The sequence below is a fragment of the Nicotiana tabacum genome, chromosome 11 (genome assembly GCF_000715075.1).
Source record: "Nicotiana tabacum cultivar K326 chromosome 11, ASM71507v2, whole genome shotgun sequence".
NCBI lineage: Eukaryota > Viridiplantae > Streptophyta > Magnoliopsida > Solanales > Solanaceae > Nicotiana > Nicotiana tabacum.
Window position 1 is genome coordinate 16,706,615 of NC_134090.1, and position 72,089 is coordinate 16,778,703.

General features: G+C 38.9%; 2 protein-coding genes and 1 non-coding gene across 3 annotated transcripts; 2 read left to right on the plus strand and 1 right to left on the minus strand.

Annotated features, from left to right (window-relative positions):
• Positions 1-26,101: 26,101 nt before the first annotated feature.
• LOC107803453 (uncharacterized) lies at positions 26,102-32,404 on the plus strand. Its single transcript, XM_075224830.1, has 9 exons — positions 26,102-26,334; positions 26,569-27,968; positions 28,135-28,250; positions 29,583-29,625; positions 29,706-30,193; positions 30,285-30,591; positions 31,391-31,556; positions 31,785-31,884; positions 32,058-32,404. The coding sequence occupies exons 2-9, from the start codon at positions 26,802-26,804 to the stop codon at positions 32,173-32,175; spliced, it is 2,505 nt and encodes an 834-aa protein (XP_075080931.1). The 5' UTR covers positions 26,102-26,334; positions 26,569-26,801; the 3' UTR covers positions 32,176-32,404.
• A 2,105-nt stretch (positions 32,405-34,509) lies between these two features.
• Positions 34,510-34,635, plus strand: LOC142166697 (U6atac minor spliceosomal RNA). Its single transcript, XR_012697100.1, has one exon. It is a non-coding gene; the product is annotated as a U6atac minor spliceosomal RNA (small nuclear RNA).
• A 78-nt stretch (positions 34,636-34,713) lies between these two features.
• LOC107776777 (uncharacterized) lies at positions 34,714-44,694 on the minus strand. The gene is made up of 10 exons (XM_016596699.2): positions 44,382-44,694; positions 41,639-41,836; positions 41,393-41,515; positions 40,445-40,473; positions 40,269-40,347; positions 37,918-39,529; positions 35,901-37,801; positions 35,711-35,809; positions 35,441-35,577; positions 34,714-35,238 (listed from the first exon to the last, which is right to left on the minus strand). The coding sequence occupies exons 1-10, from the start codon at positions 44,493-44,495 to the stop codon at positions 35,019-35,021; spliced, it is 4,512 nt and encodes a 1,503-aa protein (XP_016452185.1). The 5' UTR covers positions 44,496-44,694; the 3' UTR covers positions 34,714-35,018.
• Positions 44,695-72,089: the final 27,395 nt, after the last annotated feature.

Genomic DNA, 72,089 nt, shown 5'->3' on the forward strand with positions numbered 1-72,089 from the left:
TGTAGGTGTATACAATCGAAAAGATTGTACTGTGGAATTATTTAGGGGTCGTTTGATAGGATGTATTAGATAAAATAATGTATGTATTAGCTTTGTGTATTAATTATATCTTGTTTGGTAGACGTTTTGAACCTATGCATTAGTTATACATCCTATTTAGTACTATCCTATGCATAACTAATGCATAGAAAACCATGGGTATTAACAATGCAATGGGTTTTAATGCATGCATTAGTTTAGTTAAAGACAAAATTGTCTTTCAAAATTTATGCTTGATTAAAATATGCTAGTTATTTTATTAATGCAAGTTTAAAATAATCCAAATAGTGAGAAATAAAATTATATCTCTAGTAAATAAATAAATACTTAGCATATTTCTTTTTTTATAAATAAATATTTAGTTCTATATTACAATATAGGTAGACAAATCAAATAATTTTTTTAAAACTTTTTCATATAAAAACATTTCTCAACATATGTTTTTTTTTAAAAGTTAGAGTGATGGACTAATTTTGAGGGCATTTTTGTAAACAAGCAATTCTTTTAGAAATTGTGCAACGCTTTAATACATTAAACCAAACAATGGATAAGCAATATGTCACCATAACTAATGCAAGCATAACTAATATCAGCATTACTAATACACCCTATTCAGCATTATTCTTATGCCCCTACCAAATGACCCCTTAGTGTATGTTTTAAATTGTATACTATACATTTATAGTTTAATACGACCAGCTATATATCTAATGAATTTTGTTTGAGTTTCATGACATTTGTGATACAAGTACTGCTGTCAATTTAAGTTTTTTTTTTTTATCACCGAGCGAGGATTGTGGTGAAATTGATATGATTCTTTCATCCTTAACTAGAGGTGTCGTGTCCAGGCTCCAAATATGGAAAAAAAAAATTAGTAGGAAACACATTCCCCTTAATAAATTTTACATGACCCGAATTTGAATTAGTCGGGGTGAGAAGCTAAAAATAGATCTTTCTTTGGTCGCAGAACGAGAAGAAATTCATTGTATGGTAATCTCTTGGAATGGAATCAATGGCTCATCCCGACACCTTTTATTTCTGTCTTTTTCTCTTATTCATCAGTTGTTATATTGTGAAAGCGCCAAAAAAATAAAAAATAAAAAAATACACACACACACAGAACATGCGAGAATAAAAGTGGCTATTAGTGTCATCTCCAACCAAGCTTATACAGTAATTAAATAGAATCAAACAAATTCCCTTTAATTTGTCGTGCGCTGGTATATGTGAGGTTGCCATACGTTGGCCCCCCTATAGAACATTCCGTCTTTTCATATTTAATAATTCTAGCATTACTCCCTTCGGTTCATTTTAATTGATTTTCTGGTTACTTTTACAAATTAAAGAATTTATTTTTTAATATTAATTAATAATAAAATTGATCATATTAACCTTAATTTATTCATTAGAAATATGATAAATACTCATAGGCTCTTTAATCCAAAGATAACTTTTGAAGAAAAAAAAATTAATTCCTTTTTGAAATCTGAAAAAATCAAATATTGTGAACCACGAAAATATACCAAAAAATTAATTAAAGTGGACAGAGGGAGTATAAATTTAATATTTGTCCGACACACTTCTTTCTATAATCACCTATGCTAAGGAAATTTATGTCTTCTTGTATATATACTCTCTCTAATATTCTTATAATGAAATAGATTAGAAAAACATGGTGTTAAAAGAATCAAAATTTTTATGTATGTTTTGGTTTTTCTGTTTTATATTTTGTTTACAATATATCCTGTGCTATGAAAGAAGAGTTACTAAAGATGATTAAGAAACGAAATATAAAGGACAAAGATAAAATGAGCTTTAATTACACATCTTTCTCTATTAATGCAGTTTGAACTTAAAGGTCAATAAAAAGAAAAAAAGAAGAACAAGAAAAAAGAAAAGTAAGGATTGTTGCTAGACTATTTTCTATTTTGATTTAAGTATTTCAAAATTTACTTTCATTTTCAAGGTTTGAACTCAAAATTTTTATCTTTCTGATTAAGAATAAAAGAATCTCAACTAATTCATTACGGTAGCTATTGCAAAATTATTAATTTGGACGTTTTTATTACATGTTTGCTATAAATTAAAGTTGTACACGGTCGAAATTAGGTATACCCGATTTTAAGGGCTCGAGGGGCCTCCTTAAGCCCGAGTTCAGGATGGGTCGAGTTCGAGCTCGATGGACCAAGCTCGAGCCCGATGACAGAGTACAAGACCCGAGGATCAAAGTACGCGATGAGTATCGAAGCCGAGTATGCCCAACCCCGAGATGGTGCCGTTATGAGATTGCAGCAGAAAGGGCAAGATTCCCGCCACGTCCCCAAGATCATGGCGTAAATTCCGGAATAGATTTGTACGAATTGGTACAAATCCGTACTAGGTGGTTAGACAACTGTCCCAATGAGATTCCTTACTGTAAATAAAAATGTACCTTATTTAGGGTTCCCCTATTATATAAAGGGGACACCAATCATTTGTGATGATCATCAATCATTGGAAAAGCAATATACTCTCTTACTTTCTTGTTCATTGCTCATCAGAATTGTCCTTTAACTTTTTTATTCTTACTTCATTGTTCTTGACCCACCTCGAGGTTACCTTAGCTCGAGGTCGAGACTAGCTTGGACACTGGTCTGATTTTATTTCCTTCTCTCATTTATTCATCAGATTTCTTGGTTATTAATTAGTATTGAATAAAATCACGTATCTTTAAAACCACAAACAAGTGTAATTGTTACTCGTATTTTTGAGGTAAATAGTTTGGCGTTCACCGTGGGACCAAAGATAATAATGGTTATTTCAGTACTGGTTCTTATAACACACGTTATTTTCACACTTGTTCTTGTCAAAGATTCTTTGTTTTCAGGTTAAACTATGTCAAACTCACATAACGCGCCCGAACATGGTGATGACAGTCTTGGGTTCCACGGAGAAAATGACAACATAATTGCTCCAGGGGTCAGGGTGCCACCGGTTAACCCTGGGGAAGTGCCTGCTGCCGACCAGGTCGATGTCAATTCGCACATTGCTATGAATGCAGATTTAGGTGTGGATCCTGGAGCGAGTGTGCACAGGGAAGGCCGAACAAGGGACCAAGGAACTCAGGGCATAGGAGACGGGGGAGTTAGTCTCCAAGTGATATTCGAGATGTTACAAGCTCAATAGATTGTTATCGCTCAGCTTCAAAGTCAGCATAAAACTCCAAGTGTGGTCGAACCAGGAATCACTCGCCGTATTGAGCCGGTGCTTGAAAGATCGAATGATAATGGCTCGGGGACTGACCCTACGATTATGAGGATGCTCGAGGAGCTCACTAAAAGAATCAAGTCTGGAGAGAAAAAGATTGAGGATAATGACAAAAAGATGGAGACATATAACTCCCGTGTTGATCAAATACCGGGGGCACCCCCGATCTTGAAAGGATTGGATGCCAAAAAATTTGTACAAAAGTTGTTTCCCCCGAGCGCGGCTCCGATGCCCATCCCCAAGAAGTTTCGTATGCATGATATACCAAAATAAAATAGGACGAGCGATCCTAATGAATACATTACCTCGTATACTTGCGAGATTAAAGGAAACGACTTAAATGATGATGAGATTGAGTCGGTATTGTTGAAAAAATTTGGGGAAACTTTGTGAAAGGGAGCAATGATTTGGTATCATAATTTGCCACCGAACTCTATCGATTCATTTACTATGTTAGCAGACGCCTTCGTGAAAGCACATGCCGGGGCCATAAAGGTTGCGACAAGGAAATCAGATGGTTTTAATATAAAATAGAGGAATTATGAGATGCTAAGGTATTTCGTATCCCGATTTCAAATGGAGCGAATGGAATTACCACCGGTCTCGGATGATTGGGCAGTACAAGATTTTATACAGGGGTTGGACGAACGGAGTTCGATCGCGTCACGACAGTTGAAGCAAAATCTGATTGAATACCCAGTTGTGACTTGTTCAGACATACATAAAGTTACCAACCGAAGATCAGGGTCGAGGACGACCAGTTGGGAGCCCCTTCGGGTTCGATTCATCCTAATAGATTGGCAGTTAAGGCCTCGAGGGATACAAATAGAGAACCAAGATCAAACAGGGAACAGTATCAGCCATATGTCGATTAGAAAAACAACAGCTCGGGGCGTAACCCTCCTTGGAATGATCGAAGAAATGATCGAGGTCAAAGCTCTCAAGGACTTATGAGTAAGAACGATTTTGATAGACATACCAATCCTGCGAAAGCACCTCGGTTGTTGGAGTATAAGTTCAGCGTAGATGCATCATGGATCGTGTCAGCTATTGGAAGAATCAGAGCGCCAGGTGACCCAGGCCTATACAAACCGATCCTTCTTAAAGGAATCCAAACTTGATGTTTAAATATCATGGCACACATGGCCATAAGACCGAAGACTACAGGCAGTTGAGGGAGGAGGTAGCTCGATTGTTCAACGTGGGTCATCTTCGAGAGTTTCTCAGTGATCGAGCTAAGAACCACTTCAGGGAAAGAGATGCAAACAGAAAAAATGATCATGAAGAACCACAACATGTAATTCATATGATCATTGGCGATGTTGATGTTCCACAAGGACCTAGGTTCAAACACACCAAGGTGTCGATCACCAGAGAAAAACAAACTTGGAGTTATGTGCCCGAAAGCGTCCTATCATTCAATGATGAAGAAGTAGAAGGCATATCACAGCCGCACAATGACGCCCTGGTAATTTCTATTTTGTTAAATAAAGTTCAAGTTAAATGTGTTCTAGTGGATCTAGGTAGCTCAGCAAACATAATCAGATCAAGGGTCGTAGAGCAGCTTGGCCTGCAAGACCAAATTCCTAAATGGCTTCAACATGGCAAGCAAAACAACGAAGGGGGAGATAATCCTACTAGTGAATGTGGCCGGGACCATCCAAGATACAAATTTCCATATCATCGAAGGCGACATGAGATATAATGCACTACTCGGGAGGCCGTGGATCCACAACATGAGGGCAGTACCTTCAACCCTTCATATGATGATGAAATTACCAATAATGGATGGTGTGAAAACGGTTTACAGAAAACAACACGCTGCAAAGAAATGTTTGCAGTCGATGAGGTGACTCCGATACCGTGCCTCCGACCTTGGAAAAATCGAGCACCAAAGATAAGCAGACGACCAAATAGCACTCACCGCCCCCAGCCTTGACCAAATCAGATGAACAAGTAATCGAAGAAGAAGAAGAGTATTTTCTTACTCCTCGAAATTTGTTGCTCTCGAAGAGTCAGATGCAACCAAGTCAACGGTCGAGGAACTGGAACAAGTCATAATGATCGAGTGCATGCCCGAGAAAAAGGTATACCTGGGAACGGGGTTAACCGCTAAACTCAGGAAAAAAACTCATTCAATTTCTTATCGATAAAATGGATTGTTTTCTTGGTCGCATTTAGACATGACAGGGATCCCACCAGAAATAACAACACACCGGCTAAGCCTCGGCCCCAGGTTCAAACCAGTAAAGCAAAAAAGAAGGCCCCAGTCCGAGGTGAAGCATGCATTTGTAAAGGATAAAGTAACTAAACGTCTTAAAATAGGGCCTATTCGGGAGGTAAAGTACCCCGAATGGTTAGCCAACGTAGTTGTAGTCCCAAAAAAGGGGAACAAACTGAGAATGTGCGTAGATTATAAGGATTGAACAAGGCATGCCCCAAAGACTCTTTTCCACTGCCTGGTATCGATCGCATGATCGATTCCACGACCGGCCACGATATCCTTACCTTTCTCGATGCCTACTCCGGGTACAATCAAATTCAGATGATCCCGGAGGACCAGAGAAGACCTCGTTTATCATTAAATTTGGAACATACTGTTACAATGTAATGCCCTTCGGGCTAAAGAATGGTGGAGCTACATACCAACGCCTAGTTAACAAAATGTTCGAGGAACAGATAGGCAAATCAATGGAAGTTTACATTGATGATATGTTAGTTAAATCCTTGCGCATAGAGGACCATTTGATTCATTTGCAGGAAACATTCAAAATCTTGAGGGAGTACAACATAAAGCTTAACCCAGAAAAATGTGCCTTCAGGGTCGGCTTAGGAAAATTACTCGGCTTCATGGTATCAAATCGAGGAATTGAAATCAATCTCGATAAGATCAAGGCGATCGATGATATCACCATCATAGACAACGTGAAAGCTATACAAAGGCTAAACGGACGGATAGCTACCTTGGGCCTATTATTTTGAGGTCGTCAGATCGAAACCACAAGTTTTTTTCCTTACTCAGAAAGAAAAATAATTTCACATGGACCCCCGAATGTCAACAAGCATTGGAAGATTTGAAACGATACTTATCGAGCCCACATCTGCTTCACACTCCGAAGGCGGATGAGAAGTTGTATTTATACTTGGCGGTGTCCGAAGTGGTGTATTAGTTCGAGAGGATCAAGGTACGCAATTCCTTGATTATTACGTGAGTCGAACCTTAGGAGATGCTGAAACTAGATACCCACATCTATAGAAATTGGCACTTGCATTAATAAGCACATCTAGAAAACTGAAGCCATATTTCCAGTGTCGCCCCATATGTGTGTTAACTACTTATCCTCTCCAAAATGTTTTGTATAAGCCCGAGCTATCGGGCCGATTGGCCAAATGAGCAGTCGAACTTGGCGGGTATGATATTGAATATCAACCCCGGACGACCATCAAGTCTCAAATCTTGGCTGACTTCGTGGCCGATTTCATGCCAACCCTCGTACCCGAAGTACAAAAGGAACTTCTATTGAAATCGGGTACAACATCGGGGGTATAGACCCTTTTCACGGATGATGCCTCGAATGTGAAAGGGTCCGGGCTCGGCATTGTTTTGAAGCCACCCACAGGGGGCACTATCAGACAATCTATCAAAACTACTAGGTTAACTAACAATGAGGCCGAATATGAAGCCATGATTGTAGGTCTCGAGCTAGCTAAAAGCTTGGGGGCAGAAGTCGTCGAAATCAAATGCGACTCTCTATTGGTGGTGAACCAAGTAAATAAAAGCTTCAAAGTTTGAGAGGATAGAATGTAGAGGTATTTGGACAAGTTACAGTTGACGTTGCACCGCTTCAAGGAGTGGACCCTGAATCACGTGCCTCGAGAGAAAAATAGTGAGGCCGATGCGCTCGCAAATCTGGGATCATCAGTCGAAGAAGACGACATTGTCCCGGGGACTATCATCCAGTTATCGAGATTTGTGGTCGAGGAAGGTCATATCAAGATAAATTCTACGAGTTTGACTTGAGATTGGAGGAATAAGTATATCGAATATTTGAAAAATGGAAAGCTCTCATCGGATCATAAAGAGTCAAGGGCTCGACGAACCAAGGCTGCTAGGTTCACATTAGATGAAGATGGGACGTTGTACAGGAGGACGTTCGATGGACCATTGGCAGTATGTTTAGGGCCGGGGGACACTGACTATGTTCTATGAGAAATCCACTAAGGCACTTATGGTAATCACTCCGGCGCCGAGTCCTTGATCCGCAAAATTATCAGAGCAGGATATTACTGGGATAACATGGAGAAAGATACTAAGGAGTTTGTTAGAAAATGTGATAAATGTCAAGGTTTTCACTGATGATTCATCAGCCCGGAGAGCAACTTCACTCAGTCTGTCCCCGTGGCCTTTTATGAAATGGGGAATGGATATCATTGGCCCTCTACCAATGGCCCCAGGTAAAGCTAAATTCATTTTGTTTATGACTGACTACTTTTCTAAATGGGTGGAAGAATAGGCCTTCGAGAAGGTCAGATAAAAAAAGGTTATTGACTTCATCTAGGACCACATCGTGTGTCGTTTCGGGATACCCACCAAAATCGTATGCGACAATGCAAGCAATTCATCGGCAGCAAGGTAAAAGAGTTCCTTGAGGCACACAAAATAAAGAGGATTTTATCAATGCCATACCATCCGACCGGAAATGAGCAGGCTGAATCAACAAACAAGACTATTATTCAAAACTTGAAGAAACGGTTGAACGACGCTAAAGGGAAATGGAGAGAGGTTCTGCCCGAGGTTCTTTGGGAATATCGAATGACATCGAAGTCCAGCAGGGGGCAACCCTGTTCTCCCTAGTATATGGCTCCAAGGTTTTGATTCTAGTCGACGCCGGGGAACCTAGCGCCAGATTTTGACATGCATCGGAGGAATCAAATAACAAAGCTATGAATACTAGCCTCGAGCTATTAGATGAAAAATGAGAAGCTGCGCTTGTTCGGATGGCTGCGCAGAAACAAAGAATCGAAAGATATTATAATGGAAGGACCAACCTCTGACACTTCGGAATCGGGGACTTAATTCTACGGAAAGTCACCCTCAACACTCGAGACCCGAATGAAGGGAAATTAGGCCCAAATTGGGAAGGACCGTACCGAGTCCTTGGAGTTATTGGTAAAGGATCTTACAAACTTGGTACGATGGAAGGCAAACAATTGTCAAATAATTGGAATATATCACTACTCAAACGATATTACTGCTAATGTATGACCTTCTTCTTTTTTCCATTTGAATTTAAAACTAAATCATTACAGGTGTTCGATCGAAGACGTCGATGGCACCTTTCTACACGAAGACCTTAGGTTTTAAAGCACGCGTTGCACTCTTTTTCCCTTAGATCGGGTTTTATCCCAAATGGGTTTTCCCGTCGAGGTTTTTAATGAGGCAACAATTATGTGTTACCTAAGGAAAATTCAACAGTATCCAAGGTTCCTTTTCAATAAACCTTGAATACTGGGGGGAATCACCCTCGGAGGCTATATTTTCGAGGAAAATACTTCTCGCCAAAGAGGGCCTCGATAGAAAAACCATATAATGGGCCAAACGGTCAGATAAACCGTGTCCATATAGAATAGCCGAGCCCCGTTGGCAAAACATATACACATGTATTAATTATTCAAATAAGCATTCCTTCTATATCACAATACTTTGTGTCTCAAAGAAATTTGCTATTATACGAATTACATACTTGTGATTCTGTGAGAAATGGCTCAAGGGCCAAAACGTAAATGCACCTCGAATACTCGGGGACTGTCATCGACAGTCAACATACTCGAGTTTAAACTCGAATTTACAAGACCTAAAAGAGGCATCGCTCGACGCAAAGGCCAAGGCCATCATACTCGGGGACTAACCTTTCGGACAAATTCGAAAGGTTATCGGGAAATAAGTCCAAAAGACACACCCGAAGGCCATGACCATATTAAAAACTATGGTCATATAAGAAAGGTTATGGCCGAAATAATGCGGCTCAGAGATGTCCTACTTCCGCCATAAGTTAAAGGCCTTCAAACACTTTGAAAACCCAGTTAAATAAGGCTACCCTCGGCAAAAGCAAATGAAAAAGGTTTCGATAGAATCAACCCTCGAATAATTTAAGGGCTTTGAACGTCAACCTTCGAAAAGCCTCAAGAGATATTAACACGAATGGGTTCTAATCGATTGAACCCTCGAAAAAACCAACGGGTACAGAAAAACACATACTAAGGCATAAAGAAATTTTCACTAAGTTTTTTAGCCGAAAGGAGGGAGAAATTATAGCCGTCTTAGAGGCCGAATTAGCCCAACTTAAAGAGTCTAAGGTCCGACCTAAAAGAGCCTAAGGGCTAATGTAAAAGAGCCTAAGGACCGAAGCATGTAGAGTTCGAGACCTTGCTCTCACTCAATCGGACTCAAGAGTCCCATCATCTCGAGCTCGCATCAAATCGACTTAAGCATAGCTCAATGATTAACAAAAACCTTAAGAGGTATTCTAATATAAGTTCAAAGATCGCCTTGATCACTAAAAAACCTAAGGGTTTGTTCTATTCCGAGTTCGAGCCAATGCTCACTTGATCATTGAAATTGTAACATAAAAAATTTTCACAAATAAAGACGAAGCAGAATTCAATACAAATCGGAGATAAAGAAAAAAGAAAGGAAATTCCTCATATTCATTAAGAGTATTTACAATGCCCACAAGGGGCCTTATACAAAAACAAAAAACAAAAGAGCAAGAGAGCTTAATCTACTTTGGGAGCCACGTCCTCGGGAACCGCACCCTCGGGAGCCGCATCTTTGAGAGCCGTATCTTCAGGAATCTCCTCCCCGGGGAATTCATCTTCATCTCCTCCGCTCTTGGAGCCACTGGCGGAATCTTCGTCATCGGAAAGTAAAGCGGCAGCCTCGTCCTCCAAAGTTTTTGCCTTTTCAATATCAGCTGAGAGGTCGAAGCCACGAGCGTGCACCTCCTCGAGAGTTTCTATCTGGTATTGTCGCCTGCCATGGTCGAGAGCACATGATAATTTGACTTCAGCTACAACGGAGATCTCCTGAGCCCGAATGTTAGCAGTTTCGACGTCAGCTCGGTAAGAGGACACAAACTCCTCTGCTTCCGATTTGGCCTTCACAATCTCGGTGGCCAATTTAGCTTCGAGCTCCTCAATCTTTCGGCTCCGGGCCAGGCTTTCCCCCATTACATTTTGAAGCTGGTGCTTAATCGAAGTCAGTTGATCCTGAAGTGTGTCTTTCTCCAAGGCGAGACAATCCATATGTTGCTTTCACCCCAAGGTCTCGGCCTTTTTCACCATGAGCTTTTCTCGAAGCTGCTCCAACAGCTTGCCCTTCTGTTGGACCTGCAAAGTTGAAGTGTTAATCGCTAAATCAAATGAATGCATAACAGACCCTCAAAGGCTATATTACATTTTCAATAAGCTCAGTCTATTCTTGAAGAATCTTCGCCAATTCAACTCAGAGATCCCCGATCTTCTCCTTTTTCTGTACATAGAGGCACTTAAGGCTGTCCCTCTCTTCTACCAGCTTCTTGAGTTCGGCTTCGCATCGGGCAAGCTAGGCTCGAGATTCAAAAAATGCTTGTCGATGAAGCGCCACAGCCTTCACACAAAGAAAAGGAGTCAGACTTAGAAAAATGAGAATAAAACTCGAGCGTAATTATGAAGACAAAAACTTACTTGTTTGATAAGCCTCTAGGCCTCATCAAAGATAAATAAGGCGTCAGGATCAGGACCATCTTCGACCCCTACAAGGCACTCCCGAAAAATATCACTCTCTTCATGGGTTGTCCCCACATCAGGAGTCCTCATGGCCTGGGCATCTTTGAATTGCCTTTCAGAGAACACAGGGCCCATCGGCGAGTCATCTATATTGATTAGCCAAAGTGATTCACTTGGTATATTATCCTCTCTTTGGAGGGTCTCGGAACTAGGCTCCTCTGGCTCACCTACTAAATGTCCCCCGGGACGAGATGCATTCTTACCACCTGATGGCTCAGGGACTCTGCTCGAGCTCCCCTCCAAAATTTCTTCGGTTCGAGAATGAACCGCATCAGTCATCACCGATTTGGCGGATTTCGAAGCCCCAGTGCTTCCTTTTTTCCTAGCTACCAGCAGGCAACCATCATCTTCTCCCTCCTCCTCGTCATCCCGAAGATGTTGGACCGTTTCTCCAAATAGGGCTGGAGGATCGGCCCTAGGATTTCGAGCATTACTTTTCTTGGGCTTCGAGGAATTCACAGGCAAAGCCCTTTTCCTTTTCTTCTCCTTGGTTTTCTTTGGGATTTCTTCTTCACCGGGCGGGAGCGCCCGCATAGCAATGGCGTATCCGAGGCTTGTGTAATGGTAAAGTGAGTCTTTCGCTAAGGAACATCAATATGTGAACAAGATAACTCACCATGATTTTTAGCTTCCTATCGACCCTTGGCCAAATCACGCCAACTGCATTCCGTGTATGAAGAAGTAGTGGCCAGTTGTCGGACCCAACTCACATAGCTTCCGTCTATGTTGTACAATCAACCTTACTAGTTAACTGTTAACAGATCTCCAATATTGATAATAATTATCAAGTGCTTATTCAGAATTTGTGTTTACCTCGAAAATTTGAGTAACAATTAAACTTGATTAGTGATTTTAAAGATATGTGATTTAGTTCAATACCGATTAATAATCAAGAAAATATGAAGTAGAAATGAAAGATAGTAGTGAATCAAACCAATTATACTTGACAGTGGTGACCTCGAGACGGTGACCTCGAAGTGGCTTAAGGTAGTAAGAATAATCAAGTAATAAAAATAAAGTAAGAATAATAGAGCTAAAGGACAATGTTGATAAAAAGTAGACAAAAAGGTAGAGAGTATATTCTTTTCTCAGTGATGATAAGATGATCTTACAAATGATTGGGGTCCCCTTTATATAATAGGGGAGCCCTAAATAAGGAATATTTCTATTTACAGTAAGGAATATTCTTGGTACAACTGTCTAACCGCCTAGTACGGAATAATACAATCATATTCTGGGATTTGTGCCATGACTTTGGGGACATGGTAGGAATCTAACTCTTACTGATACAAATCCCAATGGTACTATTTCAGGGTCGAACACACTCGACCTCGGTATGCATCGTGCTTCGCCTTCGAACTCAGGCATGGTCCCTCGAACTCGAACTTGATCTTGCCCAAACTTCGAACTTAGGAGGTGCCCCGAGCCTAAAAATCGAAGGGTTATGGTCTCGACCGTATACCGATAGTCCCCGCATTTCTTAGAATAAGATGATAAGAAATGATTTGAACCTCGATTTTCTCGAACCTCTCATGATGATGTCATGCTCGTGATGTAGGCACTTGAAGTGATCGGAAATGTCATGTCAGCATGCTTCCCCAAAACATCAAATGCGTTACAGCATTGGTCGGCCACTTGCGCCGCCGATTCCATCGTCAGCCTTTTATAAATAAGAGGATGCAAAAAACTGTACTTATATCATCTTCATCTACTTTCGATCCTTTCCCTTCTTTACTTCCTTCTCTAACCATCTATTTCCATGGTTCGAATCTGAGATCTCAAGGTCACATGGAAACAACTTTACCAGTTACGCCAAGGCTCTCCTTTTCAAAGCTTCGACTCGAGACAATCTGGTATGGCACTTCATTCCTTTTGCTTTCTATGAAATGAGATGGCACTATCATCTACTAACTTTTGCATCCCACACCGGAATAATGTTCCAAGGATGAACACTCTTGGGTCGTTGCTCGTGCATCTTGCAACCCTTTTGGTTTTTCTTGTGATAGAAGATGAAGCTACATCTTCTGGTTTTCCCTTTTGATCTTTTTCTTTTGATGTTTGTTTTAACGGATTTTGGCCCAAAATCTCAACGGAATGTTCAATCTCGGCTGTTGAAGACATAGTTACATTTATCGAGGGCCTTCTGCCCTAAATCTCTTCGGGCACACAAACGTTTCCAAAGATTAAGATGGTATCCCCCGGAAGGAGGTTCCTGAAGATGACACTCTCGAGGACGTGGTCTTAAAAGTAGATTAGGTCCTTGGCTTTTGTTTTTTGCTTCTTTGTTCCTATGTAAGTACTCTCCGTGGATGTTGTAGTTATATTTTGTAACCGTCTCTTGTAAATATAAAGGATCCCTTTGTCTCCCTGTTGGCTCATGTTGAATTCCATTCCATTTTTACTTGTGGAAAATTTGATTATATAACTTTTAGCAACAAGTCCAAATATCAGAATCCGGATATAATAAACCCTTAGGCTTCTAATCGATCAATATAATACCTCTTAAGGCTCTTGTTGATCTTCGAGCTAAGCTTAAGTTGATTTGATGCGAGCTCGGGACATCGGGACTCCCTAGTCCGAGTTGAGTGAGCGCAAGGCCCCGACTTTGAAATAAAGCTTGCCTTTAGGCTTCATGGATAATCACTGAGTGAGAATTTTCCCAAGTTCGGGTAGCCCTTGGGCTTAGTAATCGATCGAGCATTTGCTCGAACTTGAATAGAGTTAGCCCCTAGGCTTTTCTATAGTCCCCGAGTGAGAATTTTCCCGTAGCCCTCGGGCTTAGTAGTCGAGTGAACACTTTGCTCAAACTCGAGATAGATCGATAAAAAATGAATTAATCCTCAGTGCCTCGATCCTGGTGCTAATATTGTGACGTCAACGACTGAAGTGACTGAAAGGTTGCTTTTCGTGTGGTTCCCAAAGCTATTAATTAGAGGCGACTGACGGTCGGCTTTTCAACTTCCTCAGTACGCTTAAATGACCTTTATAAATAGATAAACTTCACATTCTTGCAAACTTTATTCTCATATAGTTTCCAAAGTCTCATTAGCTCTTTTAGTTTCTCTGAATTCCTCCTTCTCTTTTACTATCAGCATTCTCCATTTTCTTGAATTTCCATATTATAATGGCCAAGACCTCTAAATCGGTTCCCCAAAAGGAAAATGCTTCTTCATCTTCTCGATCGACCAATGGCAAACCAGTAGTGCCCCCTTGCATTGAGGAGTGCATTCCCCCGCCATGTGAAATAACATCTAATTTCAAGATCGAGAAACCTGTATCGACGCTAGGCCGATGCGAACCCATGTCTCGATATGTTTGTTTGATAACTAGGGATGACCTAGTGCAAGTCAAGAAGGATTGCAACTCGGGTGACAAAGATATAGTGATTCCTTCCTCAGAAGAGGACATCACTACCCACAACGCAGGGTACTTGAGTGTGTACACCTACCCGTTCATGCTGGGCCCGACAAATCCAGCTCAGGGTTCCATAGACCCAGTTATTCTCGACTTTTTCCAACGATACCAAGTGACGCTTGTCCAGATCTACTCTTCATTCTAGCGGATTGTTCATCTGATCAGATTTTTCTCGAGCCAGGTCGAGGGGCTGTCTTTCCCCCTCGACCACCTAATCAGGCTATACAGACCTTGACTATACCGAGGTGGTTTGATAAAATTGCAACGTCGATCCTTGAAATCTCTTTTCCTCAGCATCGATGAGGACAAAGAACGAGGGTGGTATGAGCCATTTTTTTCGAGTTAGGACCCCTGACCTGATCCCTCCTGAGAGGATGCCATTCCCCGATGAATGGAATATGAAACGTAAATAACTTCATATCTTGATTCCTTTTTTCCCTTCCTGATTTTGTATTTTTACCGATATAATTCCTTTCCGATGATTCAACTGTTGCTTGGTTTCCTGGAGCTGTCCAGGACCTCGAGGGTTGGGTTCGCTAACTGGCCTTTACTTCTTTGTACGCGGATCGTTGTTGGCGCGATTTAGCCAAGGGCTGATAGGAGGCGAAAAACCACGATGAGCTTTCTTGTTTGCTTACTCGTATTTCTTACAACAATACTTAATTCATCTTTTATGCAGGTCTCGGGGAATCTGTCGAAATGCAGCCCCCCCACCTAGTGAAGAAGAGATCTCAAAGCCTCCCAAAGAAAAGAAGAGAAAGAGGGGGTCGTCTGCAAATACCCCGAGGCGAAAGAAAAGCATAGCTCGAAAGCCCAAGACCAACACCGTGTCCCTATCTCCGGAAATGGCTCAATGCCTTCGGGATCAAGAGGAAAAGGATGATGACTGCCTCCTGATAGCTCGGGAAAGAGGGAGCCCTAACACTTCGAAGATTGATGAATAAATGGCGATGAAGGCGGTTCAATCCCGAACTGAAGAAATTTCGGAAGGGAGCTTGAGAAAAGTCCCCGAGCCATCAAGAAGAAAAGTTGATCCTCGTCCCGGATGACATTTGGTGAGTGAGATCGAAGACCCTAACTCCGAGGCTCTTCAAAGACAAGATAACACCCCAAGTGAGTCACTTGGGGTAATTAACATAGATGACTCGCCTCAGGGCCCGATGTTTTCTGAAGGACAACTTCGAGATGCCCAGGATATGGAGACTCCTGATGTGGCAATGACTCATAAAGAGATATTTTTCGGGAGTGTCTCGCGGGAATCGAAAAGGGTCCCGCTACTGATTCTTCATTTATTCTTGAGGAAGCTGAGAAGCTCCTTAAACAAGTAAGTTTTGCCTTCCACCATTTCAAGTTTAATCTTCATCCTTCTGATTCTGACTTTCTTTCCTAATAAAAAGGCCGTGTCGCTTCACCAACGAGTATTCGCCAGATCTCGGACTGAGCTTGTCTGATGCGAAGCTGAGCTTAAGAAAGTCTCGGAAGAGAGTGACAGCCTTAAAATCCTCTATGCTAAGAAAGAGGGGGAGATCAACGATCTACGAGTGGAATTGACGAAAGCTTGCCAAGAATGGGCCAAGTTTATTAATGAGGTAATGTAGTCTTTGATGGTCTGTTAGGTACTTGTTTGTTTTGACAACTAATTCTTTTAATTTTGTAGTTCCATCAGAAGGGCGAATTGGTGTTGCAACTTTGGGAGGAGCTTAAGATGAAGGAGGCCAAGACCTTGGGGTGGATGCAAGGTATGGACAATCTTGCCTCTGAGAAGGAACTCTTCGAGAGCACCTGGCTTCACTTGAACGCCGGCTTCAAAGTGCGAAGGAGGAGAGCCTGGCTCGAGGTCACGAAATCGAGGGGCTTAAAGCCAGATCCGTTGCCGAGCTGGCCAAGACCAAATTTGACACTGAGGCCATTGCGTCTTCGTACTGAGCTGATGTTGAAGCAGCTAATGCTCGGGCAAAGGAAATCTCTGCTGTGGCAGAAGTCAAGCTATCAAGTGCACTCGGCCATGCTAAGAGACAATCCCGGAGGGCAACCCTCAAGGAGGTACATGCTCGGGGCTTCGATCTCTCAATCGATATTGAAAGGGCGAAGATTTTGGAAGAAGAGGCTGCCGCTCTGCTTTTTGATGAGGATGATTCAGTAGTGGCTCCGAGAGTGGAGGAGACAAAGAAGAAATCCCTGAGGGTGAGGCTCTCGAAGATGCGGCTCCCGCAGCTGCCGAAGATATGACCCCGAAGTAGTTTTAGGTTTCCTTATTTTGTTTTTGTACAAGTATCCCTTGTGCAAAGTACCTTTGTAATCATCTTTAGAAATACAAGTGGAACTTTTCTCTTATTTTTGATTTGCAATAGATTTCATATTGTCTTTATTTATGGAATACTTTATTTGTGTAACTTGAATGATTGGTTCAAGAATCGGTTGGGCTCGGGATATACTAAATTCTTAGATATTTATCGATAGATATAATAATCTTCGGGCTAAGTTTAAATCGATCCAATGAGGCTCAAGGTATTGTGAACCTTGAGTCCGGATCGAAATGAGAATGGAATCTCGAACTATAAGTTTTTGGCTCTTAAGCCTTTCGAGGTTGGACCTTGGGCTCTTATATATCGGCCCTTAGGCTTTTTTAGTTGGCCTTTGGGCTCTTTAAGTTGGCCATTAGGCTCTTTTAAAATTGTCCCTTAGGCTCTTTAAGTTGGGCCGTTTCGGCCTCTAAAATGGCTATATAATTTTTCCCTCTTTTCGGCTAAAAGACTCAGTGAAAATTTAGTTATGCTGTAGCATGTGTTTTTTTGTACCCGTTGGGTTTTTCGAAGGTTCAACGTATCAGAACCTTATTAGTCATCTGTTTGTGTAGACATAATCGAATACCCCTTGAGGTTTTTCCGAAGGCTGGTGTTACCGAAGTCTTTGGATTATTCAAGGGCTGAATTTATCAAAGCCCTTTATATTTTGCTTTTACCGAGGGTAGCCTGATTTAACCGATTTTTCAATATTTGAAGGCCTTTAATTTATAGCAAAAGTCGGACATTTCCGAGCCGCATTATTCTGGCCGTAACCTTTATATGACCGTAGTTATTAGTGCGGCCATAGCCTTTGGGTATGTCACTTGGACTTGTTTACCGATAACTTTCCAAACTTGTTTGGAAAGTTAGTCCCCGAGTATATTGGCCTTGGCCTTTGTTTTGAGGGGATGCCTCTTTGAGGTTTTATAAGTCCGAGTTCTCGATGGCTCGAATGTATTGACTGTCGTTGACAGTCCTCGAGTATTCGGGGGTGCTTTTATGCTCTGGCTCTAGAGCCATTTCCCGTGGGATTATAGGTGTAGAGCTCGTGTAATAGTAGACTTCTTTGAGACACAAAGTTTTTTTTGATATTAACAGAATGTTTCTTCAAGTAATTGATACATGCGCATATGCTTTGCCGTTGGGGCTCGACTATTCTATACGGATATGGTTCATCTGACCGTTTGGCCCATTACAAAGTTTTCCTAACGAGGCCCTCTTAGGCGCAAAGCATTTTTCTCAAAATATAACTATCCGAGGGTGATGCCCCCCAGTATTCGTGGTTGATTGAAAAGAAGCCTTGGATACTGTTGAGATATTCTTAGGTAGACCGTAGTTGTTGCCTCGTTAAAAACCTAGCCGGTAAAACCCATTTAGGACAAAATACGATCTAAGAGAAAAAGAGTGCAACACATGCTTTAAAACCTAAGGCCTTTGTGTAAAAAACGATGCCTTCGAGATCGCATGATGTCGATCCAAAATCTGTAATGAGTTAGTTTTAAACTCAAATGGACAAAAGGATAAAACCGTACCTTAGCAGTAGTATTAAGGGTGACTTTTCGTAGAACTAAGTCCCCGACTTCGAAATGTCGGAGGTTGGTCCTCCTATTGTAGTATCTTTCGATCCTTTGCTTTTGCGCGACCATTCGAACAAGTGTTGTTTCTCGTTTTTCATCTGTCATCGGGGTATGAAGCAAAGGTGGGCTCGGTGGATATCACTTTAATTCTTCTAAGGCTCGCTGACATTCCAGGTCCATGCGAAGTCCTTTTCCTTTTTGAGTGGAGAGAAGAACTGGTGACTTCGATCCGACGACCTTGAAAAGAATTGACCCAAGGTAGCCATTTGCCTTGTTAGCCTTTTCACGGAATCCACGCTATCCACGATCGTGATACCCTCGACAGCCTTGATTTTGGTAACTCGATTTTATGCTACGACGCCGAGGGACTCACCTGTGCAAACCCCGAAGGCATATTTCTCCGGGCTAAGCTTCATGCTGTATTTCCTCAAGATCGCAAATGTTTCCTATAAATGAACTAAATTGTCCTCTGCGCACAGAGACTTAATCAATATATCATCAATACAAACTTCCATTGTTTTGCCTATTCGTTTTTCAAACATTTTCTTAAATAGGCGTAGCTTCTTGTATTTTTTCAGCCCGAAGGGCATTACGTTGTAACTATAGGTTCCAAATTTAATAATAAACAAAGTCTTTTCCTGGTCCTTCAGGTTTATCTGAATCTGATGGTGCCCGGGGTAGGTATCGAGAAAAGTTAGGGTCTCGGGGCCAACTGTAGCATTGATCATGCGATCGACAACTGACAAGGGTAAAGGATCTTTTGGGCATGTTCTGTTCAAGCCCTTATAATCTATGCACATTTTAAGTTTGTTTCCCCTTTTTAGAACCATGTTGGCTAACCTCTAGGGGTGTTTTACTTCTCGAATAGATCCTATTTTAAGAAGTTTGGTTACCTGTTGCGGTGGCTATTTAACCGCCTGCTTACCTTTGTTGCTCGATTTCCCCGAGGTCAAGGGCTCAGGTACCGACACCACTTCCTTGATAGCAAACATCTTTTTTGCAGCATGTTGCTCTCCATAGACTGTTTTCACTCTTTTCTCCGTCGGGAACTTTATCATTTAGTGAAGAGTTGAAGGCACCGCCCTCATGTTGTGTATCCACGGTCTCCCGAGGAGTGCGTTGTACCTCATGTCGCCTTCGATCATATGGAACTTCGTATCTTGTATGGTCCCGGCTACGTTTACTGGCAAGATGATTTCTCCCTTTGTTGTTTCGCTTGCCATGTTGAAGCCATTCAGGACTCGGGATGTAGGTACGATCTGATCTTGCAGGCCGAGTTGTTCCACAACCCTCGATCTGATTATGTTTGCTGAACTACCTGGATCCACTAAAACACATTTAATTTGAATTTTATTTAAAAGGATAGAGATTACCAGGGCGTCGTTGTGAGGATGAATATGCCTTCTGCTTCCCCGTCATAAAACGATAAGACATCCTCGGGCACATAGCTCCAAGTCCGTTTTTCTCTTGTAATTGACATCTTGGTGCGTTTGGACACAGGTCGTTGGGGAACATCGACTCCGCCAATGATCATATGGATTACATGTTGTGGTTCTTCTTGCTCATTTTTCCTTGTATTTTTATCTTGGAGGTGATTCTTGGCCCGATCACTTAGGAATTCTCGAAGGTGGCCCTTGTTGAACAAACGAGCCACGTCTTCCCTTAGTTGTCTGCAATATTCTGTTCGATGACCATGTGTGCCATGATACTTGCACATCAGATTCGGGTTCCTTTGAGAAGGATCGATCTGAATTGGCTTGGGCCACTTGGTGTCTTTGATTTTCCTAATAGCTGAGACAATCCCCGATGCATCTATGCTGAAATTGTATTCTGATAATTGGGGAGCCTATTCGGGATCGATACATTTATCGAACCCGCTCTTACTCATGTGTCCCCGAGAACTTTGACCTCGATCATTTCTCTAATTGTTCCGAGGGGGGGTTACAACTTGGGCCGTTGTTTCTTTGTTCGGCATATGGCTGGTACCGTTCTTTGTAGAATCTCGATTCCCGGTCCGTATCCCTTGGGGGCTTGGCTGCGAATTTGCTAGGATGAACTAAACCCGAGGGAGCTCCCAGCCGGTCGTTCTCGACCCTGATATTTGACTGATAACGATTGTGTACGTCCGACCATGTCACGGCTGGATATTCAATCAAGTTTTGCTCCAAATGTCGAGAGGCGATCGAGCTCCTTTCATTTAGACCCTGCATAAAGGCCTGTACTGCCCAGTCATCGGAGACCGGTGGTAATTTCATTCTTTCCATCTAAAATCGGGACACGAACTCCCTTAGCATTTCGTCGTTCCTTTGCTTTATTTTGAAGATGTCCGATTTTCTCGGGGCCACCTTTATGGCCCCGACATGTGCTTTCACAAAGGTATCTGCCAACATAGAAAATGAGTCAATAGAATTAGGAGCTAAGTTGTGATACCAAATCATGGCTCCCTTTGATAGTATTTCCCCGAATTTCTTTAACAACACCGACTTGATTTCCTCGTCTTTCAAGTCATTTCCTTTAATCCCACAAGTGTATGAAGTTATGTGCTCATTAGGGTCGGTTGTCCCGTTATATTTTGGTATATCGGTCCATGCAAAATTTCTTGGGAATGGGAATTGGAGTCGCACTTGGGGGGAAAGGTTTTTGTATGAACTTCTTGGCGTCTAGACCTTTCAAGACTGGAGGTTCCCCTGGTATCTAGTCTACCCGGGAGTTATAAATTTCCACCTTCTTATCATTGTCTTCGATCTTCTTTTCTCCTGACTCGATCTTTTTAGTCAGTTCCTCGAGCATTTTCATAATTGTGGGATTAGTCCCCGATCCACTTTCATCGGGCCTCTCTAGCGCCGGCTCCGCACGCTGAGTGTTCTCTCATTCGGCGGTGTTTGGAGTTCTATTCTGACTCTAAAGTTAAGCGATGACGACTTGCTGAGCTTGCAGCATTTTGAATATCACTTGAAGTCTGACTCTCCCTTCTTCCATTCCTTGTGCTCTTTGGCCACCGAGTCGGGCTTTCCTGCGTGCATTCCCTACAGGGTCTGCACCCGAATTTGCGTTTAGAGTGTTATGAGAATTGATATAAACCGGTTCCATATTTGGCACTTCTTTAGGGTTTATGGGTGGTACACCAACCCCTATACCGCTGTTTTCTCCAAGACCTTCGCCGTTATGAATAGGTGCATTTTGTGTGCTAGACATGTTTAAGCTTGAGAATCAAAAAATCTTGACAAGAAAAAGTGTAAAGATAACGTGTGTAACGAGAATCAGTAAAGAAATAATCACTATTATCTTTATCCCCACGGAGGGCGCCAAACTATTTACCTCGAAAATCCGAATAACAATTAAACTTGATTAGTGGTTTTAAAAATATGTGATTTAATTTAATATCGATTAATAATCAAGAAATATGAAGTAGAAATGAAGGATAGAAGTGAATCAAACCAATAATACTTGACAATGGTGACCTTGAGACGATGACCTCGAGGTGGCTTAGGGCAGTAAGAACAGTTAAGTAATCGAAATAAAGTAATAACAATGGAGCTAAAGGACAATGCTGATAAACAGTAAGAGCACAATGATTTTTACGTGGAAAATACCAGACTCAAAAGATGAAAAAACCACGACCTACTACCCAGTGGTATTTTTTCCAAACACTTCACTACAACTCTGAGTCAACTCAAAGTTTACAACCTCTTGCAAACCTAAGGATTAACTCTAACATCTAGCAGCACACCACAGGATGTTGCAACTGCTTCAAATTAACTCTAACTTGAAAGATACAACTCGAGTTTATAACCTCTTACAAACCTAAGGATTAAATCTAACACGACATAAGCTGTTTTGACTATTTCAAGTTAACTCTAACTTGAAAGATACAACTCAGGTACCTAGTACAATTTGCTTCTAAGAAAGCTAAAAGATACAACTCAAAATGCCTACTACACTTTGAACTAGAAATAAAGAAAGACACATAAAACTCTTTATGTAACTGCTTCTTCAATCTGGTTCGTGTAGTTTCATGATCACACTCTTGAATCTCACAAGAATTGTTCACAAAATGCCTTGCTATTTTGCTCTCAATTCTGCTTTTACTTCAGTACATGTGTGTTACCTGTAAAAGAGAATAAAATTGATATTTATAGAGTTAGTAGAATAAGGATTAACTAGGGTTCTAATGCTTTACTCTTCCTTAGTGGAAGAATTCTAGTTAATTTCAACTTCAAACTCTTTCCTTATCTAGGATAGAGTTCTATGCAAGCAATGAGTCCTGCTCCTTATCAATTCTGCAATCTTTTCATTCAAAGAATATCAGAAATAATTACTTATACTTATCCCTTGCATGTGCATGCCTTTTGCTTGAATCTGATCGTGACTTGTGTACACTTTCCATGAACTTGGTTCATACATATGTTACTTTGTCAATCATCAGGACCAAAACCGTTCAGGTCAACCCATTAACTTGAAAATGCTTTGAAATAAGATTCTTAAATAACTTTGGTCCAGTAGTTACAGATAAATCCGTTGGTGAAGATCCAAAGAAAAAGTAACCAACAACAATTGACACGTTTTAATTTTGCTTCGAAATCGTAATTGATCTTATTAACCTATGAATTAATATATACTGTGTTTATGGACCATTTCAGATTTGGAAACTGCATACACTAAAGACCGGAAGCTGATTCTCTTTTTTTTTTTTTTTTTTTTCGTCTATCTAAAGGTAATCCTCTGAAAGAAAAATTTGTACGTTAAAATTTTTACTTAGTTCAAAGAGTATATACATTTCTAATATTTCCTCAAAAAGGATTAGCATCTTTAGAATTATTTTTCAAAGAATATATACATTTCTAATCTAAATTAGTCTTTTTTTTTAAGATTTGATCGCACTAACTTTTAATTAGTTCTTCTCTGCTATATATTTTTATAAATTTATATATATTCTTGGATGTGCTAAAGGGAAAATCTTTTGCCTTTAATAGTGACTGTCATGTTTTCTACAGTATTTTGTTGACTGATTGATAAAAAAAGGAAATAATACATGGACTAGTGGAGGAGGGAATTTTGTAAGAGCAAAAAGAAGGAATATAGGATTATAAATGTTCAATATATAGTAACATTATAGTACAAATTTTATAATTTCCCTTTCTAGATTGGACCCAACAACATGAGAGAAGTAAGGTATATTCTGGAAAATCTACACGTTGGCTCCAAAAATGAGAAAGAAAAAAAAGTGCACATTTTTTTTTAAATTTCTTTTTGGGAGTTTTTAGAAATAAAGAGAGTACAGATTTCAACATCAAATGAGCTTTTTGAAAAGGGCATCTCAACCCATATGCACTGCACCCAAATTGCACTCTCCAATTACCTCTCGAGTAAGACAAGGCCCTGATTTCCCTCATAAACTCCACCACCCCCCACCCCTACCCCCACCCCACCCAAAAAAATAATCAAGAATCTTCAATCTTGTTTTTCTTTTTAGAAAGTTATTAATCCTTTGATTTTCGTATAAGCAATATCTATTAGCGAGTTAAGGTAATAAATCTCTATATCGAATATATAATAAGTAATAGTAGAACACAAAGTACGTGTAAATTGGTAAAAAAAATATGGCAATGTGAGACAACTATCGTATGCTCTTTAGAGATTTTTATGTTGGATGAGCTACAAAACAAGCAGGAGTGTTCATGGACTGGTTTGGATCGGTTTTTCCCTAAAAATATTCCAAACTAAGTAAATCGATTTTTCAAATATTAGAACCAAACCAAACTAATTAAGTTGGTATTTTATCGTTTTGGTTTATGTCAGATTTTGTCGGTTTTTCGGTTATTTATCAGTTTTTTCTTAAATATAAAACATACACTACCAAACACATCTTTCGGCGACCACATTTTTGACGTAACACTATCAAAACAATTGATCTTTGATAAATCTATTATTTACCAAGATATAATGATGATAATTGAATCAAACGGTGATGAATAATTTAAGGACTTAATTAAAAATATGTTATTTTTAACATGAAATAGATTCTTACACTTAACAAAAGAAAACTACTAATCAAACTAGAATGTAAAGGTAAAGAACTGTACTAAAAGTGCAAACGATTAACATTTACCATAAATTTTTTGAAACTTTGTATAAAAATATACATATATATATGTGTAATAATAATTTTGAAATAGCTACTCCTATAGTCGGTGTGGTTCAGGTTTTTCGATTATTTTTTGATTAAAATCAAAACCAAACCAAATTTGATCGGTTTTTAAAATTCAAAACAAAAAGTATTGATTTTTTTGATCGGTTTGATTTAATTTTCGATTTGGTTCGATTTTTCGACTTTTTATGAACACCACTGAGAACAAGCAAACAGAAGAATGTTCACTTTATTGCTAGAAAGCGTGTTCAAGTACAACACTTTGATAAAGATTAGGGATTTTACATGTTAAACGTGTGCAGAAGGATTAGTAACAGCTTGTTTGGATGATTATCATATTGCTACTTTAAATGCAATATTTGTTTTGATTGTTACTTATATTTTATTGTATCAATTCGTTAAATCTGTCGTTACGTAACGACGAAAAGTCACTTTATGAAATAACGAATTTGGTGTGGTGGCCTCATTACCTTGCTTTTTCCTCCCATCTTGCCCTTCATTATTATTAAATAATAATATTTTATTCTTTATCCTGCTTTTTATACAATAAAATACTTTGTATTCTATTTTTTCTTGGTAATGTTACAAGTTTATTTTTCATATTTTTGGTGTGTGACATCATGAAACGATGATAAACGATACAATCTATCCAAACGTTATATTCATTAAATAATACAGTATAATACCATATGGTAAATTATGAAACGACATGTAACAACCATCCAAACAAGCGGTAAAGAATAAGCGTTCCTTCAAAAATGAAATTGAACAAGAAGACCTTGATGGTAATTATTATCGAAAATAAATTTACCTTCAATAGTACGAGACCAATTCAATAAAAAACTTATGGTTATAAAATCTTCACTTCATTGAAAAGAAGAAGAAATAAAACTTAATTCATCAACTAAATTTAAGTGTTTATTTATTTCGTTTACATCAGAAAATATTGTTTGGTAGTTGAACATTTTTAGGAAGCTTTAGTTGTGAAATGACCAAACGCTATGAAAGTTTAAGTAGATAATATTTAATATAATTGCAAGAAAGTTAAATTAATTCTATCTTCATTCTTTTCTATAGTTGTTAATTAGTGCTATTCCATTGAGTCATTGACTATACTCATAGTCTTTCCATTTAAATAGTCAGAGAAATTGACCACTGAATTAAAAATAAGGAAAACAAAAAAGATAATCAGGCAAAAAGAAAAAAAGAAAACTAAAATGGATGACGTGTCACCATACACAAGACTCGCGGGTTTTCAACCAAAAATCGTATCCCCTCAAAAATAATATAAAAAAAAAATATTTCATTTGTCTCAATTTATATGATTATTATATATACTTAATTTGTCGGAAAAAATATACTTAACCTATCACAAAAATGATATCTTATATTTAGAGATAATTTAATTATAAAACTTTTATTTTATTATTAATAAAATAATTTATATTTTACACGACACAGGTGCTTATGGTTACATTTTATTTTTAAACTTATTTCTCGATTAAAGTAGGTCACATAAAATGGAAAGAATGAAGTTTTTTTTTTTTTTTTATTTGTTTAATAATTAATACTCCAACATTTACGAAGAAAAACTCCCTACTCTTCTTCTCTCTCTCTCATTGCATTCTTAATAAATTCACAGCTTCTCTTTACCTATTATCTCTCTCTCCCTCTCCGTTTCCTATTTCGCTTTTCGTTTGTTGTCTTTCTAATTTTCACATAACTTATATGATATCAATTTACAGGTTAGGGTTTTGATTCCCACACTTTTGGCGGATTAAGGAACCACGATTCAAAGGTAATTTATATTTTTTGATTTTTGTGTCTGTGTTTAATCCTCAATTTTATGACCTAGAAATTATCCACAATTTATTGTCACTGCTGCACTCGGTGAATTTTCTTAGATCTTAATGCATATTTTTGATTATTTTTGGTTATACGTTTCGTATAATTGATATTAATTTTTTGTATTTATGAACATTTTTTTTTGCTTTTCTGAATTTTGTGGTGCTGACATGTGTAATTTGATCAGGTTTGTGATATGTGTCGAACGAGTGATTTGGTAGTGTTTAAAAAGCACTGTAATTTTATGAATTTGATGAGATTTGTTATGGAATTAGGTTTAGGGTTAGTTTTAGGGTCAGGTTTGTGGGGGACAATGGTGTGATGTTATGCATTTAGGTTGTCTTTTTGCCATATTGGAACATTTTGTGTGGTGAAATGTGTTTTTAGGGTGTTAGAGTTGGGATAAAGTGGGTTCTGAAGATGGAAGATATTCAGCAGCAAATGCAGCAGAAGTCGGAAAGCACAGGGGACGATGTGCGGTCCGAGTTTGAGAGGGGATTGGAGGAGTTGATGTGTGGACACTTGGATGAGTGTATGTCGTATGCTTCGTGTAGTTCGGTGCGTAATACTGAGGATGAGGATGAAGAGTCTGATCAGCTTGTAAGGAGGAGGAGGAGGTCTGACCTTGAAGGCGATGACCTGGCAGAGTCTTCTGCTGCCAGGAGGCGCCACTCGAGGATTTTGAGCAGATGGGCAGCAAGACAGGCTCAAGAGATGATTACTACCATTGAGAGGAGGAATCGTGAGTCTGAGTTGATGGCACTTGCTGGTTTGCACACAGTTTCGATGCTTGATTCGTCTTTCTTGAGGGAATCACAATCTCCGACCTCAAGGCGTCAGGGTGATTCTGAGAGAGTAAGCACGAGGGCTTCTACTATTTTGCAGATGTGGCGGGAATTGGAGGATGAACATGTGTTGAATCGTGCCCGAGAGAGGGTGCGGGAAAGGTTGACACAGCGAAGGAGCATGGATTCTAATACCAATGTTTCTACTGCAAATATGTCAGAAAGCCGGGAAAGTGATAACCAAGGTAGTTTGGTGGATGCTAGTGAGAGTGAAAATGAGTATGGTACTTGGTCTCATGACCCGATTGGACCGCAGAATGATCATAGGGACCGTGATAACTCCAGCCGTGAACAGTCTCCTGATCTAGGTGAAGTTGAGCGGGAGAGGGTGAGGCAAATTGTTCGTGGATGGATGGAGAGTGGGATCAGTGACCATTCATCTAATGTCTCTCAGAGAAACGGTGGTCCAAGAGGGGAATGGCTGGGGGAGACAGAGCGTGAAAGGGTGAGAATTGTGCGGGAATGGGTTCAAATGACTAGTCAACAAAGAGGAGCTCGTGGTGGCCAAAGGGAAGAACAGTCCACTGGGCTTAGTTCTCAAGTAGATCGTGTTCGTGAAGGGTCTGTTGTTGACCATGAGGATGCCCAACCAGAGCACATTCGTAGGGACATGTTGAGGCTGCGTGGGAGGCAGGCTCTACTTGATTTGCTTGTGAGGATTGAAAGGGAAAGGCAGAGGGAACTTCAGGGTTTACTAGAGCATCGTGCAGTATCTGATTTTGCCCATCGCAATCGGATTCAGGTTGGCTGCTGATTTTATGCCTTTTATTATTTCACCAGAACTTTTTTCATTCTGTTTTTTTTGTGGCATTCTCAATAGAAATCATGATTAAATGCTCCATGTACGTGTTGTGAGGTCGTGCTCTGGCTCTAAGTTTTGTCTTTTTACATTTTATATCCTTCTACAGTCACTACTCAGAGGAAGATTCTTGCATGAAAGGCCTGCTGAGGAAGAGAGACCACCTTCGATAGCAGCAAGTGAACTAGTTCAGCTAAGGCAACGTAACACTGTCTCTGGGCTGAGGTATGTGATGTGGCCAGTCTTGTGTTGCAGCCTAGTTAGTTTTGAATATTTAGATCTTTTTGTCTTCTTGAAACGGTTCTGCTAATTAATTGGACTTCATTTTCATGCATTGTTGGTCTGACTACTACTGTAGTAGGTGTGTTTATGCTGTTGTGCAGTTGATTGTTTGCCATGGCCAAACAACATTAGTCAAAGATCAATCTCTTCGTTGGCTACTGTGCTGTATCTCTTCTAACTCAAATAATAACATTAATCTCTTAGTTATGATAAAGTCTTCTCCTAATCATCTCTCTTAGTTGTGAAAAAAAATCTGCTCATAAGCATCTCCTCTCTAAATTGTGAGAAGATCTTCTGATCTACCAAAATCCCCTTACCATTATGATAGTGAAAACTTTGATTCGCTGAAAATGAATGTGGAAGCTGGTAATTACTGTTGGATCTCAAAAATGCAATGTTATCAGGCTGAACTTAAAACTTCTAATCATCTGAGGCTTCTCGATACCTGTGCTAATGATGGGCAAGTGAAACTGCTCGCCAATTTTCTGCCCTGAGAATTGAATCTACAAGCATGAGAATTGTTATTTAGTAGATCGGCAACTGATAGGAACTCAGGCTAAGTTTAAACTGACAATTAGTTGGTATTGCATATAGGGATCCTTTACTTCCATTGTGTTTGTCAAAAATTGGTAAGCAAAGGATATAGAAGAAAATTGTTTCTGTTAAGCATCACTTTGGGAGTTTTCTCTTCAAAGGTGCTTTAAAATAAAGATAATAATATTAGGAGTTTCTGAAAAACTGGAATAAAATAAAAGATAAAGTAGAAGCCTTCCACTGACTCCCACCAAACTTTAAAGGAACTCTAAAATGTTTTATGGGTCTTAGCATGCGCATAAGACTGAATATTATCCTGATTATACCGATGTTTAGTTATTAAAGACTGAATATTATCCTGATTATACCGATATTTAGTTATTATAACCATTACTATTACTGGTACTGGTGTTGATGTTGTTAGTGGATGTAGTGATGCTTGTGTAGTTGCCTTGTTCAGGCTTAGACAAATTTATCCTCTCTGGAATAAGCTTTGAAGGATTCTAATTGTTCTTTTTCACTTACGAGCATTTGTTTCATGCTTAGTTACATCTTTGCATGAGTTATATTCTGTGGCATTTGGTGATTTTCAATTTCTAGATACTGAGAGGGAATGTTTCTTGCTTCTTTCTCAACTCATTCATGAAACAGATCTTGATTTTCAGCTCTTTTCTCAGTTGAAAATTGATAATATTTGTCATTTTATAATTCATGAGTTGGTGATATTTTTATCTCAATCAGGGAAGGATTTCGCTCCAGATCAGGAAACGTTGTACGTGGTCAAGTAAGCAGCAATCTGAATATTCATCTTACAGTAGGAACAGTGATTCTAGAAATAATCAGACTCATGCAAATCCTTCACAGGAAGTCCAGAATGAAAGTGGTGAACAAGTGCAATCTAGGGAGCTGGAGAGCAACGTTCATCAGTTGCCTGATCGCAGTGAGAATTCTGGTCAGAGTACGAGTCAACAACCGTCTCCTCACCAAGGAAGGGATCGAGTGGAAGCTGCTGTTGAAGCTGAGGAAGGAACACAGGGTAATTTAGCATCTAATGATTCTAATGGATGGACTCATGAGACTACAGAGAATGTAAGCAGGAATTGGCAAGAAAATCCATCAACTGCTAGGTCCCTTGAAACAACAGGGTTTGTGGGGAGTGCAGAACATCATTTCCCAGAAAACCAGGAGGTTTGGCGTGAGGATGCCTCACGAGAAGCTGCAGAGACTTGGTCGGAAGGACCTTCTGATCCTCCTAGAATGCGGCGTCCTGTCCCATTAAGGAGAATTAGTAGATTCCATCCACCCGATGACGATAATGTGTATAGCATGGAACTCAGAGAGCTTCTTAGCAGGTAAAATTTAATTCTTGATTGTGTTTTCCTTCTCCATGCTTACCTAGGCATATTTTTGGTCTGTTGTTTATTAAAAGTCTTTGTCTGGTAGGAGGAGTGTTTCCAACCTTCTTCGCAGTGGCTTCCGTGAAAGTTTAGACCAATTAATTCAGTCATATGTGGAAAGGCGAGGCCGCTCTCCTATTGATTGGGATCTGCATCGGAACTTGCCCATTCCTGCTTCATTGGAAAGGGGTCAGGACCAGCAGAATGATGAGCAAAATGATGATCAGCAGGATGGAGTTGGCAGGCCTTCACTTGTGCTACCCTCTCCTCCTGTGCCACCACCACAGCCACTTTGGCATCAGGATTTGCATCACCCCAGTTGGCCACGTCACACTGTGCATCGTTCTGAACTTGTAAGTCAACTGCTTCATCCTGCCTATCAGAAAAGCAAAAAGAGAATATATTGCTCTTTCCGAAAGAGTCTTTCTGGTGATTATCTTGCTTCCTTTTTGGCGTCGACTCCGATAAATATGATAATATTGATTTTGATATCTAATGCGTGTAATTAGTAATAAGACTTTGCTTTTAATACATACGGGAAATGAAAAAGTACTCTGGATATGCTCTTTTTACCAACGGGTGATTGTGAAGCAAAATGTGCCGACATCTTTTATACTATCTTTTCTGTTCTTTTCATTTTACTAATTTGTCGGAATTCAGCAATATCTACGTACCAGTATTAAAGGAGATATCCCGTTTAAGTTGGTGTTTGTTGCCAATGAGAAAAATAGATGATATTCTGATTAAGTCAAGCAATTGATAATGGTTTCAAGTTATCAATTTTTCTAATATATGAAGAAAGTTAAACTTAGGCTGGGTGTACTCTTTAGCAACTGGTGATCGTAAAAGCAAAATGTTCCAAGATCTTTTGTCTTCCAATTCTCTTGATTTCCTAAATTTTTCAGAATTCTGGTAGTCTTGACCAGTATTAAAACAGAGAATTCATCTTGGTTGGTGCTTATCGTGAATAAGAACAGATTATATTCTGTTTAAGCCACTGATACCTTTCTCAATTATATTCTGTTTAAGCCTGGCAATTGGTAATTGTTTCAAATTTTAATGTGTTTAATGGCACAGCTCTGCATCTTTTATGTAAATACAAAAGTCAAATGTTACTTTATTGTGAGCTTAATTTGTGCTGTTCTGGAGCAGGAGTGGGAAATGATAAATGAACTTAGAGCAGATATGGCAAGACTGCAGCAAGGCATGAACCACATGCAAAGAATGTTAGAATCTTGCATGGATATGCAACTGGAGCTTCAACGCTCTGTCAGGCAGGAAGTTTCAGCTGCTTTGAATCGATCAGCTGGTGAACAAGGTTTGTTCGTCACCTGTAGTTTTATGAAATGTTAATGCTGCTCCTGTGAATGTTGAAACTCTCCGAACCACCCGTTTTTACTGCGCCTCACACTATAGGTTTGTTCATCACCTATAGTGTTTGAAATGCTAATGCTGCTCTTAAGAATGTTAAACCTCTCCAAACACCGTTCTTTTTAACTGTGTGTCACACTATTATTTCTTCTAACTGGGTTTGATTGTAAACCAGGGGTTGCGGAGACTTCAAATGATGGTTCTAAGTGGGGCCACGTGAAAAAGGGTACTTGCTGTGTTTGTTGTGATAGTCACATCGATTCCCTGTTGTACAGGTAAAACTCATATTGCGGAATCTAATGAATCTTGCAAACAAATGTGCAGAATATGCAGGATTGAGTGTTTTGTTCTGGGATTTGACTTATGCCACCACTAACAATGTATCTTAACCTATTGTAGAATAGCCTTATCTTTTAAAGAATTGATCGTTTGTTTCCTGCATTGGCAGATGTGGGCACATGTGCACTTGTTCAAAATGTGCAAATGAACTGGTGAGAAGTGGAGGGAAGTGTCCGTTGTGCCGTGCACCCATCGTTGAGGTGATCCGAGCTTACTCGATACTGTAAAAAACGAAGCGATAGGAGGGTAAAGACAGAAGTTGGTAAGGTGTAAGAGGAGTTGTATGCTCCCTCTACCAAGCTTCTCAGATTCTTATCTGTAGAGTGTTTATTATTTACTTTTGCCTATGTTCTTCTGATTATATATATGAAATGCTACGCAATGTGTAATTGGAAAAACGAAAGGCACTTTTTTTGCATCATTCATTCGTAAATAAAAATGTTAATTCTTTTGCAATTTTCTTTTAATCTTTTTATTTTCCATATTTTTCTAGAACAAAAGAGTACCCACATTTGTTTATATTTTTGTTTAAATTACCCATTTGTGTCATTTCATGGGACGACATTTGATTGGACGCAGAGTAAAGATGTCAATTTAGTGTTGCGTTATATAGTGTAGAAATGACACCAGTAGCCACCTTAAAGGGCTCCTATTTAGGAATTAGCCGGTGTGTCTTGAATTTCAGTTTTTCAATTCCAAGTTTCAGGACAAAAATGTTCTGAATCGTTCTAAAGTTAAGATATTTAGTTTAAAATTTCAGGGCAAATAATTACTGGCTAATCTCTAAATAGCATCTCTGAGAGTGACTATTTACTAGGTTGTTCAATTGCATGTTTTTCTTGTCCTTTGTATTGAGAACCTAATATATAATGCATAAATTTGAAATTATTTTTTGTTAATTGGTAAAAAAAAATTAGTTCTGTTAATGTACTCGACTATACATCACGTTGTAATTTTGAAGAACTATGATTGGGTATACATCTTACCCAATGAGGGATATAATAATAAGTTCATTTTTGTTTTTGCGCAAATAAAACCTCTGTGCCCTTAAGTTGTGTAATTTTTGAAAAACCAAGATGTGACACCAAAACCAAGTGTTAGCTCTAATAAATAATAATAATTGATATGAAACGTATAACTTCTAGACTAAAAATTATTTTAAATTCATAAATATTACAACTTTTAATACTCCTATATAATGCAATCATGAATTTAATTTTTCTTAAATAAACCTTTTTTTTAAAGTAAGGCGCCTTACTATAAGTAAGACATTTTACTACAAGGGATCTTTTGGTAGGATGTATTAGATAAAATAATGCATACGTTAGTTTTGTATATTCATAATACATTGTTTGGTGCACTTTTTGAACCTATGCATTAGTTATATACCATATTTGGTATTATCCTATACATAACTGATGCTTAAGAAATTATGGTATTAACAATACAATGGGTTTTAATGCATGCATTAGCTTAGTTAAAGACAAATTTTTCCTTCAAAATTTATGTTTGATTAAAATATGCTATTATATTAATGCAAGTTTGAAATAATCCAAGAAAATGAGAAATAAATTATATCCCTAGTAAATATATAAATACTTAGCATATTTTCTTTTTTATAAATAAATATCCAGTTCTATATTGCAATATAGGTAGACAAATTAAATAATTTTTTAAAACCTTTTTCATATAAAAATATTTCTCGACATATATTTCTTTTAAAAAGATAAAGTGATTGATTGGTTATGAGGGTATTTTTGTAAACAAATAATTCTTTAAAATTGTGCAATGTTTTAATACATCAAACCAAATAATGAATGAGAAATATGTTAGCATAACCAACGTCAGCATAGTTAATGCAAGCATAACTGATACACCCTATTCAACATTATTCTTATACACCCTACCAAACGACCCTAAGAGTGTACTTCGGATATCTTTATCTAGATATTGCTAATACACACATTTATGTCACATCTTATCCTGTATAGAATAATATGTGAACTTCGGCTTACGCTAGAAATGAAAATGATAACAAATCTATTTTCTGTTAGTGCGTGGGAAACCAAAGCTATTTAAAAGACAAGTGTGAAATTGGAACTTGTTGAGGCCCTTGAGGGAGTTGGGTAGTCTAATCCCTGATAGTTTGTAGGCCCCAATGTTTCTATCCATTCCTGGGACAACACAAACTTTTTTTCTAAAAGATGTAAACTTAAGAATTTCTTGCGTGAAAGTAAAATTGAAGTATTGCTTTTTAGCGTCACGAAAGAGTGAAGAAACCCACATAAATCTTTACAAATGGCACTGCTTTTCCAACTATTTCCATTTCTTCTTTGTCCTAAAAGAATAAAACAATATACAAACAAATAGAAATTCACTCCAAAAGGAGAACGAAAACGACAAAACATAAAAAAGATAAACTAATCCATGGGGGGGTTGGGTTGGGGTGGGGGGTGTAAACTAGTCTTTTTGTGTGGAGTAATTGAACTATACAGAATCCCACACCGAAATATTAAGGAAGATTTAGTTGCTATATATATTGACGCTAAGCAAAAAAGGCTGTGTTCGTAGAAAGGAGAGACGGTTGGCATCTCCCCTGACAGGGACGGGAACACCCTTCGGGCTTTACCTGTTACCACACATCCGGTTAAGGCTTTCCGCTTCGGTGGATCTTACCCCATTTTTTTTTCTTTTTAACTTTTACAATATAGAAAAAATATTCAGGAAAAAAGAAGTCTACTCTCAAGCATTAACTCTCGAATAAATTTTTAAAAAAATGGACTTGAACAACGTCCATGTACATTTGCCTAATTTGCAGGATGCATCCGAATACAAACAACAGAAAAGAATTTTTCGTACTCTGCTAAGAGACACTCTCTGACTCCTCCACCAAAGAGATCACAAACTACCTATACAACTGCTGATCTTTCGGTGATTATCACGTTTTTTAAATTATGGTATACTCGGGGTCCGTTCAACGAAAATGACCCCCAATACTTTGGCGACAATTTATTTCTACCATTCTTGATTGAATCAGCTGTGTATGAACATCATGTACTGGAGAAAAGAGTCATATGTCAGCACCAGCTGACCAGAAAGAGGAAAGGTAAGATCCTCTAGTTGTCTTCTGATCATGCATGGCTTTCAAAGTCATCACGAGTTGCTCGCGTTGATCCTCCACTTCTGCATATTTTACGCTCATGTGCAGGTAGCGATCGCGAATTTCTTGTAGCTCAGCTTCAAGCTGACATATTTTGTGCACATTCTCGTCTCTTCCTTTGGATGACAAACTGAAGACACAAAAATATGTGAAATAATTTAGACTTCAATCTTAAGATGTAACTCTTGTAATTATAAATTGATCGTATATACTCTCAGTTGTCCTGAAGAAATGATAATTCAGAAAGGTGTTCCAGAATCCAAAAAATAGCCATCAGAAGAAACACAAACAAAGCTCAGGGTACAAACCAAAAGGTTTTTATATAGGCTCACCTAATTAGATGGGATTCATGGATACAATTGCTCTCTAAAGTCTGAACTACTGTATCCCCCGGAAATTGGATCGCTGATACACTTTTGGCGACTGTCTCTTGAAGATCTCTGTTGTAGTTGCTTTCTTTGTTGCCATCCTAAATAAATATGGGGAATATCATGAGGTTAATAAAGAGAAGAAATTATATTAACTACAATTTTCCAGAAAAGAAAGTAATTAATGGGGTAACTATTTACGCTGTGGCACAGTTTAGTTCTAGTAGCACATACTTGTTGAGAGTTGCCTTGAATCTTCTGCTTCAAGTATTTCTCTGGTTGAGGAGATTGTGTAGTTATTCCGAACTGCTTGCTGAAATCCTCTTCCTCTGCCTGTTTTTTGAGAAAAGAAAACAAAAATCAGATTCATTGCCTACTGTATTATTGACTTATAATTATAAATAAGAGAAGTGGCTCGGTTAACCTTTGAAAGCTTCAACTCTTCTAGAGCAGGAACATCATCCTCTCTTTGGTTCTCTAATTGTTTTCTCTTAAATTCTTTCTCGACGGATTTAACTTGCTTCAAGCAGTCCTCTTTCTCGAATTGAAGGGATTTTATTTTCCGCAGAAACTGGCTATTTACTCTTCTAAGCTGGCAAGCCTCATTTTTCAGCTCGGAAACCTTGGCACACATTACTTCTTTTGCAGTTAAGTCTCCTTCCAACCTCAGAACTTTCTCCTCTAGTGAAATTTTCTTGTATTTGCATTCTTCCGCTTCAGCCACTGCCATGTGCATGCAAGAGATCTCCTGAAGTAATGATGCCTTCTCTGCCTTCAACTCTTCACAATCTTCATATTTCAACTGCAGTGTAACTTGTAATCTCTCGCTTTCAAACTTCATTCTAGATAGTGCTCCTTTAAGATCCAAGACTTCCTCCTGAAGTAATGGTAATGAATGCAGTTGAATCTTTAGACTGGACTTCTCTTCAGTCATTTGCAGCATTTGACATTCAGAAGACAGTAGTTTTGACTCAAGCTCATTAATGGTGCATTTAAGCTTTGCTTCATTGGACGCAAGATGTTCCATCGTCCTCAGTAGCTTCTCACAGTTAGCTGCCAAAGTTCCCTCCTTGGCTTTGGAAGTACCAAGATCACTCATAAGATTTGACATCCGCATCATGAGGGACTGTACCTGTTCTTGCAACTTTTCAACTTCGATGGTATTCTCCAGAGATATTTCATGCAGTGTGCACTCTTCTACAATAAGTTTCTCTCTATGCTCTTTAGTCTGTAGGTGGAGATCATCAAGTTTAAACTTAAGGATCTTCTCTTTTGATTCAATTTCTTCCAGCACTGAAGAAAAGTTAGCTTCTAAAGACTCTATCCTTTTCAAACAGGTGGAGAAAGAATACTGAGATTTCCTCAGTTCTGCTTCCAAAACATTATGGCTCGTATGCAATTTTAACTTTTGTTGCCTTAGTTCTGCATTCAAGTTTTGAAGCAAACGACACTCTTCCATAAGGCTTTCTGTTGTCGCTTGGAGTTTTGGATTTACTTTCTTCAGATACTCGCACTCTTCTTGAGCATCTAACCATCGCTTTTGCATCTCCAGCAACTTTTCTTTCATATCGAGCTTTTGTGACTCCTTTTCGTGTTCTAATTCTCTGACCTTTTCCTGAAGGTTCACAACATGATTACCTGAATGCTGCAGTTCCAAGCGATTGAATTCCATTGCATCACTCAAATGCCTTAGTTGAGCTTCCAACCCTGATACTCGTTCTGACAGATCCACATTGTCTTTTTCTAATTCATACAAATTAAGTTCTAACTCATATTTGTCACTCTCTAGCTCTAATGATTTCATTTTGAGCGTCATCTTAGAGACATCTCCACAAATACATTGATCAAGAAACATCAAACCATTTGTGGAAGTGTCTAACGATTTAGAGGTGTCACTAAGTTCTTGTTGCAGGTTTTCCATTCTCTCCTCCATCTGACATTTACTCATCTGGAGATCAGAGATTTGAGTTCTCAAATCGGTCTGCTGGTGCCTTAGAGCTTCGATCTCTGCATCCTTTTTCAAACAGTCTGTTTTCAGTTCCAGTATCTCCGAGTTCTTTGCTAAATTATCACTGCTTAAATTTTGAACCTTGATGTCTAGCACCTTATTTGAATCCTCAAGCCTTTGACAGCAAGAACAAGGAGTTTTTTCCTCTGGAAGGTCATCTTTTTCTCCATCTTGGACTTCACATGCATCCTTTGCTGTTATTTTGGGTTCCTCCTCGATATGATTACTACCATCAAGACATAGAGCCGATCTGTACCCCAATAACTGGAGCAATTTTTTCAACACCGCATCAGCTTGCTCGTCCTTAGTGGTATGACCTGTACATTCACAAAGATCAAAATTACAAATAGCATCTTTAAACTCAGTGTTGATAGTAAAGAAAGGACAGTTTGCCTTGTATTCCTGTTGCACGAGAAACATTCTAGATACTTACATAATGTGGTGAGCAAGGCATAGACATCTTCAATACGTCCTGACTCGGAACTCTGGAACATTGCGGGTACATTTTCATGAGTGAAACCGCCATGACAACTTTCTTCCTGATGACATTCTAATGGGATTGCAGCAACTTCAGTTCTCTGATCTTTTTCTTGTACTTCAAAGCAACGTGAGATGATTTCAGCATTAAGCCTCGAAGCATTATCCTTTACTCGTGAGTGAAACTCCACTTGAGCTAAGTTCTCTTCCTGATCACAGATTTTCTGCTTACTTTCAGAGGCAGCCGTCTCTGCAATTATTTTCTTCTTCCCCTTATCATCTTGAAATGGTGAAGAAAGGAGCTCACCGTTACTTACTTCAAATTCGGAACCACCAGGTGATTGTTCACTTAGCTGACCCTCGACGGAGGATGAACTTAAAATGGGACCGCTGATAGAGGAAGTTCCCTTTGATTTCAGTTCGTACAGAAGTTCCAGATTTTCTTCTGTCAGCTCCTTGCAATCTCTCTCAAGTTCCTGAAGTTTTTCTTTAAGAGTCTCATTTTCCCTGATCAGATCACAGTCAGCTGCAGGTTTGGCCTTATTCGTCTCGGAGCTCTCTGCACTTAAAATTCTGGATAACTCTGCCTTCAGATAAGCAATTTCCTCTTCTTGTTCTCTTGACTTAATTTTCCATTTTTCTTCACAATCTAAAAGAGCCTGAGTTCTATGACCTTGCTCAAGTTCAATCTCATGAGTTTTCTCCCTGATGATTTTTTCCAGGCGGAGAGTGGTGTTTTCCAGATTTATCTGTGATTCCTGCAACTGTTGAAGCTTGTCCTCTAGGTTCTGTTGGTTCAATATATGTAGGTTCTCAATCTCCAATTTCTGGTTTTCAACAGTTTCTTCCATCTCCTGCAGAATGGAGACTAATTCAATATTTGATTCTTGAGTTTTACTTAGCTGTAAAGACATACTGTCATTTGATTCTTTCTGAATCCGTAGCTCCCCTTTTAAAATCTTTTGGACACTGTCCATATCTCTGACTTGGAGCATTAAACTATCAGTCGCTTTTTCCTTTTCCATGGATTCTTGTAAAAGGACCTCCAGGTGTTTGATTTCTTGCATCAATCCATCACGTTCGGTGCCCAATGAACGATGCTCCATCTTAAGGTTTTCTATCTGCTGTGTCTGGTCAAAAAACTCCTTCCTTGACATTTCCAGGTTGATCTTTAGGCTTTGAGCATTTTGTTCCCACATCATGGCCTCTGCAATTAGTTCTTTACTGGTAATATCCTTGCCTTGTAAGGAGTTTCTAGAGGAAGCAGCAAGTTGCACTGATGCAGTGTTATCATGTGATAACTGTTTGTAATCATCTTTTTGATTTTGAGCATTCTTTCCTGATCCCGAATTCATTAAATTATAGGGAGAGTTGTACGATTTCGGCGATTCACAAAAAGAGTAAGAACTGCAGGATGCACTACTCCTGGAATCAATTGATTCTTGTCTGCCAATTATGTGATTAACAGGCCTGTTTGAGTCACTTAGGGAGGAAAAACTTTCTCTGCCCAATGAATCCTCAGTAGAGGCAAAGCTATGAGATGAACTCAGAGCTCGGCAACCAGTTTCCTGTTGGGAAAGCATAATCTAGCTTAAATTCTATAGGAAGCCGGAGATGATAAAGTAACCAAATAAATGCACCATAGATACTTGTAATACGAGATCTCCAAGAGAAGACATGGGTAAAATAATAGTTAGAAATATACTTCGATTTGTGATATTTGAGCCTATATATGCATCCGGTGAGTTCAATTATTCAAGTAGTTTGATATATATCTATGATTTTCTAACTAGCCCTTATTGTTGCGTCCCATAATTTTTCATTTGTAGTAACTGTATCTCTGTCTGTCCATGTCCAACGCCATTTCTAAGCTACTAAGGCTGTATTCAAGATTTAGATTCCAGGCAATACTGCAACCACTTTTTAGCTCTTTAAAAGTAATTAATTGAGATAAGTTTCCTGAGAGGTTACGGTACACTTTTTGCCTGGTCAATTCTAGATAGATTACCAACTTAAAGCATTGCAGGAAAACTCAGACTTGGCTAACACCGAAAATGAAGACAGGACATATTAATCTATAATTCTATTGGTTGCTAAAGGCCTAACTTTCTATTATTAATTGCAGTTTGAATGAGTGAATAAAAAAGTAGAAGTAGTTATCCAAATATTTAAGTACCGGACTAGTTAAATTTTAATTGTGTGACTCATCAAATATTTGGAAATTAGTTGAAAAAAGAGATTTTCTCATATAATATCCTAACGGATATTGACAAATGCATAAATCTTTATGACTAGATAGTTAGATACCTCTGATTTGATCTCCATGTTTTTGTATTCCACGTTCTCTTCTTCTATGTAGATGGGCATGTCTTTAAATTCATTGCCTCTACAAGTTTCAAACTGATTCTTTTAAGTATGGATAACGAAAAAGAAATAGAAATCTGGAAAACTTAGCAAGAAGTTGCTATCTTCTAGTGACAAACCTGAGTGCTGTTAGACACTTGATCTCCAGCTGCAGAAACATAAGAAACTGAATCAAGGGCAGGTAAGGCCAAAAGCTGAAAGTGTATGTACTCAGGTGTACTTGAGCTAACATGTTGAATTAAATATAGGCCAAGCACGTAAGGGAATTGACTGAAAATCTTTGACAAGTACCTTGAGTATTCAGGATGGGATGAACATTAGGATGCTCCAAATTATGAGTAATTTGGTGCAGTTCAGATGAGGAAGTTAAAGCTGGAAACATATTTATTATGTTAAGTAAATTTGTCCAATATTGTTTCTTTGATCATCACGTTTATTAAGTTAAGTAATTTGTAATAATAACATATTCAACTTCACACTAAGAGTATGTAAAATATAGCAGAAGCACGCAAAGTAGTAGATGGGGCTCTCAAATTTTTATGAGCAAAGTAAGATAAAACTAATATCCTTTCAGTATATAGCTTGTAAAATTACAAGTATACTATTGAACAGAAAACAAGTTACATTGTATTACTGAGAAGCAAACCTAGTGTTTATTTACTTGAGAATTATTGAGCACAAATGAAATGAAAATCTCTCTAGAGGGGATTACCAAGATCTGAGAAGCTAGTAGATAAACACAGTTCCTGAGCTAAGCTCACAGATAAAAGTAGTGACTGATTCATTTGTTAAAAGAAAAATAGGTTGTTTTGTACTTTTGTCCAGTAAAGAAACAGGAAAGAATTTTTTTTCTTCTCTTTGTACTTGAGTAGAGGAAGATGAACCTGTTTATTGCAAAAGAAGCATGGAATATTGGTAAAATACGATAGGGTGGGTCTACAAAGAGTAATGCCTGAACATGTTGAACCGGAATGAAGGAAAGAAATGGTAATCATAGGATATACTAGATAATATTTTGCAATTTAAAGTGCTAATATCAAACTTGAAAGCATCAGAAGAGGTCTCACCTGTAGAACTGTGGCATAATTACATTTTTTCAAAGGTAAGGAAACTGGAGTATAAGCTTTTGCATCCCTGTAGCGAGCAGGATTTAAAGCAGCCTCTCCGAGGATGCTAGATCTCGCAGATCCCTGAAACAGAAAGCTGATAACTTTATAAACATGAAAACTGAGAGTCAAGTGTAGCAAATTCAGTAATCTTAAAGCTTATTGAACGAATAATATCAATAGATAGAAATCTGGGAGATGTCAGACCATCGTTACAATAAACTTAAAAGGGAATTGCTCTTGTTGGTTTGAGATATCATCTGGGGTAATCCATATAGATTGCGACCATGTCTCTGTCCACTTGCAATTGCCATTTCGTACCAAGGCTTTCCCTGATTTGCTGACTGTTTTCCCTGTTTCCACGCAGATAAGAGAGATGGAAAGTTTGTCCCATCCTTTAGGTACCTGAGAGAAGCAAGCCGTAGAAACTTTGATAAAACTGAAACTAGATGTGAAGTTTTGTCAAGATGATGATGGTGAGGCCATTAAGACATCAATATTAGATGATTAATCTCTGAAATCCACTTATCAAGCAACAGAAATATAAACATTGAAACAAAGCATTCCACAAATATAAACAGTTTGAGAAAAGGATTTTGTAGCTTGCCGTTATATTAAGTGTATTTGTTCAGTCACAAATAGTGCAAGCAGAGGAAGAGATTCCCATGTTAAACAATAACAATTTAAAAGAAACAATGATTGGATATTTTGAAAAATTTGATGACGTCAGAAGTGAAAATCCAAGAGGAAAAGAGAGACTATATCGGTCGGCAAGTGAATGCATGAGACAAAACAGTTTAGCTCTTAGACTCATAAAGAGTGCGAACAAATCGTTGAATTTGAACCACATTGGAGATAAGTGGCACCAAGTTTCATGAAAAGAGGCATACAAAGTGGCAGAGCATGTTTGTGTCCATTTTGACCTATGTTTTTGAAGGTTCCTCTATGAGTTATTCATTTTCCACATTGTCACATTTTCTATCCCTGGAATCTTTATGTACTGTTTATATTTATTTCCTTGTATGATATTAGGGATCGTTTGGTACAATGGTGGGATAAACCAGGATACTCTATTTGGGGGGGGGGTATCCCATGGGATTAGCTATCCCATCTTCTATATTGGATAGTTAATCCCACCATTTTAGTGTAAAACTTATCTTGTCAATTAGCTAATACCTATAATCAAACATAGGATAAATACAATCCCAAATTCTATCCCAGGATTATTATCCTTATCCCTTGTACCAAACGACCCCTCAAGATATTATGTTCTCTTTTCCTGTTTTCCGGTTTTGAGTTCAGGTACTAATTCTTCCAAATACCTCCAATGTGCCATTTACTTGTACCATTGTACATATGGTTTATACTGCACTGTGCTTCCTTGTTCAACCATTTATTACTAATGATATCAGAGTAACAGACTGGTTATCAATTCTGGAGCAATTGGCACTTCTGTTGTTTTCAAAAGTACGTTTTCTGGTGTTTCTTTCTCCTTGTCTCCTGTCAACTATCAAGAAAACCTTATCCTTTTCCCATGTAATATAGGAGAAAAAAAGGCCTCAGATGTACTCCGACATCTTTTATCTGGTCAAATGAAGTTGGTTCTTATCTTCTGGCTACTCCCCACTTTCAAAATAAAATACTATAATAATTCTTGTTGCTTCTCTGGTAGTATCTTGCGAAATTTTTCTTACGTATTGGAACATTGAGTGACTATTGACAATGGGTAGACTAATTGTATAATGCTTATCTTTTGCAATAGCACCTACACCACTAAAGTTGAATGTGTAAATAACAGTCCTATAGCTGGAACATCTGATTTCTTTCTGTTTTAGTCTATGCCAAAGATGACTTTAGCATGAGAACTCTAAGGACTACCAGTTACTTTTACAACTTAAATTAGCAGAAGAGGAACAAAAACTGGTGAACAAAATTGCAAGTGCACATGTACATTTACCATTAGCTACATGGACATCTATATATGACGTTATATGACGGTTTGACTGGAGTTTAAAAAACTTTTAAAAAGAAAGAAAGACTTTTGAAACTTGCGGTCAACAACAAGGACTATATGTAAAATGAGAAGTTTAAAGTTAAAATTGTTTCAAATTATAAAAGGTTGTCATTCTTTTGGAACCGACTAAAAAGGAAAATGTGCCATATAAAAATGGGCCAGAGGAGTATAGAACTTTGCACAATTTCCCTATTTGGTATATCACAAGTCTTTGTTCCACTTCTGTAGAAATTCCTACTATTATTCCGATGAACCAACAAATTAACGGCTATCTAATAGCTTCCCGTGACATGGAACAAATAAGAAATACTCCTAGCTATACTAAAAAAAATAATACAGAAGAAGATAAATTCCAGCCTATCTAACAGATACGTCCAAATAAAAACACATGTTGTTACAGAAGAATATATGAATAAAGTGCACATGCATTTATGCTCCTTTATCAACACACTCTGCCAAACTCTACATTGAGCTGTAACAGTACCTTACACCCAGAATCAAACACGAATAAGCACAATTCAACATGTATCACACTACATTGATTTATTTGCTTAAAAAATAGATAGAAAAATCGACAAATTATCACAGAAAATCCAAACTCTATCAGGTATGTAAATACTAAACCAATCAAACAGCATAGTACATCTGGAGAAAAATCAGTATCAAGAGCTAATTGCGCATGTTCTTATTAAGCAGTAAACTGTAGCTCGAGATACTCAAAATTCACACACACGCACATTGATTTATTTGGTTCAACACTTAAGAAAAAACACAAACTATAGCAGAAATTCCGAACTTGAGCAGACATATAAACAGTAAACCAATCGAACAGCGAATACCGCAGGAGAAAATCAGTATCGAGAGCCAATTGCACATAGTGTAATTCGTATTAATCTGTAAATTATACTTTGAGGTACTCAAAATACACACACATACCTGACGAGCGTGAAGGTTGGAGAAGGAGAAATCGAGTCGTTGGCCTGATTTTTCAGAAAACGAAGAAGACGACCTGTGTCTGTGCAATTTGAAAATCTTATCTCTGATCATCATCTCAAATCCTTAGTAATAATGCAATGCTAATAGCTAGAGTTGGAATATAGAAGCTCATATAGCAGAATAATGGAGGGGAAGGACGTTGTGTGTGAAGAAGGTGAAAGTGAAAAAGGAGTGGAGTGGATAACTGAATTCTCTTCAGTGGGGGCTGTGCGCTAAAAGTAGCTACTGCGCACTAGTGGGTTTAGCTATATTCAATGTGGGAGTTGGAATTGGTCGGTAATTAGATGGGGTTATTTTGGCGTTTACTGCTCATTCCCTTTGTTATTCAACCTACCCTCTACTTAATAGTGAGTGGTGTGTCTCATATTTATAGCCCAAAACATTGAAAGTTTACGCAAAATTTGAGAAAATTTGCGAGGGTTTGATCCAAAATCAAATAATATCACATCACGTTAATAGTTATTGGTAATTTGTGTTCGAAACCAGAAAATTTTATAAAGTAAAAGAGAAATTAACAGAAATGCATAGGAGAAACAAAATTAAATCTGAGCCCACTAAACTCACAGTATATCGTTAAGAAACTTAATCCCCTCCTAGTATTCGAGGTTTAAGATTATTTCCTCCAAAGATAGAACGAATTATCCACACTGGTGTAGCGGTACCTCAAACCCCAATATTTCAATGAACACAATAAGACAGAGCAAATCACACATGACACTTATATTTTGTTTTGGAAAAATAATGCAAAGAAAATGGGAGAATTTCAGAATTTTTTCTATGTATGAAAATGAGGCTAAGCCTCTAAAATTTATAGACAATAAAAGGTTAAGATAAAAAGATACAATTTAAAAAACGCTTCTTCCATTTTCCATTCACCCCCATTCACAAAACTAACAATAATACATTGGACTGGTTACTAGTCACATGGTAAGAGTATTATTGGACTGGTTACTAGTCACAAAAAGAGGAAAAAGGGTATTATTACAAATTTTAGTAAAATTAGGAAAACCTGCTATGGCCTATGAGTTTAGATAGAATTAGCAACGTGAGATGCGTGAGGATTATTGTTATTTTAGTAAAATAGGGAAAATGTACAACTATGACATTCAAGCACAATATATTCGTTTTAGGTCATGGAGGTTATAATTGCATAATAAAGTTAGGACGACCCATAAAAGACAAGGGATAATTTTGGTAAAAGAGCTCCATACTTTAGGCCGTACATAATTCGATATTTTGATATTCGGTATGGTATTTGGTTTAAGTTTTAAAAAATATTGGTATTAGGTATAGTATTTGGTATTTTAAAATAAAATATTGAAATACTGATATCGTACCAAAATATATATTATATTATACAATACATATATTACTAATTATAACATAAATATAAAAAATATAAAAGTTTATTTTTTTTTATTCTCTAAGTTCATCAATTAACTCTAAGGAAGTAAAAAGACATTTCTAATAATTTTTATTCATTATGTATAGTTTTCTCTCTTTGGGTTGATATTTGTTGATTTTCGACAAAACTTTTGTCAACAAATGCTTTTAGTTATGTACTTTTGAGTGCTTTAATTAAGAATATTACAGTTTATGACTTTATGCACTAGTTAGTATTCAAACCAAATAAATTGAAGTTACCGAATCGAATAAACTGAAACTGAAAAGAGAAAAATTGAACCATATTGAAATTAATTAGGTACGATATTGGTATAGTATTTTAAAAAATCAAATATTAAAAATACCAAATTAATATTTAAATATCGTTCCATATCGACCGACGAAGACCTGTCATACTTTTGTCGCGGGAACAGTTAACTTTTTGCTTAGAGAAGTAGTAACAATTTTCTTTTCCCATGAGACGAGAACTAAACAAGCTCTACTGCACGTGGACTGATGGCACCTTGTAATGCCATCATATTGTTCAATCCTCTCTCTTGATATGACGTTTAACTTTTTTTAATAAATCATTAAAACAAAAAGGATTGATGGCACCTTATAGTGCAGCTATTAGATAGTTGAAAGCATGTGAATTTTTTTGTTTATATTGTGACTTTGATGTAACTTTTTCTGCCCTTTCCCCGTTGCTTTTTAATGCATATTATATACTCTATTTCGTAAAATTAATTAAACCGTTTAATTTCCTTTATTGGATTCTATGCAATTAGGAGCAATTTCCTTTGTACTCAGAATTATTTCTCCTAATCCGTCCATCCAAAAAATCCATAGGAAGGAAAAGAAACTTCCAGAACTAAATTTATTATTGATAAGTGTATTGGTCAAAATCTGACCACTGCAGTCAAGCTGACCAACATTCCGTCCAGGCGGCAAAGCAAAGAAAGACGACATGGTCTATTCCACTTTCGGCACTCTCGATACCCGTCGAGTCAAGAAGAAACAACGTTTAGAGGACAACCAAGGCGGACATAGTGTGAGAGAGCGTTGGACCAAGTAAATAGCAAGGGTCCCATGATTATATATAGTAGGGGAAAACCTCCGGTGAGGGGGATTCTTCACTGCTTCTTCTCTCCTTGGTTCTCTCCTCTCTAATCTTCATAATAAAAAGAAGAACGAAGCAATCTCCAGAAAAACATGTAAACCAACTCCCCCTATTGATTAATGGGAGTCACAATGAAGAGTTTCAATAAGATTGAATACCTCTATTTCATTTCGTGTATTATTTTTCAAGGTGCTCATTGATTTGGAATTTATTATGTTTAACTAAAATTTACCCCTTCATTTTCTTTAATTGATTTGTTCAAAGAGGTTCCAATATCTTTTGAGTCAAACAATTTGGCGTCGTCTGTGGGGATTTATTAGTGAAAGTTCCTAGTCTCTTCCAGATCAAAGACAAGAAACACAATCACCCACAAAAAGAGCGCTAAGGCAAAGCCCAACCCACGCATGGCAAAAGCGCAGCATAGGAGGGGAAAGAGAGTTGAATACAGTCACCAAATTTTGGAATCATTGCCCCATCAACCGTCGAAATGCCAGACAAAACGAGCAACATTATAAACCTACTCTCGTTCATCGATCCATCGGATGGGGGTAAGAAAAGTATCATTTTAACTCACCTTCTGCTCATTGCTCAAGTAGGAACACAAGTGCCGTGTGGGCGAGCGAACAAAGAAACATCTCAATCAGAGAATAGGAAACTACTACAAGACAACCGAAACATCGCCCGCCGATGACACCTCCAGGCCGGAAGGCAGGAATCAGATGAAAACAATATCAAGCGAACTGGGACTCCCCCAGAGGATGCCTGATTCTCAAAAAATTGGGACTGGCGGCGAGTTACTATATCGATAAGTTCGAAATAACACCCTTTAAGGCCAAGGGCCTTTGCCAAAAAGCAGAGTTCTATCTCGATCGAACGACGACAGATTACTATTTTGATAAGTTCGAAATAACACCCTTTAAGGCCAAGGGCCTATCAAAAAGAAGAGTTCGACCTTGATCGAACGACGACAGGTTACTATTTCGATAAGTTCAAAATAACACCCTTTAAGGCCAATAGTCTTCGCCAAAAAGAAGAGTTCGACTTTGATCGAACGACGACGAGTTACTATTTTGATAAGTTCGAAATAACACCCTTTAAGGTTAAGGGCATTCGCCAAAAAGAAGAGTTCGACCTCGATCGAATGACGACGGGTTACTATTTCGATAAGTTCGAAATAACACCCTTTAAGGCCAAGGGCCTTCTCCAAATATAAGAGTTCGACCTCTATCGAACGACGACGGGATACTATTTTGACAAATTCGAAATAACACCCTTTAAGGCCAAGGGCCTTCGCAAAAAATAAGAGTTTGACCTTGATCGAGTGACAACGGGTTACTATTTTGATAAGTTCAAAATTAACACCCTTTAAGGCCAAGGGACTTCGCCTAAAAGAAGAGTTCGACCTCGATCGAACGACGACGGGTTACTATTTCGATAAGTTCAAAATTAACACCCTTTAAAACCAAGGGCCTTCTCCAAAAAGAAGAGTTCGACCTCGATCGAATGACAACGAGTTATTATTTCAATAAGTTCGAAATTAACACCCTTTAAGGCCAAGGGCCTTCGCCAAAAAGAAGAGTTAGACCTCGATCGAACAATGACGGGTTACTACTTCGATAAGTTCGAAATAACACCCTTTAAGGCCAATGGCCTTCGCCAAAGAGAAGAGTTCGACCTCGATCAAACGTTGACAGGTTACTATTTCGATAAGTTCGAAATAACACCCTTTAAGGCCAAGGTCCTTCGCCAAAGAGAAGAGTTCGACCTCAATCGAACAATGACTGGTTACTATTTTGATAAGTTCGAAATAACACCCTTTAAGGCCAAGGGCCTTCACCAAAAAGAAGAGTTCGACCTCGATCGAACGACGACGAGTTACTATTTCGATAAGTTCGAAATAACGCCCTTTAAGGCCAAGGGCCTTCGCCAAAAAGAATAGTTCGACCTCGATCGAACGACGACGAGTTACTATTTCGATAAGTTTGAAATAACACCCTTTAAGGCCAAGGACCTTCGCCAAAAAAAGAGTTCGACCTCGATTGAACAACGACGGGTTACTATTTCGATAAGTTCGAAATAACACCCTTTAAGACCAAGGTCCTTCGCGAAAAAGAAGAGTTTGACCTCAATCGAACGACGACGGGTTACTGTTTCGATAAGTTCGAAATAACACCCTTTAAGGCCAAGGTCCTTTGCCAAAAAGAAGAGTTCGGCCTCGATCGAACGACAGGTTACTATTTTGATAAGTTCGAAATAACACCCTTTAAGGCCAAGGGTCCTTCGCGAAAAAGAAGAGTTTGACCTCGATCGAACGACGACGAGTTACTATTTTGATAAGTTCGAAATAACACCCTTTAAGGCCAAGGGCATTCGCCCAAAAGAATAGTTCGACCTCGATCGAATGACGATGGGTTAGTATTTCGATAAGTTTGAAATAACACCCTTTAAGGCCAAGGGCCTTCGCCAAAAAAAGAGTTCGACCTCTATCGAACGACGACAGGTTACTATTTTGATAAGTTTGAAATAACACCCTTTAAGGCCAATGACCTTCGCCAAAAAGAAGAGTTCGACCTCGATCGAACGATGACAGATTACTATTTCGATAAGTTCAAAATTAACACCCTTTAAGGCCAAGGGCCATCGCCAAAAAGAAGAGTTTGACCTCGATCGAATGACGATGGGCTACTATTTCGATAAGATCGAAATAACACCCTTTAAGGCCAAGGGCCTTCGCCAAAGAGAAGAGTTTGACCTTGATCGAATGACGACGGGTTGCTATTTCGATAAGTTCAAAATATCACCCTTTAAGGCCAAGGGCCTTCGCCAAAAAGAAGAGTTCGACCTTGATCGAACGATGACGGGTAACTATTTCGATAAGTTCGAAATAACACCCTTTAAGGCCAAGGGCCTTCGCCAAAAAGAAGAGTTCGACCTCGATCGAACAATGACGGGTTACTATTTTGATAAGTTCGAAATAACACCCTTTAAGGCCAAGGGCCTTCGCCAAAAAGAAGAGTTCAACCTCGATCGAACAACAACGGGTTACTATTTTGATAAGTTCAAAATAACACCCTTTAAGGCCAAGGGCCTTCGCCAAAAAGAAGAGTTCGACCTCTATCGAACGACGACAGGTTACTATTTTGATAAGTTTGAAATAACACCCTTTAAGGCCAATGACCTTCGCCAAAAAGAAGAGTTCGACCTCGATCGAACGATGACAGATTACTATTTCGATAAGTTCAAAATTAACACCCTTTAAGGCCAAGGGCCATCGCCAAAAAGAAGAGTTTGACCTCGATCGAATGACGATGGGCTACTATTTCGATAAGATCGAAATAACACCCTTTAAGGCCAAGGGCCTTCGCCAAAGAGAAGAGTTTGACCTTGATCGAATGACGACGGGTTGCTATTTCGATAAGTTCAAAATATCACCCTTTAAGGCCAAGGGCCTTCGCCAAAGAGAAGAGTTCGACCTCGATCGAACGATACCACAACTTTTGGTGTTCTATGATTCACCTCCGAATAATGAGTAGGTAGTTCGATCCTCTTTATTTTGATCTTATTAGTAAATTGATTGGGGGAAGCAGAGCAATAGGTCGAATTACTATAGAAAGAAGAGTTGTAAACTATAGGATTTCTTGATCGAGTAGGAATATTTCGGTTTTTTTCGTTCCTTCTTTTCGATAAGAATAGGAATTTGAAATGATACAAATTCCTCTTCATTATGTTGTGCTCTAATGGGTTACTATTTCGATAAGTTCAAAATAACACCCTTTAAGGCCAAGGGCCTTTGCTAAAGAGAAGAGTTCGACATCGATCGAACGATGACGGGTTACTATTTTGATAAGTTCGAAATAACACCCTTTAAGGCCAAGGGCCTTCACCAAAAAGAAGAGTTCAACCTCGATCGAACAACGACGGGTTACTATTTCGATAAGTTCAAAATAACACCCTTTAAGGCCAAGGGCCTTCGCCAAAAAGAAGAGTTTGACCTCTATCGAACGACGACATGTTACTATTTTGATAAGTTAGAAATAACACCCTTCAAGGCCAAGGGCCTTCGCCAAAAGAAGAGTTCTACATCGATCGAACGACGACAGGTTACTATTTTGATAAGTTCGAAATAACACCCTTCAAGGCCAAGGGCCTTCGCCAAAAGAAGAGTTCTACATCGATCGAACAACGACGAGTTACTATTTTGATAAGTTCAAAATAACACCTTCTAAGTCCAAGGGCCTTCACCAAAAAGAAGAGTTCGACCTCGATCGAACGACGACGAGTTACTATTTTGATAAGTTCAAAATAACACCCTTAAAGGCCAACGACCTTCACCAAAAAGAAGAGTTCGACCTCGATCGAACGACGACGGGTTACTATTTCGATAATTTCAAAATAACACCCTTTAAGGCCAAGGGCCTTCACCAAAAAGAAGAGTCGACCTCGACCGAACGACGACATGTTACTATTTTGATAAGTTTGAAATAACACCCTTTAAGGCCAAGGGCCTTCTCCAAAAGAAGAGTTCTACCTCGATCGGACAACGACGGGTTACTATTTTGATAAGTTCAAATTAACACCCTTTAAGGCCAAGGGCATTCGCCAAAGATAAGAGTTCGACCTTGATCAAACGACGATGGGTTGCTGTTTCGATAAGTTCGAAATAACATTCTTTAAGGCCAAGGTCCTTCGCCAAAAAGAAGTGTTCGACCTCGATCGAACGACGATGGGTTACTATTTTGATAAGTTTAAAATTAACACCCTTTAAAGCCAAGTGCCTTCGCCTAAAAGAAGAGTTCGACCTTGATCGAACGACAATGGGTTACTATTTCTATAAGTTCGAAATAACACCCTTTAAGGCCAAGCGACTTCGCCAAAAATAAGAGTTTGACCTCGATCGAACGACAACGGGTTGCTATTTTGATATGTTCGAAATAACACCCTTAAAGGCCAAGGGCCTTCGCCAAAAAGAAGAGTTCGACCTCGGTCGAACGACAACGGGTTACTATTTCGATAAGTTTGAAATAACACCCTTTAAGGCCAAGGGCCTTTGCCAAAGAGAAGAATTCGACCTCGATTGAACGACGACGGGTTACTATTTCGTTAAGTTTGAAATAACACCCTTTAATGCCAAGGGCCTTCACCAAAAAGAAGAGTTCGACCTCGACCGAACGATGATGGGTTACTATTTCGATAAGTTTGAAATAACACGTTTTAAGGCCAAGGTCCTTCGCCAAAAAGAAGAGTTCGACCTCGATCGAACGACGATGGGTTACTATTTTGATAATTTGAAATAACACCCTTTAAGGCCAAGGGCCTTCGCCAAAAATAAGAGCTCGACCTCGATCGAACGACGACGAGTTACTATTTCAATAAGTTCAAAATAACACCCTTTAAGGCCAAGGGCCTTCGCCAAAAATAAGTTCGACCTTAATCGAACAACGACGGGTTGATATTTCGACAAAAGTTTGAAATCACACCCTCAAGGCCACGAGCCATCACCAAAGAGAAAATTTAAAATATATCTATGGCCAAGGGCCGTTAGAAAACATAAAGGGAAGGAAAGACCGAGACTCGCCATACGGGAATCTACCCCGCACCAAAGTCATGAAAAGCAAAAACAAAGATAAAGTACAATGCAAATAACAACGAAAAATTCTACTTTATATAAAGTCACTCCACAAACGGTCACAGATTACACACGGCCCAAGCCACCAATGAAAAAGAAAAGAAGAGGAAAGGAGAAAGAAACAATGATAACCGAGAACAAATATAAAAATAAAAACAGAAAATAGACAAAGATAACATTCTTTCACTTGGCGTCATCACCGCCACCATCATCGCCACCATCCCCAGGAAGTCCTCCCTCATCAACTGCGCCCTCATCGGCCCCCGGAGTCGCAGAGTCATAACCTCAGTTAACACGAGCCTCTCGCGCCTTTGCCCGTTCTCCTTCATATGCGGCCTCAATAACATTGCCCGCCTCCCACAAACTCTTGTATATATATCCCGCTGAGCTTTAGCATGAACCCAAAACTCGTGTAAGCGGCGGGGAACAGCGGCAGTGGAAGACTCAATTTGAGCCAACAATTGCTCATTTTCAGCCTCCAGAGCGGCGACCCGATCTCCCAAGGTCAAAGCTTCCCGGTTGATCTCACCAATATGTTCTTTAAGCCTCGCCTCCATTAGCGTGGTCGTCGCTCTCTCCGACTCCTGCTCGGACTGGAGGACGCGGATAGTGTTCTCCAAGGCCGCCGCCCTTGTCGAAGTCGCAGACCAGGCACTCTTGATACTCTCCAACCCGACAACCTTTCTCTCCAACTCGGCCAACTTTCATATCCACTCCACGCTCATCGCCTCGACCTTGAGAAGATTCTGATCTATTTCGGCCTGTATTGACCTCAGTCTCCCCTACAGATAGTCATACTCTGCAGCTACACCCTTGCCTAATTCAAGCTCTTCGTCCTTCGCTGGCACGCCCTAACCCGAGGAGGAGTGATTGGCACCCGGTGCCGTACTGGCCCGAGCAAACCACTCTGTAAATCATTCATTTCTTTTGTAACTATCATGGGCCGAATGGCCACAACTCGTAATATACAATTGTAAGTGGGCAAATGTTATTTCAATGAACCATTGTTCATAAAACATGAATACATATGGGCCATCAAGGCCTCTGACATACTGTACAAAATAAACATATGTCTACAAAGCGTCTAAGATTATTTGATATCAAATGGGACAGGGCACCGACTGACCCATAAGTATATAGTAAAACTCTGACACGATGACTCATAGACTCGGCTGCACTCCGAATGAGGTGGAGTCTTACCGATCCTTCCTTGAATGCCAATCTCGTCTACTATAAGGGATTGTCAAACTGATTGTCTATACCTGCAGGCATGAAACCTAGCGTCCCCAAGCAAAAGGGACATCAGTACGAATAATGTACCGAGTATGTAAGGCATGTAAATAAGTATATAAAGGACATGGAAGAAACATGGAGTAAAGGACTCAACCTGTATATCTGGATAGATATGTAAATTATGAAATATTTATAACGTCATGCATATACTTATGATTGTCATGTAATGCATAGGTCTGTACGTACATAACATCATTAAGCCTCTGAGGGCATCCCATCATATCATTTCAGCCATTGTAGTCAATATCATCATCGTATACCAGCTGATCAGGTGGTGGTGCGTATATAACGCCATAACCTTTTCTCATACCCCATATACATATATATATATATAACGTCGTCTAAGTCATGGGTAAATGCACATAAATAAATGAATACAATGCATAATGAAATAAGACAATATGATCTCTTGAATGTTATGAGACCCATGAATAAACAATATGGAAGTAGGACATATAGGGAATCAAGAACATACTTAGACATGCTTGAATATCACTTTACGGGAATAAGTAATATAGACATCCTTAACTGATAGAGTGAAACCACTTATGGAATATTATTACGTTTACGTATCGTTACGTGGATCATGCCAAAAGAAGGAATGGATAGCCTTTACATACATGAGCCGATTCTCTTAGGATTTGGTATGGAATCGTTTTATGTGATGTCCCAAAGGGGTCATCACTTGTTTTTAAATTAAATTATGCATTTTGAGGCCTTAAAAACCTCTCTTAGCATCACCTCGATTTGCGTGCACAGTCTGGGTGAGTAGTCGGAAAGCTTAAATGTGAAATCTATGAAAAATGATAAGTTTTTACTATAGAATGAATTAATTTGACTTCGGTCAATATTTTAGGTAAACGAATCCGGACCCGTGATTTGACGGTCCTGGAAGGTTCGTAGGAAAATATGGGACTTGGGCGTATGCCCGGAATCAAATTTCAAGGGCCCAAGCCCGAGAAATGAATTTTTAAAGAAAATTGTTTTCTGAAATTGTTTAAAGGAAGTTGAAATGAATTTTGATTACAACATGTTGGTATCGGGCACGTATTTTGGTTCTGGCACCTGGTACAAGTCTTATATATGATTTAAGATAATTCTGTGATGTTTGGTAAGAAACAGAGTGTTTTGGACGTGATTCGGACCATAATTGAAAATTTTGATATTTAATAAGTTTTGATAAATTTCATTGATATTGAGGTTTAATTCGATGTTTTTGATGTTATTTTGGTGATACGAGTACATGAATAAGTCCGTAGGATATTTTTGAGGTTGTGTGTATATTTGGTTTGGAGACCCGAGGGCTCGGGTGAGTTTTGGATATGCCACGGGATGAAATTTTGGACATAAGGAATTGCAGGCCTGCAGGCTTCGCAATTCCCAAACTCATGTTCGCAATTCCCAAAGCCATGTTCGCAATTCCCATCTTCGCAATTCCCAAACTCATGTTCGCAATTCCAAAACCCATGTTCGCAATTCCCAAACCCATGTTTGCAATTGTAACATTCCTCAAATATATAAAAGTTTCAAGACACGCGAAATATAGAATTTAATTATTTATTTTTTATAATCATAAATTCTACTTCTATTACGGACTAAAACCCTTGTGATTAAATTTGAGTTACTCCTCTATTTATAAATAATTGGATGTACAATTAGGAAAATATTATTAATTTTAATGTTATTAATTATTAAAAGTATGTATAAGTTAATACTAGTTAAGTCAAAACCAAAAAAAAAATGGAAAACAAAACAAAAATAAGACTCACGTGCCTTAGCCCATAAAGGGCTGGGTAAACTAATAAGAAGCACATTGCTTAGCCCTTATACAAGAAACAGAGAGCTATTTTGTTTACGCAGCAAGCGCAAGGCAGAAGGAGCGAAAAGAAAATTTTAGGGTTCTTTACAAACAACTAATTCTTGAACTCAGGTATGTAAAATTTCCTATTGTCAATTACCCTAAAGTAGTAGTATGTAAGAATTGGATAGTTAATTCTCTTCTTCCTCTATAACAACAATAAATTTCATGTTTAGATGTGAAACTTTAAAATTGATTAAAATGCACTGGTTATTGTAGAATCGATTGTTTAACTGGTGTCAATTGGACTGAGGCCTACGTATTGGCTTGAGAAGTTTTGAGGTGAGTTGATATAACCCTTTACTAAAGTGGTTTAACTCACAAAAGCACGCACACAAAGTGTTTTGATGAATTACATAAAAGAGTTAATATATACTTAATGAGAGTAGTAAGTACCTATTAGCTTAGAATTATTTTCTAGCTAAAGTTTAGATGATTATTTGGATATATGCGCATAAATTTCAGATTTTCATGTTATTCTTATATGCCATTTTCATGTTGAAAACTCATGAAGGACCAAGAACCTTTATAAATACTTTTTGAATGTTTATTTCATTCTTATGTCATGCCTTACATTTAAGGATACCAGTATGAGTATGCATAAAAGATTTAGACTTGAAAAGTCACAAGAAGAAGTTTTAGAAACAAAAGATTTTTGGGGAGTATCCTTTATTCTGAGAAGGGGTCATCTTCCAGGCTTAGGGTCCTGATCAAGGTGTTGACTTCCGGAAACTACTTGTGTCAAAGCAGGGAGCACACAAGCCGAGGGTCTCGTTGCTGAGAATTTACTTATCCATGCTAAGGTATGAGACATGAGCGCTGAGAACTATGAAGCGAGTGGCACTTCGTGGATTGGGCCTATTCGATCAGGTTGGGATCGAACCCGTGTCGATCACACGGTGACTGAGACAGAATTAAGTCAAGATAGTTGGAACTCCCAAAGTATAAAGTGAAGTATTTTTTTTATAAGTAAGAAAAAGAAAAGAGTTTCTTTTAGAATATTCATGAACTGCTATTATGCAATTATTTTACAATTATTCTTATAAGCTTTATGTTTTACATGCATTTAAAACCTTTGTTCATAATGTATATGTTATTAAAATTTTGCCCCTATTGTTGAGACTCACTGAGTATAATGGATGGTACTGACGTTCTCTTTTGGGAACCTACGTTGGTCTGCGGTACAACGTAGGAACCAGTTTTGCAGGCGAGCAGGCTACGAGTTAGGACTTCCTTCTCTTCCAGTGCTATTGGTGAGCTCCGCTTTTGTTCGTGGAGTATTCCTTAGAGTCATCTTTATTTAGTTATTTCCTTGTTACTTAGAGAACTGGCCAGGAAAATCTCATGTCCCGAGCTGTGCGTCAATTTATCAGTAGAGGCTTCGTAGACATAGTCGTTGGGTTAAGATTCAGATATTTTTGATAATAACTTTGCATCATTTTATTGGTTACTACGAATAAAGTTTTGAAGTTGGCTTATTTTAGATATTTAAATTATTTTTAAGTGTTTGGTTACAGTAGTGCCTTGTGGCATATAAAGTTTGAGGTTATAATAGATTTGATAAGCAAAGATGGTCCGCTCGGTCATGTTTAGTTATCGAGTGCCGGTCCCGGCTTGTTCATAAAATGGGTCGTGACAAACTTGGTATCAGAGCCTCAGGTTTATGGGGTCCTAGGGGTCTATGAAGCCGTGTTAGTAGAGTCTCGTTTATATGTATGAAGCGCGCCATACTTATAAACAAGAGGCTACAAGCATTTAGGAAAAGTCATTTTTTTTCATACTTTAGATCGTGCAGTAGAGTCTACCTCTAAGGAATTATCTAATTTATTCGTTTCTCCAAAACTTGCAGAAATGGCTCGTACTCGCAACGCTGACACCGACACTCAGGATGCTGCTCAAGAAACTATTGCTACTATTGTGGCTCAAGGTAGAACTAAGAAGGCTTCAACCCAGAAAAGGAGGGGAAAATCCACAAAGGGAGTCCAAATACCCCGGGTTGAATGAGAAGAAGGGGTGGAGCATGATGATCCAGTACCTCAGGATCCAGTACCGCCCCAACAGCAGCCCCGGCTCAGGCAACTATATCTCCCAAAGTGGGTCAGATGTTTAATGCTGTCAACAGTGCTATAGAGATGTTTAAAGCCTTTATGGCCAACCAGAACGAGAGAAGAGATGAGATTCCACCTCAATCAAATAGACAGAGCAATTCTGAGTCCTTAAGAGTGAATGAATTTTTAAAGTTGAGTCATCTAGTGTTTTATGGTTCTATAGTTGATGAAGATCCAATGTTGTGGCTGGAGGGTGTCAAGAAAGCCCTCCGAGTGATGAAAGCATTTGATGATTAAGTTGTGGAGCTAGCTACTTACCAGCTTAGAGATGTGGCCGACGCTTGGTTTGAGATATGGGAAAAGGAAAGAGATGAAGATGATGGTCTGCCTACTTGGGAAGAATTTGAAGAGGCTTTCATGGCTAACTTTATCCTAGAAGAGGATAGGGAAGCTAAGGCTACAGAGTTCGAACAGCTCAAGCAAGGGAATAAAAGTGTGCAAGAGTACTACATGGAATTCATAAGGTTAGCTAAGCATGCTCCTTACATGGTGAAGATTGAAAAAGCAAAGATTCGCAGGTTTGTTAGCGGTTTAGCTTACCACATTAAGGATACGTCATCAACTGCAGTAGTAGGGATGGAAGCCTTCTCCTCTATTGTGGGATTTGCCAAGCACTTAAAGAAAGACAGACAACTAAGGAGAGAAGAAAAAGAGCATAACAAGAAAGCCCAGACAACGGGTAAGTTTAATGGTACATCTAGCGGAGGTGGAAGGGATTACTCTAATAAAGAGTCATTAGCACCAGCTCAGTCCAGTCACCAGTCAGGTGGTGGGCTTTCCTTCAGACGTACTCAGAGTTATGGAAATCAGTCTCGCCAGAATCAGAATTTTAGGACATCATCCTCACATAGCTAGAGTCATGCTGAGCAACACTCACACCAGCAAAGTCTTTGTGGAATATGTAAGCGGCAACATTCAGGTCAGTGCAAGCTCGGGTTTCATGGTTGATACCATTGTGGAGACATTGGTCATATAAAGGCCAAATGCCCAAAGTTGCAACGTAATTTCAGTGGTGGATCAACTCGTCCTTCTAGTTTCTCAGCTACTGCAGTTGCACCCCCAGGCTCGTGGTTCTCATAATCAGACCGGGCAGAGAGCAGGTAGAGGTGCAGACCGAGTTACTTAGGGAGGGGGACAACCCCGTTTGTTTGCTACACTTGATTGTCAGAGTGCAGAAGCATCTGCAGAAGTTATTACAGGTATACTTTTAGTCTGCTCATATAATGCTTATGCCATAATGGATCCAGGTTCAACGTTTTTATATGTGATTCCATACTTTGCAATTAACCTCGGACTAAAACCTGAACAACTTAGTGAGTCATTCCTAGTATCTACTCCAGTTGGCGAGTCAGTGAAAGTCACTAGAGTCTATAGAGGTTGTATAGTTTCGGTCCGAGGTCGCAACACCAAACCCGATCTCATAGAGTTAGAAATGGTGGATTTTGATGTGATCATGGGTATGGATTAGTTGTCTTCCTGCTATGCCATGTTAGATTGTCATGCCAAGATAGTCAGGTTCCAATTTCCAAATGAAGAAGTCTTAGAGTGGAAGGGTAGCTCATCATCTCTTGTAAGTAAGTTTATTTCTTACCTTAAGGCACAATGAATGATCGGTAAAGGGTGTCTCGCCTATTTGGCTCACATTATTAATCCAAAATCAGAACCACCAGCTCTTCAGTCAGTGCCAGTTGTTCGAGAATTTCCAGAAGTTTTCCCAGATGACCTTCCCGGACTTCCTCCCGAAAGAATCATAAACTTCGGCATTGATCTCATGCCAGGCACTCAGCCCATATCCATACCTCCTTATAGGATGACTCCAGCAGAACTTAATGAGTTGAGAGAACAATTGAAAGACTTTCTTGATAGGGGTTTCATCAGACCGAGTGTTTCACCATGGGGTGCCCCGGTCCTGTTTGTCAAGAAGAAAGATGGGTCTCTTAGAATGTGTGTCGACTATCGGCAGTTGAATAAAGTTACCATTAAGAACAAGTACCCACTGCCAAGAATTGATGATTTATTTGATCAACTTCAGGGTGCAAAGTACTTTTCAAAAATAGACTTGAGGTCGGGGTACCATCAATTGAGAATCAGAAAAGAGGATATATCTAAAATAGCCTTTAGGACTCGCTACGGGCACTATGAATTTCTAGTGATGTCCTTCGGGTTGATAAATGCTCCAGCTGCATTCATGGACCTCATGAACAGAGTTTTCAAGCCATTCCTGGATACCTTTATTATTGTGTTTATAGACGATATTTTGGTATACTCTAAGAGCAAGGAAGAACATACAGAACACCTTAGAATAGCCTTGCAGACCTTGAAGGAGAATGAGCTTTATGCCAAGTTTTCACAATGTGAGTTCTGGTTGTAGTCAGTGGCATTCTTAGGCCGTGTGGTATCTAGCGAAGGAATAAAAGTAGACCCTCAGAAGACAGAAGCAGTCAAGAACTGGCCTAGGCCGATAACGCCAACCGAAATCAGGAGCTTCTTGGGGCTAGCTGGCTACTATAAAAGGTTTGTAGAGGGGTTTTCGTCACTTGCATCTCCATTAACTAAGTTGACTCAGAAAGCAGTTAAGTTCCAATGGTCAGACGCTTGTGAGCAGAGTTTTCAAGAGTTAAAGAAGAGGTTGACCACTGCACCTGTGTTAACCTTGCCGACAGGTTCGGGTGGGTTCACAGTGTATTGTGATGCTTCTAGAGTGGGCCTTGGTTGTGTTCTTACGCAAAATGAAAAAGTTATTGCTTTTTCTTCCAGGAAGTTAAAGAATCATGAAAAGAACTACCCCGCACACGACTTGGAGCTTGCAGCAATGGTGTTTGCATTAAAAATATGGTGACACTACCTTTATGGAGAGCATTCTGAAGTGTTTACGAATCATAAAAGTCTCCAGTACATTTTCAAGCAAAAAGAACTAAATTTGAGACAAATGAGGTGGCTCGAGCTATTGAAAGATTATGACATCAATATCCTTTATCACCCGGGCAAAGCTAATGTAGTAGTAGATGCACTTAGTAGGAAGTCAATGGGTGTCTTGGCCCATCTTGTAGTATGAAGGCGATCTTTGGGTCGAGAAATTCAAAAACTAGCAAATGATAGAATTAGATTGGATGAGACCGAAGAAGGAGATATAACTGCTTATGCCTTAGCGCAATCCTCCCTTATTGCGCATGTTAAGGCTAAGCAAGACGATGATCCGTACATAATAAAATTAAAAGAAGGAGTCAGAAACAAAGAAATCACTGCTTTCACTCTAGGAAGTGACAGAGTTTTGAAGTTGAATGATCGGTTATGTGTGCCTGATGTAGATGATCTTAGGAAGGCCATAATGGAGGAAGCTCACAGTTCGAGGTATTCTATCCACCCAGGTGCTACCAAAATGTATCTAGATTTGAAAGAGTTATATTGGTGGAAAGGCATGAAGAAACAAGTAGCAGATCATGTGGGTAAATGTTTAAATTGCCAGCAAGTCAAAGCCGAGAATCAGAGGCCTGGTGGTCTAGCTCAAGACATAGAGATACCACAGTGGAAGTGGGAGATGATTAATATGGATTTCGTAGTAGATCTACCTCGCACATACCATAAACATGATTCAATTTGGGTTATTGTAGACCGACTGACAAAGTCCACGCATTTCCTACCTGTAAAGACGACAGACTCTGCAAAGCAGTATGCGCAATTGTACATCAAAGAAATAGTCTGATTGCATGGTACTCCAGTTTCAATCATATCTGACAGAGGCCCTCAGTTTACAGTGCATTTTTGGCAGGCATTTCATAAAAGATTAGGTACCAAGGTCAATTTAAGCACTGCTTTCCATCCATAGACCGATGGCCAGGCAGAAAGAACCATTCAGACTCTTGAAGATATGCTGCGTGTGTGTGTGATAGATTTTGGAGGTAATTGGGATGATCACTTGCCACTTATAGAATTTGCTTATAATAATAGCTATCAGGCCAGCATGGGTATGGCTCCTTATGAAGCGTTGTATGGGCGGAGATGTAGGTCTCCAGTGGGCTGGTTTGAACCAGCAGAGGTGCCGTTGATTGGTCCAGAGTTTGTTTGTGAGGCCTTGGAGAAAGTTCAGCTAATTAGTGAAAGACTTAAAGCGGCTCAAAATCGTCAAAAGTCTTATTCTGACAAGAGGCATCGTGAGTTAGAGTTCATGGTTGGTGATAAGGTGTTTTTGAAAGTTTCACCAATGAAATGAGTTATGAGGTTTGGTAAGAAAGGGAAACTTAGCCCTAGATTTATCGGACCTTATGAAATTCTATAAAAGAAAGGAAACGTGGCTTATAAGCTAGCGCTACCCGTTGAGTTGTCCTCTGTTCATCCTGTCTTTCATGTGTCTATGCTTAGAAAGTACATTCATGATGATTCGCATAAAATACCTATCGATACCATAGAAATTAAGGAAGGCCTGACTTATGAAGAGGTACCTATAGAAATTCTCGATAGACAAGTAAGAAAGTTAAAAACAAAAGATATAGCATTGGTAAAAGTTTTGTGGAGTAATCATGATTCAAAAGAAGCTACGTGGGAGGTCGAGGAAGATATGAAAAAGAAATATCCATATTTATTTGAGGAAAAAGGTATGTGAACCTCGGTTTGAATTGACATTTATATTTTATTTATTAAATACAAGTTAGCAAGTATTTATGTCCTTCCTAGATTATATTTAGTTGTTGTAGTAATTTAGTTATGCCATAGTATATTTATTTCATAAAGTGATTTACTTGTGCTAAAGTTGTTGTGCTTTAGATTCTTGTTAGTTATTGTGGTACCTCCTTGCCGGAGTGTGAGTAATTAATTTATGAGCTGTGTATAGCCTATGAATGGCCTGTTATGGTATATTTGGTTATTGTTAGTATAGTTGTGGTATTTGTGACAGGGATATTTTTTTGGGTAGTCCAATTTACAAGGGAAACTCTGCCGAAATTTTTGAAAATTTAGGGAGTTAGCCAAAATTTTGAGTCCCTTGGAAAAATGAGTAGTGCTAAGAAAACTTAAGAGGTTCAATGACTTAAGGAATGATTGTTAGCTTAAGAATAAGGCCCTAGTAACATTCGAGGATGAATGTTTTTAAGGAGGGAAGATTGTAACACTCCTCAAATATATAAAAGTTTCAAGACACGCGAAATATAGATTTTTTTTTATAATCTTAAATTCTACTTCTATTACGGACTAAAACCCTTGTGATTAAATTTGAGTTACTCCTCTATTTATAAATAATTGGATGTACAATTAGGAAAATATTAATAATTTTAATGTTATTAATTATTAAAAGTATGTATAAGTTAATACTAGTTAAGTCAAAACCAAAAAAAAAATGGAAAACAAAACAAAAATAAGACTCACATGCCTTAGCCCATAAAGGGCTGGGTAAACTAATAAGAAGCACATTGCTTAGCCTTTATACAAGAAACAGAGAGCTATTCTGTTTACGCAGCAAGCGCAAGGCAGCAGGAGTGAAAAGAAAATTTTAGGGTTCTTTACAAACAACTAATTCTTGAACTCAGGTATATGAAATTTCCTATTGTCAATTACCCTAAAATAATAGTATGTAAGAATTGGATAGTTAATTCCCTTCTTCCTCTATAACAACAATAAATTTCATGTTTAGGTGTGAAACTTTAAAATTGATTAAAATGCACTGGTTATTATAGAATCGATTGTTTAACTGGTGTCAATTGGACTGAGGCCTACGTATTGGCTTGAGAAGTTTTGAGGTGAGTTGATATAACCCTTTACTAAAGTGGTTTAACTCACAAAAGCACGCACACAAAGTGTTTTGATAAATTGCATAAAAGAGTTAATATATACTTAATGGGAGTAGTAAGTACCTATTAGCTTAGAATTATTTTCTAGCTTAAGTTTAGATGATTATTTAGATATATGCGCATAAATTTCAGATTTTCATGTTATTCTTATATGCCATTTTCATGTTGAAAATTCATGAAGGACCAAGAACCTTTATAAATACTTTTTGAATGTTTATTTCATTCTTATATCATGCCTTACATTTAAGGATACCGGTATGAGTATGTATAAAAGATTTAGACTTGAAAAGTCACAAGAAGAAGTTTTAGAAACAAAAGATTTTTGGGGAGTATCCTTTATTCTGAGAAGGGGTCATCGTCCAGGCCTAGGGTCCTGATCAAGGCGTTGACTTCCTGAAACTACTTGTGCCAAAGTAGGGAGCACACGAGCCGATGGTCTCGTTGCCGAGAATTTACTTATCCATGCTAAGGTATGAGACATGAGCGCTGAGAACTATGAAGCGAGTGGTACCTTATGGATTGGGCCTATTCGATCAGGTTGGGATTGAACCCGTGCCGATCACACGGTGACTGAGACAGAATTAAGTCAGGATAGTTGGAACTCCCGAAGTATAAAGTGAAGTATTTTTTTTATAAGTAAGAAAAAGAAAAGAGTTTCTTTTAGAATATTCATGAACTGCTATTATGAAATTATTTTACAATTATTCTTATAAGCTTTATGTTTACATGCATTTAGAACCTTTGTTCATAATGTATATGTTATTAAAGTTTCGCCCCTATGTTGAGACTCACTGAGTACAATGGATGGTACTGACGTTCTCTTTTGGGAACCTACGTTGGTCTGCTGTACAATGTAGGAACCGGATTTGCAGGCGAGCAGGCTACGAGTTAGGACTTCCTTCTCTTCCAGTACTATTGGTGAGCTCCGCTTTTGTTCGTGGAGTATTCCTTAGAGTCATCTTTATTTAGTTATTTCCTTGTTACTTAGAGAACTGGCCAGGAAAATCTCATGTCCCGAGCTGTGCGTCAATTTATCAGTAGAGGCTTCGTAGACATAGTCGTTGGGTTAAGATTCAGATATTTTTGATAATAACTTTGCAGCATTTTATTGGTTACTAGGAATAAAGTTTTGAAGTTGGTTTATTTTAGACATTTAAATTATTTAAAAGTGTTTGGTTACAGTAGTGTCTTGTGGCATATAAAGTTTGAGGTTATAATATATTTGATAAGCAGAGTGGTCCGCTCAGTCATGTTTAGTGATTGAGTGCCGGTCCCGGCTTGTTCAGAAAATGGGTCATGACAGCAATTCCCAGCTTTGCAATTCCCAAACCCCTGTTCGCAATTCCCATACCCGCGACCTGCAACTTTATACTTAGACGATTTTAAACCCATTTTTCACATCTTTTCAAAACACAAACTCCTTTGGGCAATTTTCCAAGAACAACTCTTCTTCCAAATCAATTGTAAGCCGTTTTTAACTAGTTTTCTTCAATCATTAACATCTTTTAACATGAATTCAACTTAAAATCAAAGATTTTCATAGGGGAAATTGCGAGTTTTGGGTAGAACCTAGGTTTTTCGAAAATTGGGGATTTGAACCTCGATTTGAGGTCCGATTTCAAAAGAAATTATATATTTGTGTTCGTGGGAGCATGGGTAATCGTGTTTTGGTTCGAACCTCAGGTTTTGACTATGTGGGCCCGGGGGCGATTTTTGACTTTTTGGGCAAAACTTTGGGAAATTAATTTTCATGCATTCAAATTGATTCATTTAGCGCTTATTGATGTAATTAAGTAACTTGTGGCTAGATATGAGCGAATTGGCGGTGGAATCAAGGGGTAAAGCTATAATTGAATCTTGAGTTGTGTTCGAGGCATCGAGGTAAGTGTTTGGTCTAACTTTAGCTTGAGGGATTAGGAGTTGAGTCCTATTTGCTATGTGGTAATTATTGAGTATGATGTATAGGCATGGTGACGAGTATCTATACATTGGTGTCAAGCATGACTGTGAGTCTTATATTATAACTTTCATGATTTCGTTGTATTATTCAAACCTTGGTGAAGATTTCTAATTGTTGTATAAAGTTTGTGGAAAGAATTGTGAACCATGATCATTGAGGAGCGTTGGCTCAAGTTGTATAACGAATTGTGAAAGTGTAAGTGACAATTGAACTTTTAGAGCATTGGCTCGAGTTGTGAAATGAGTTGTGAAGGTATAAGTGATAATTGAACCTCTAGAGCATTGGCTCGAGCTGTGAAGTGAATTGTGAAGTAAAAGTGAGAAAGAGAATGGAACATTTTGTTGTCACCCTTGCCGGGACATTGTTGATTTATTTGTTATCTCCCTTGCCGGGATGTGGATATTATTGATGTTGTTCCTTTGTCGGGGTTTAATTGTTGACTTGTTGGTCACTTGCCAGAATTCTTATTGCAAATTTCTCTTATTTCCTTGACCTATTGTTTGTGATTGTTGCTTGGGTGAGGAAGAGAGTTAAAGCACGAAGGGTGATGCCGTGCATTGTTCGTTTTGTGAGGAAAGAGTGTAAAGCACGAAGGGTGATGCCGTGCCGCACGATGTACCATTCCATGCCTATTATATTGATTTTATGGTGAGGATGAGAGTAAAAGCATGAAGGGTGATGCCGTGCAATTTATATTGATTCTTATGGTGAGGACGAGAGTAAAAGCACGAAGGGTGATGCCGTGCACTTGTCTTTGATTTACCTGATTCTTAGTGATAATTGAGTTATGTTGTCCTTTACATGTATTTACTGATTTTCTGTTGTTACTTGATTTTATTTCGATGGTATAGATTCCCTTACCCTATTTGCCTTGTGATTGTTGTTTGGGTGAGGAAGAGCGTAAAGCACGAAGTGTGATGCCGTATATTGTTTTGGTGAGAGATAGTAAAAGCACGAAAGGTGATGCCGTGCACTTGTCTTTATTTTCCTAATTTTTATTGATAACTGTGTTATGGTTTCTCTACACTGAATTGCTGATTTCCTGTTGATACTTGTTGTACCCCGCAGCATGATTTCCCCTCCCTATTTTCAATTGAACTATGGCGATTATCATACTTATTTGTTGCTCTTTTGTTACTATTCGATGTTTCCCCGCAGCATGGTTTCCCCTTCCCATACTTGACTGTATATGACTATTTCTTTCTGTACTTCTTCTCTGCTGTATATAGTTAAATTTGCACAGGTTTATTTGGTAGTCTGGTCCTAGCCTCGTCACTACTTCGCCGAGGTTAGGTTAGGCACTTACCAGCACATGGGGTCGGTTGTGCTGATACTACACTCTGCACTCTTTTGTGCAGACCCCAGTGTTGTGGACTTCGGACCGCGGTGAGATTGCTTATTCTTGATCATCAGGCGACCCGAGGTAGTCCTATAGGCGTCCGCAGGCCTTGGCATCTCCTTCTATCTACTATTTCTATTTCTTTCATGCATTTCTAGAGACAGTATTGTATTTATTTCTTCAGACCCTTTATTTGTAGTATTCTTAGACCGTCTATGAAACTGTGACACCAGTTCTGGGTAGTCGAGACTCAAATAGTTGTATTGGATTCATGTTCAGCTAACTTATTGCTTTTTCTTCCGCTTATGTTAAATTTCGCTGTTTAAATGTTATTACTTCGAAATTGTTAATGAATATAAAATGGGTAAAAAGGTAAATTGTGCAAATAATTGGCTTGCCTAGCTCATATTAGTAGGCTCCATCACGACTCCCGAGGGTGGGTAATCCTGGTCGTGACAAGTTGGTATCAGAGCTCTATGTTACATGGGTCTCACAGTTCACAGACAAGCTTAGTAGAGTCTGAGGGATCGGTACGGAGATGTCTGTATTTATCCCCCAGAGGATACCGAGTTAGGAAAAGTTTCACTTCTATTCTTCCCTGTCATGCAATTTGTTCTCTCAATCCTGAATTGAAACCTCTACTCTAATGGCGAGGTCATGTACCGCTTCTTCAGTCGAGTAGCAGCACTAACTGGTGATAGATTAGCTACGTCTTTGGAGGCTTTGTGGAGGTTGGATAGGTTTCACCAAGCTCTTCACTACTACTTTCAGAGGTGCATCTTCTGAGAATCCCCGACATTATCTAGACAATTATCATGAGGTTCTCAGGAACATGGGGATCATGGAGACCAATGGGGTCGATTTTTCTACTTTTCGCTTGTCTGGATCCGCCAAGACCTGTTGGAGAGATTATTGATTGGCTATACCAGTTAGGTCATCAGCTTTGACTTGAGAACAGTTCACACAACTATTTCTGGAGAAGTTTTTCCCCATTACTGAGAGAGAGGCCTATTGGAGGTAGTTTGAGCGTCTCCAGCAGGGTTCTATGACTGTTACTCAGTACGAGATTAGATTCATCGACTTGGCTCACCATGCTCTTGTTATACTTCCTACCGAGAAAGAGAGGGTGATGAGGTTTATTGACGGTCTTATTCAATCGATTCATCTTCAGATGGCTAGGGAGGCTAGGAGTGAGATTACCTTTTAGGAGGCAGCAAATGTGGACTGTAGAGTTGAGATGGTTCTGTCACAGGGAGGTGGTCATGGGTCGGACAAGAGGCCCCGTCATTCAGGCAGATTCAATGGTACCTCGTCTGGAGGTTGGGATTCATATGGTATAGGCCATCCTCCTAGGCCTTTTCAGTCAGCACTTCAGGTTTCTCAAGGTGCTTCAGGTGTCCGTGGTTCTTAGATGAATCATTCCGATCAGCAGTCCTACAGTGCACCACCTGCTCCTATCAGTGCACCGCCGCTTCAAAGTTTTCGGGGTGGTCATTCAGGTCGTCAGGGCCAGCCATCTCAGCAGCCGAGGGCTTGTTACACTTGTGGTGATACAGGTCACATTGCCAGGTTTTTCCCTCGAGCATCGAGTAACTCTCAGTACCAGGGTTCTCGTGCTATGGTACAGGCACCAGGTATTCCACAACCCGCCCAACTAGCTAGAGGTGGGGGTAGAGGTGCTAGAGGTGGAGGTATAGGTACCATAGATGGATCTCAATCCGCCATAGGTGGAGGCCAGCCAGCAGCAGGCCATCCTAGAGAGGTAGTTCAGGGTGGTGGGGCCCAGCCCCGATATTATGCCCTTCCAGCCAGGCCCGAGGCTGAGGCTTCAGATGCAGTCATTACAGGTACGGTTCTGGTTTGTGATAGAAATGTTTCAGTGTTATTTGATCCAGGGTCTACGTACTCGTATGTGTCCTCTTATTTTGCACCGTATCTGGTCATGCATAGTGATTATTTGAGTGATCCTGTTTATGTGTCTATGACGGTGGGTGATTCTATTGTGGTAGATCGAGTCCATCGTTTATGTATAGTTGTGATTGGAGTCTTGAGACTCGTGTAGATTTGCTTCTTTTGGACATGGTTGATTTTGATGCCATCTTAGGGATGGATTGGTTATCACCTTACCACACTATCTTGGACTGTCATGCCAAGACTGTGACCTTAGCCCTGCCGGGTTTACCTCATTTAGAGTGGATAAGGACTCATAATCATTCTACCCGTAGTGTTATCTCTTATGTGAAGACTAGGCGTATGATCGAGAAGGGGTGTTTGGCCTATTTGGCATATGTTTGTGATTCTAGTACTGAGGTCCCTTCTATTGATTCTGTGCTCGTTGTTCAAGAGTTTTCTGATGTTTTCCCTTCAAACCTGCCGGGTATGCCACCCGACAGGGATATTGACTTTTACATTGATTTGGCTCCGGCAACTCAGCCCATTTCTATTCCGTCGTATCGTATGGCCCTGTCACACCTCCTTTTTGCGCGCGTAAAATGCGCGGGTGGAGTTTTTCCAAATTAAGTGACAATATTCGAAATGGGATTATTTATTTAATTCAGAGTCGCCACTTGGGAAAGGTTTGTTTTTTGGTGTCCCAAGTCACCGGTTTATCTTGAATCCCAAATCGAGGAAATTTTCGACTTTTCCAAATGAAGTCTGCGAACCAGAAATTCTAAGTAAGGAATTCTGTTGACCCGAGGGAAGGTGTTAGGCACCCTCGAATCCCGTGGTTCTAGCACGGTCGCTTAAATTGCTATAATGGCTAAATATCTGATTTAAATACATGTTGTGGCTTATGTGCTTTTATTAAGATTTAAAACCGCTTTTATTATTATCATTTATTTTTTATAGAATTACAACGTCGTGAAAATGCATCTCGAACCACGTCACAATCAATGCACCCGTAGTTGTTAACACATTTTTGACTCCGTTGAGATTTGGATTTGGGTCACATCAATGTGCACCCGAATTTAAGAACATAATTTACTTAAACCGTGCCTGAAAAGTCTAGCGCGTTGTTATTTTTTGAGAAGGCCATGAGATTCACTAAATGGCCTAGCCCGAATTCTAAATATTATGATTAGTTGTTGAGGGCCCCGCAATTCGTATTTTTTTTTATTTGGCGAGGCTCGTCTCATTATTTTTAGAAAAGGATATCCTAAAATGGCTACATTTCTAATGCATTTGTCTTTAAAACTAGAAGAAAAGGCACATGCTAATTTAACTGTATGCTTTTGTCTAATCCGGATTCTTATCAATTTCTGACTAATCATTTACAAAGTGGAGGGATGTCATAACTTGTGAAACATACTTTAATCGGACAAAGAAATTACATTCGAGATTGACCCAATATTTATACTTGTGTCCCAACGTTTCTTGAATTGCATTTAACTAGACTTATTGGGGCTGAATTAAGGGGATTAACTACTAGGCGTTGTTACTAATGGGATTTGAATATGATCTTATGTGCTGCCTAACGAGATCCAGCAAAAAGACTAAAATAAAACAAGTCAGCATAGTATAAGTTTGGAGTATCCATACCCCGCATTAACAAATAGCTACAAACTAAAACATGAAGGACCAAGCTCAGACGAGTATTGGGTAACATACATTTTTCGTACTATTGAATTGGGAACTAACAACTGCACAGACCCATTAATATACTATGAATATTACAACGAATAACTTTGAACTTCTTCAACCTTTTTCATTTCATGCTTTCAAACTGTTTCAGTTACATCAATATGGGACTTGAAATGTGTACCTGGAAATACTGAAAATGCAAAGGAGAAGTGAAGCAAAAGGTCAGCAGCAACATGAATCAGAGTAACAGCAGCAGCAACAAACGAAACAATTGGGGGAGAATCTAGATCCCAGCTAGACCAAGTCTCAGAATAGACCAACAAACAACCAACAGACTCAGTTGGATTTAGAAAGGATCAGTGTTGGACAGCAGATCAAGACCAATAAAAGCAAAACAACAAATAAGAATGCAATTTCTAGTTTTGTCTGTCTGTGTTATCAAACAAGAGTTCTTTTCCAGCTTTTCTGTTTATGTGTGTATATCTATCTCAATGTGTTTTCCCCTTTCCAGACTGATGGGGGTCTATGTCTATTCCTAATCCCCCTTTCACTCTGTTTCACTTTTAATATCAGGTGGTATTCTTTCTTCTTTACTCTCTTCTGTCTATGTGTGTATTCTCTAACCTCTAATCCTTCCTCACCGTGTATCCCCTTTTCCCTCTCTTAGGTCATCCCTTTTTATAAGCCTTCCCATTACCCCTTTTAACAGCCTGTTTAGAGTATATCAAACACCCCTCCCATGTGCCTTTTTCTTTTCAGTTCCACTTTAGCTAATTAAGTATAAAACCCCATCATTCCCCTGGCAGCCTTAAACTTTCCCATTTTATTAACCAAAAGCAAATATGGGCAGTAGAATATATCTGACAGCATATGCTGTCAAACCATTTTTTAAAATCAAAAGCCTTTTTATGCAGGAAAACAGGCTGTGCACAAAGCACATGCTGTGCACAAGTGCACATGCTATCAGCTCAGATTTCAATTACAGATCAAGCCTTAGGTTTCTGAAATCATATTAACGACTATAAGTAACAGGACTTGGTTCTTAATTGATTCAGGCAAATGTTCAACAGAAGCAAATCGATTTGTTATTGTTCGGACAGTTGAAACTAATTGACGACACATGTCGACTCGACTATATTAGCATTAACATACACAATCGTAGCCAAAAATCAGACATTTAAACAGTATCGATACATGGTTCGAATTATACTGACTAAGCAGAAATACACTCGAGGAGTCAACTAGTCAGTCCAGACTTGAAAATCAGCTACTTGCACAACATCTATATACACATTATCAGAACAAATGGAAAGACTCATTCAAACAAACAGAAGTTCAGGCAAAGTTGACAAACAAAGTTGGTAAAATTAAAACAAATATGAACAAACTTTTAAAACAAATCAACGGACTAAAAAAAATAAGAAAAGAAGAAGATGACTCACCTTAAAACTTGAAAAGTTAACCGTTTGAACTCGGATTTGGACAAACTTTTCTTAAGACTGAATGGACTTTAATCGAAGTGTTTCTCAGATGAGAAACACTTTGATTGAAGTCCATTAGACCTTAATCTCTTCGGTTGAACCGGTATGAACCAGTGAC

Excerpts from the sequence above, each read along its gene's own strand:
- LOC107776777 (XM_016596699.2), bottom strand. The coding sequence starts at position 44,495 with ATGATGATCAGAGATAAGATTTTCAAATTGCACAGACACAGGTCGTCT. Across the intron at positions 41,516-41,638 it reads TTAAGTTTATTGTAACGATG|GGATCTGCGAGATCTAGCAT; the intron begins GTCTGACATCTC and ends TTTCTGTTTCAG. Across the intron at positions 37,802-37,917 it reads TGCCTTGCTCACCACATTAT|GTCATACCACTAAGGACGAG; the intron begins GTAAGTATCTAG and ends GTGAATGTACAG.
- LOC107803453 (XM_075224830.1), top strand. The coding sequence starts at position 26,802 with ATGGAAGATATTCAGCAGCAAATGCAGCAGAAGTCGGAAAGCACAGGG. Across the intron at positions 27,969-28,134 it reads CCCATCGCAATCGGATTCAG|TCACTACTCAGAGGAAGATT; the intron begins GTTGGCTGCTGA and ends ATCCTTCTACAG. Across the intron at positions 28,251-29,582 it reads AACACTGTCTCTGGGCTGAG|GGAAGGATTTCGCTCCAGAT; the intron begins GTATGTGATGTG and ends TATCTCAATCAG.